This window comes from Urocampus carinirostris, chromosome 7 (genome assembly GCF_059441175.1).
Source record: "Urocampus carinirostris isolate Australia breed hairy pipefish chromosome 7, RoL_Ucar_1.0, whole genome shotgun sequence".
NCBI classification, from domain to species: Eukaryota; Metazoa; Chordata; class Actinopteri; order Syngnathiformes; family Syngnathidae; genus Urocampus; species Urocampus carinirostris.
Genome location: NC_142355.1, coordinates 43,812,536 through 43,873,483, shown reverse-complemented (window position 1 = coordinate 43,873,483; position 60,948 = coordinate 43,812,536). Strand labels below are relative to the sequence as shown.

The window sequence follows — 60,948 nt, the reverse complement described above, 5'->3', positions numbered from 1 at the left end:
TACAACATAAGTTATTTAAAAAAGAATAATTTGCTGAAAATTGTGTATGGAAAACTGGCGACAAAAGTATGAAAAAACAACACATTATGTAGTGATTTTGGAGTTCCTCAGGGTCTTGAAAAGCACTATATAAATGCAGACCATTTATGATAGAATAGAATATACCTTTACGAACATAGTTACGGAACGGGATAACATAGTGTAACTGACAATTAAATTTGGCATGACACTCCATCTTCAAAGTGAGGTAAAGGAACGGAAAATATAAGGTTTAATACAGTATTTACAAAAAACACAAATACATACCACACAATACATAAAAATTTTATTATAAAAAGAAAGGTGCTGAGCACGGGGGTAAACAAGTTAATCGAACACATTTTTCCACAATTGGGTCAGAATTAAACCTCTAGGGTTTAATCCGGCTATTCGGTTGCAGTTAACCAAAAGGGAACAAGAAATGAGATGGCAAAGTATTACAATAATATAAATGGAATTACTAGGAAACGAAATATGGAGCTTACAAACAGGAACATAGTATATGGTGTAGCTATAATTCTAAAAAGACCAACTACAGAAATCCAGCAAGAATACTGCTACAAAACTACAACAGCATTAATACTAGCACTACTAAAGAAATCCTTCAAACATAAAGCCTCAGGTGTACTACAACCTACTTCGAAAATATTACAGAATCTTATTTTGTAAATATTATAAAATACTACTGCAGGAATGGTTGAGTTAAGTGCAGACTGGACCAGAACTCAATCGCGTAACGACCAGTTACTCTTATTTAGCAATATTGTCCAACACCCAGGGACAAAACAAAACAAAAACAGGCTTACAGGCAAACAGGAACTCAGACTAGGAATACTCACAAAACAGGCTTTTACTCAGAACGGGCAAGCCCTTAAGAAGGACACACGCAAATTAGATTGTCGCCATGGCGACCATGCTGGACATGACAGGGATACTACATACGTGCACAACTACAATAACACAGTTGTACCTCTACTTATACATTTAATTGGTTCTAGCAGTTAATATGGAATAATGAAACTGTTGTAAATCAAAACACATTATCAATTTGAAATTTGATTGAAACAGGATTGGTCCGTTCCGAATGCAACCGAACCTTGTTGAATCAACTGCAATTGCCCTGAAGGTATGCTGGTGTTCAGTAGAGGTTCATACATATACACAAAATAAATAAACATGATCGATACGACGAAACACACACACGCACACTGCTGTCGTCTTAATAAAACTGAATCATCTCCGAGTCTCTGCACCACACAACACAGTCGGCACAATCCCACTCTCAGTCCACTCTTGGCGTCCATACTCATTCTCTTGTTGTTCATCACTCTCCTCAGAGCACCCAAAACCTTGCTTCCTTGATTGAATAGAAGGACGTGTATAAATAGTGCAATTCGCATTAGAAGACAAATTTGAATTACTGAAATTCCGAGTATTATGGGATGAGTCAGACGAAAGAGAGACGTGCAACCAGTCGGAGTGCCGACTGACTACCAGAAACCAAATATGTTAACGACAGTACGGACTAAAGTGACGAATAATAGGCCAAACCTTAACGGCTGGTGGACCACTCCAGCACCTAAAGTGACGATACAGACGAGAGTGGTAACGACACACCAAAGATCAGAGAAACCTACACCCACGGCGACAACACTAAAGAGTGAGGTTACAACGCCAACGGCCAAAAATGAGTGCACTGCCAGTACGTAAAATTCAGGAAAATTGTGTAGCAAAGGAAAACCATAACCAAAACTCGGTAGTTGTGTAGGCGCATGGCTTCAATGTGCACTGACTTAATTAAACTAATTAAATTAAATTTTGTGGGCCATCTGTCTTGTCTTATGTTTTATGTTTTTTCAATGTTGTAAGTGTTTGTATTCTTTCCTGTATTCTTATCTTTCTTGTCTTATATGGTTGTCCAGCGCTGGCGTTTAATCGGCCCACGTAACTGAAAGAAATAACAGAAAACTATCGAAGGAAAAAGAAAAAGGAAGAAATACAGCGCTCATCGAAACGAGAAGAACGTTTTTTTAAAGAGTATGACGGTTTGAAATGTATTGTTTTGGATGGAAACGATAGCACATCTCGTTAGGAATCTAAAACGTTCGTTTTTTGGGAAATCGTTTTGACGCTAAGGGTGTGCAACGTAACGTCCGAGAGCCTATGGAGTTCCCGGAAAATAAATGTTTTTCAGTTGGAAAACGATAATAATAATAATAATAATATAATAATTTCCTTGTATTGTCATTCTGTGTAACAATGTACACAGAACGAAATGTCGATTGCACCTGACCCGTTGTAGCGAGCCGATGCAGCCGCAGCCAACAGAGGGCGCCGCCGACCACTTTTTAAGTCTTAGGAATGACTCGGCCGGGGCGCGAACCACCGACCGAGTCATTCCTAAGACTTAAAAAGTGGTCGGCGGCGCCCTCTGAATTTAGGGGTGAAAAGTTTAGAAAAATTATGTTGAGTTATTTTAGATGCATTAAGTTAATGCCAGAACCACACCATGAAAAGATGGAATAGTGACAGAAAATGAATAAAAATGTTTCGTTTTACAGTTAAGAATTGGAGAATTAAGGAATGTAAAGACGAGGAAAAAATCCAATTGAGTGAATTGGGATAGATTAATGTGAGATGAAGGCATGGTTATAAGATCAATGCACGTAAATTTCACATTAAGTAGGCGAAGCTAAAATAGTAGATTTAGTTGGTTTGGTAAAGAAATAAAATGAGAATAAGGTAAAATTAATTGGGATGGTTATATGTCAATTTCCCATTTGGACTGATGGGCTAAAAAGCAAGTGTTAATATTCAATATTCAATATTTATCTGGATAACTCCGGATAAGACCGCAGAATGGATTAATTACATTTATTAATTTATTACAACCAACGACGTTTTATTTATTACACTAACAAGGCCTTTAGTACAATAGGAGAACGTCATGATTTTTATCTGGCGGCATCAACGGTCGGGAAAACCTACACTATATGATGGAGCATCTGAGGGAATGGACACATACGATGATCTGGACTAAATGAAATATCTAATCGTACTTTCGGTTGACACACAACACACAATAGCGCTAGGAATAAAAGCTACAAATATGTTGTTTTCTAATTGTGATTCTCTTGTTGGTATGTCACACTGCCGGGGAGTATGCTGCTGTCTAGGATGGTCAGGATGCATCGTCGCTTCCGGGTTTTGGGCTGCATGGAAACTGCGCGTGATGCCTGCTGGGATGAACACTCACTCCAACATCTGACTTCACGACACCCGTTGACGAATACGACAATGCATGGTCTTCAAATTGTTCACGGGGGTCAGGCCAAAGGCCAATGTGTATACTGTATCACTATCCAGTCATGCACTCATCTTGAAATGTATCAACGACTGTTACCAAAATTTGTTATCACTTATCAGTTCAATTATTCATTTACCTTTATCACGTACCGATCAACCGTCGACGGTCTACGTGTATAATCCAGTATGTACGGATAAAGATAAATGAAGGGGGGGTTAGTGCATGGGTCAGATGTTTGGAGTGTTGGGGGTTTTTGTTATCGAAACATGAATAACAAGAGTTGGGATAATCGCAGCAGGCTGACCGCCAGGATTTTATTTTTACTTTTTGATTCCGATAATTCTGTCCGTGTAGCTATGATTTAAGATATTTTACCACTACCCTGTATTGATTTTTCAATTTTAATTTCCATTCAAAGTGGGAGTATAAACTCCAAAAGGGGGGATATGTTGTGGAAAATAGACTTGCATTTGTAGAATAGAGTTGCATACATTTAGAAATGTAGAAAGACTTGCTTACATTGCTTACAGTAGTGAGGGAATGTTGACATCATTCGAGAAGATCCTTGGCAGACAGTTGAGTTTCCTTAAAAGGGCATGAGACCTGCAAGGCCCTTCTTCAAGGACTCTCTGAGCAAACTGAGGCGAACAACATGTCCTAATAAGGGTACGACAGCATCTTCCTTGTTGATTACTGAGGACTAGGGCCGCCTTTTGGGTTGTACTCAAACTGAAGCTATAAAAGCATTGTTATGTCTGGAGTTCTCTGAGTTCTTTTGGGATGACGAATTAAAAGGCTCCCCCTCATGGCTGGTTCCCGATGTACTTAATTCAATCACGAAAGAAGACTTAAAAAATTATCGAACCTACATTTTCTCCTACATTAAATTCACCGCACGATAGGGCGTGGGTGCCCTCTGCTGCAGCCTTACAAGTGTGCGTATTTAAAAATACAGCGGGAGCAAAACTGAGTTTGGTTATGGTGACCTTAGTATTGATTACAAAGTAAAACACGGAGATAAAACAAATTGGGCACTGTAGCGATGCGCACAACGGGATCTGAAAAGTCTTCTTTTACTGATGTGCTTCGCTCGAGTCTTTCCTTAAACATAGGCCCACCTCGCCTTTTTTTCCGAAGAAACTCAGTCGCGTTTTCTTAGTTTAGTTTTTCGGCTTCTTCCAACTTGCTCACCTTCCGATTCATGGATCTTCAATTCTCTCGCTGCTGCTCAGTTTTTATGTTCTAAGATAGAAATCAACACACCATAGCGGATGAAAACACGGAAATCATTCAAAGGGGGGAATATGAGATTTTGGATTGAATTCATATTTTGGGGGTCAACTCTGTTCAGCCTCCGGTAGCACAAAATCTTTCAAATTGCTGGATACGCTACGACGTTAACCTCCATGAGTTTTTCTGTGAACAATGCATTCCGTGTGACATCACATGTCCTCTTGTTGAACACTTGTGGCGTTTCTGACAGAAGCCGCTCAAAATCACAGGACATCACATACAAGTCGCATTTAGTTTGAAATGTCAACAATCTCTTAAAAACATCGGATATCATCCAAAAATCCCAATTGAGCATTAAGCTCTGCAGTGTGAAAATTAGCATTATATACATGCCCATACTTCAGTCTTTAGCAATGACGCCCACACATAACCCTTCAGCAGCCTCCTGGTAACCTCAGCTACATCCACTGCTTTACATCTCACACAGGGCGCACTCGCCGAATAATTAGAAGAAAATCCGAGACTTTTATGTGCGCCTTTATAGTTGAGAAAAAAAATGGTGAATCTGTATCTTGCTGATATTTTGCCTACTAAAAGTCTCGGAGAGTTTTAGATGGGCAAGGTGTACTGTGTGGCATTGTGATGATCTCTGGTCAACTCTCTCAATTGATTTTCAATGATGCATCTTTGACTTTTAATGTTTTTTCAGTCTAATAAATTCCAGGGTGTGATTATGAAAACTGATGAATTTGCAGATTTCCTGTTCAGATATGTAATTGAGACAGGAAGTCTGATGTTGAGAAGCAAGTTTGATATCAAATTGCGGTATAGGTCACAAAATCCAGATATAGCATTACAAAGAGGATAGTCAAAGTGAATGTTTCTCACTGATGCAGAATTCTTACATTTAGCGCTCATATGCTTAATTCACAGAAAATATCATTAAGTGTCAAGTTGACAGCTACGGCAATATATAACCACTTTGTTACCACAACTTTATTTGTCACTTACATTTAAAGGGACAGCGAGTATCAATGGTTCACTCTGGGTGTCTGTAGTTTGGATTCTTCCTTCTTCCTCTGTGATACTACACAACACAGCTACATCAATGTCCCTTTAATGCAGGGCCATACTGTTAGATTAGATAGAAAAAGAGAGTGGAGGAAAGAAAAAGTAAGAAGAAGAGAGAAAAGAATGAGTGGGGGAGAAAAAATAGAAAAAAGGGTGAAACAGAGAGAGAAAGTGGCAGAGAAAATAGAAGAGAGGGAATAAGTACAAAAGAAATATAACGAAAGTTGAAAAAGAAAATGGACAAGCAGAAATATAAAGAGAGGAATAAATACAGAAAGAACGACCCAGAGAGAAAGCAAGAGAGGAAAGGCGAGAAAAAATGAGAGGGAAAGAGTGTGAAAGAAATATAATTAGAGGTGAGCAAGAGAAAAGAGAGAAAAGAGAGAAAAGAGAGAAAAGAGAAAAAAGGGAGAAAAGGGAGAAAAGGGAGAAAAGAGAGAAAAAAGGGAGAAAAGGGAGAAAAGGGAGAAAAGAGAGAAAAGAGAGAGAGAAAGAGAGAGAGAGAGAGAGAGAGAGAGAGAGAGAGAGAGAGAGAGAGAGAGAGAGAGAGAGAGAGAGAGAGAGAGAGAGAGAGAGAGAGAGAGAGAGAGAGAGAGAGAGAGAGAGAGAGAGAGAGTCAAGTCAAGTCAAGTCAAGTCAAGTCATTTTTATTTGTATTTCCGGCTCAACACCCGGATACTGTGTGCCCTGGACCATTCCCGGAAACGGCCGACTCATTCTGGAGAATCACGGAGCGGTTTCCTAGCAACCCGCGTGTTTCGCTTTGTCCCCAATGCTGGAAAAAATACCTCAACTTTGTCCCGTTCAACATTTTGTTCACGTCTGCGTGTGAAAATGATGATGAACGATTTGGAAGTTTTACCGGAAGCTTTTTCAAATGTCAAAGTGCAAAAACGCCGCCAATTTGAGGTTCTGAGACGAGTGAGGGTGTTTGATGAGAAGCTACGGACCATCGGAGTAAGATCTTTCCTTTTTTTAGCATATCTTCTTTGTCGTTTTAGTTTCATTTAAAACAATATTTAGGTTGACAAAGAATTTCTCGACAAGCAAGTGGCAGAGAGGATATCGAGGAAAAGGGCAGAAAAAGAAGAACAAGATGATTATGGTGAGTAAATTTAAATACAATTCCGTAACAGAAAATGTTGCATATTAAAGGGTCAGTTAATTTGTAGCCTCTATTGGTAAAAAAACCCCGTCATTAATTAAAAAACAGCAATCTTTAAAGGTTGTGTATGTAACTTTAAAATGTTCTTCTTCCTGATTCCATCTTCTGGCACGTATGTAAAATTCTTAGATGCGCTCAGAAAAACATCTTTTTGGGGTTTTGGTTTCAGGATATAGACTGTATCAGTCCTTTTCTTACTATCACCATTTTCATCCTAGAATAAAATAAATCACTCTCCTCCCCCTGCCTCCTTTCCCCCAGCCTAATGCGCTCCGTGGCCGGAACAGCTCTAATAAGAGTAAGATACAATTAGACAGGGGGGATAGAAAAAAAAGAAAGGCTCTTTGAACACAGTTGGGCATTGTTAACACCTACTTAAGTGAAAATTTGTAATTTATTGTTTTAAGGACACCTCAACCTACGTACCCAACCTATAAATAATAAGCAAAATAAATTCACTTATACATACAGTAAATAAATATATGTAAATGGGCATTTCTTTAGAGCCCCAATATATAATACTTGACCACAAGATGGCACTGTATTGTCTAATGCCAACAATATTGGGCAATAACATACTCCCCAACAGGGAATTGTTGGCATGGACGATCTGTGTCTCGCCGAGTATTTTGACAAAGAAAAAATAAGCTGAAGAGAGCAATTCAGTGGAGGACTTTTATGACTTATTATTAAATAAAACAGAGTATACTACGAGCCGGTTGATCAGGAGAGCGTTCTCCCACAAAAGGCATCGAAAAATGTTTCACCAGTGTCTTATAGAAAAGGGGTGTGGATTAGCTAGATGGAAAATTAAAATAAGCTTGGCGTAATTTTCCAGGCAAAGTGAGGAAGTAACATCTTAAGAAAAATACCTTTTTAAAACTGGACTCAGTTGGATTCTAAAGGTTGTATGATAAGATATGGGCTGACTAATTGGAAGACCGTTTCTGAGAATGTACTGATATGAAAAAATACAGTCAAACATCATATGAATATAGCAAGTAAATACTTGATTCAAAGATGTGGATGAAGATAATAAGTATATTTAAAACAACTAAATGAATAATGTGATCATCAAATTAATATTGTTATGATTAAATAATAAAACTAATAAAAATGAAAAACTCATGCAAATATTTAGTAACACATTTTGACAAACTAACAGAATCAAACCCAAGTTTTCCACATGACAGGCAGAGATAGTGTCTACTATACTAACATGGAGAAGACGTGAATGTGTTGAATATAAATCTGAAGCTTTTATATCAAGTATTTATAAAAGTACAGTGGAACCTCGGTTCTCGACCATAATCCGTTCCAGAATCCTGTTCGAAAACCGATTTGGTCGATCACCGAAAATCGTTTTTCCCATTAAAAGTAATGTAAAATCGTTTTAATCCATTCCAACACCCTGAATGTTTACCATGAACGTAAACATGAAGCTAACCCAGGCTAATCGTACGTTCGCGTTAGCGTAATCTTTTGTACAGAAGATTACGCTAACATGATTGTGTAAAAAAAAAAAAAAAAACAGGTCGTTTACACGTCATTTAGCACCCGGGTCTCCACAACTAGTGGCTAGCTGTGGTATTGTGTAATACACTCCCCTTCCTGCGGTGTCGCTGTATACTAATGTGCAGCCTTGAACTCGTGCTTGATCTACCGATGAAGGAGAGTGGAGTAAACAGTCTATGAGTCGTATGGTCCGTGTCTGTCTTACAAGCTATTACAATCCTACTACATACACAACATATTGGTGACGAGGATGACTTGTATCGGAATCTCACAATCCCCTGCTTTGCTTGAAATCCCGGGTGAGCCTACGATGTTGTACACCACGTGGATCCAAATGTTTGAAAATTACCTGCTAGCATTGACTGCAAACGACATGCCGGACAAACAAAAACGCGCACTACTGCTGCACTGTTTAGGCACAGAAGGGCAGAGAATTTTTCTTTCCCTTCCCGACACTGGCACTTCTTACAAATCCGCCTTGATGTGCTTAAAACTTTCTTTGTACCGAAGGTGAATGTCGTGGCAAGTTCCGTCAGCGTGCTCAGAGACCTGGCGAGACCACTGTTCAGTTCATTGCTGCATTGAGGGAATTAGTTACTAACTGTGACTTTGGCACGTTTGCTAATGATATGATTAGGGATCAATTCATTGAGAAGACGTCCTCTTCGAGGATCAGAGAACGCTTGCTGTTGGAAATGGACTTAAAACTAGACAAAGCGATCACTATTGCTACACAAATCGAATCCGCTATGGCAGAAGCGAAGGCTATTGCTCCTGTGCACGTGCCCGACGCCCCTGTGAAGGTCGTGCAACCGAGAGCTGACGGTGCGAATAAAAGGCACCGGAGCAACACACATACACAGCGCTCTTCTCAACACAAAACCTGCTACCGTTGTGGCTCCAACTCTCATCTAGCAAATGACCCCAAATGCCCTGCTAAAAATGCAAAATGCAACCAATGTGGAAAAATGGGACATTTTGGTAAAGTGTGCCGCAGCGCAGTCCCTACGCGATCAGTGAGAGAAGTTACTGTGTGTGTGCTACTCCACCTGTCAACAATATTCCTGTGGTATGGAATTCGGGCCGCGTCTGCCGTCATGCAAGGCACAAGACCCGGGACCGGCAGTCTAATCCTGTGGTGGTTACCACTAAGGTTGCCATTAAGGTTCAAAATTCGCGAAAGGTTTCAGCTCAGTCCACAGTGCTGAAGCTTGGCCTTCCCAATATTAGATCACTAGCCTCCAAAGCTTTACTTGTCAATGATCTTATTAATGAACACAATCTTAACCTTATTGGCCTTTGTGAGACCTGGTTAAAACCAAATGAGTTTGTAGTGTTAAATGAGGCTTCTCCCCCTAACTTTGTGAGTTCGCACTTGGCACGACCATGCAAAAAAGGTGGAGGTATTGCTCTTATATCGGAAGATAGGTTGAAATTTACTTCTAATACCCTTACTAGTTTTAAAACGTTTGAAGCACTTGTTATGAGGTCCTTAATGTCAACACCAATTTATTTAGTTGTTGTGTATCGTCCACCTGTACTCAAATTTTTTGGAAGAATTTTCGGAACTGTTAACAGACTTAGTAACTTATGCGGACAATGTTGTAATTATTGGTGATTTTAATGTTCACGTAAACTCCCCATCAAATTCACTTGCAATTGCATTTAAGTCACTGATTGATACATTTGGTTTCAATCAAATAGTTGATGTGCCCACTCATAAAGATGGGAACACTCTAGATCTCGTCCTGACCCGTGGCGTAGTAGCCTCAAATGTTAGTGTTACCGTATCCTAATGCCATCTCTGATCACTATTTTGTTAAATGTGAGGTGCTGTTTAATGTTTACTGTGATAAGGAAAATTTAGGCTTTAGCAGTCGCAATATCAGCCCTAAAACGGTGTTAGCCTTAAAAGAATTATTACCTACGGTAACTGCAGCCTTCCCTTCGTACACTGGGTCTGTTGACTCACTTACAAACAACTTCAATACTGCTTTGGTTAATGTTCTTGATTCTGTGGCGCCCCTAAAGTATAAATTCCGACCCAAGAAGAATACACCTTGGTTTACTGAAGAAACTAGGTTACTCAAACAAAGTTGCAGAAAAATTGAACGAAAATGGCGCACTACTAAGCTGGAGGTTTTTCGACTGGCCTGGTGTGACAGTTTGCTGAAATATAAAGTAGCACTTGCCTCAGCTAAAGCGTCGTATTTCTCTAAGATTATTGTTGAACATAAGAATAATCCGGAATTTTTGTTTGACACAGTGGCGAAACTTACCAGACAACAACTTAACCCAAATGGTTGCACTTATTCTGCTGAAGACATTATGGAATTTTTTAATAAAAAGATTCAACCAATCAGGAATGAAATTTTAAAAGAACGCTCTGTTTCCTCCTCCTATATCAAAGATATGGAGGTGTTAGGGATGGACTGTGTCAGCGGTTGTTCAGAAACATTCTCCAGTTTCAATGATTTGTCCCTTGATAATCCAACACAGATGGTCAGTAGGGCCAAACAAACTACGTGCCTGCTTGATCCGTTTCCAGCTTCACTGGTGAAGGATCTGTTTGGGATCTTAGGACCATCAGTTTTAAATATTATTAATATATCGCTATCCTCGGGTATTGTTCCTGTAGCCTTCAAGTCTGCCGTCATTAAACCCACGCTTAAGCGACCTAACCTTGACCCAGAAAGCCTAGGTAATTATAGGCCAGTGTCAAATCTGCCATTTTTTGCGAAATTACTTGAAAAGGTCGTTGCACAGCAGCTAAATGACTTCATGTCAGAAAATAACCTTTTTGAAACTGTCCAGTCAGCATTTAGGGTAAATCATTCTACTGAGACAGCCCTTGCTAAAGTAACCAATGATCTCCTTTTAACAATAGATTCTGGTGCCTCATCAATGTTACTGCTGCTGGATCTCAGCGCTGCTTTTGATACGGTCGACCACAACATATTATTGGTTCGTCTAGAACGCATTGGTATCTCAGGAACTGTACTCTCGTGGTTTAGGTCCTACCTGTCAGACAGGATGCAATGTGTTAAGTATGGCAATCTGACCTCTAAACAATCTAATGTCCCTTGTGGTGTTCCTCAAGGCTCTGTACTTGGCCCCCTTCTTTTTAGTATTTATATGATCCCGCTTGGTGACATTATCCGCAAGTATAATATTAGCTTCCATTGCTATGCAGATGACACTCAACTGTATGTGCCACTGGAAAAAACTGGACATTTAAGTTTTAGAAATCTGGAGGCTTGCCTTACTGAGATTCAAAGATGGATGTCAAATATTTTTTTACGCCTTAACCCAGAAAAAACTGAAATGTTGATTATTGGTCTAGCTCACTGTCGTCAGTTGTTTTCAAACACTACCCTGAACCTAGACAAATGTAATATCACCCTTAGTGACTCGGTCAAAAATCTAGGTGTTATATTTGACGTATCTGTCGTTTCAGTTACACGTGAAAAATATTACTAGAATAGCTTTCTACCACCTCCGTAATATTGCGGAGATTCGTTCGATGCTGTCCCAATCAGATGCAGAGATTTTAATTCATGCGTTTATTACTTCTCGGCTTGATTACTGTAATGTATTGCTTTCTGGTCTCCCGATGTCTAGCATTAAAAGTTTGCAGCTGGTTCAGAATGCGGCAGCTAGACTTTTGACTAGGACCAAAATGTTTGAGCATATTACTCCTATATTGGCCAACTTGCACTGGCTCCCAGTCCACTTAAGATGTGACTTTAAGGTTCTCTTATTAACATATAAATGTTTGCATGGGCTTGCACCCTCCTATCTCTCCGATTTGATTTCCCCCTATGTTCCTGCACGGAGTCTGCGCTCGGAAAATGCCGGTCTACTCGTGACTCCGAGAGCCAAGAAGTCTGCGGGCTCGAGAGCGTTTTCCATCCGGGCCCCGGTGTTATGGAACGCCCTGCCTCTGGAGATAAGATCTGCAACCTCAACGGAAGTTTTTAAATCGAGGCTTAAGACACACTACTATTCCAAAGCATATGATTGATGCCCACCTCATATTCTGTTTTGTCCTGTCTTTTTCCGAAGCCTGCCTGGCTGATACGAAGGAGAAGGATGATTTGGGATGGGTCAGCGGACCGGCGTCTGACCTGCAGCATGTCAACCCCTACATTTACCAGCTGGCAGAGACGGGAGGCAGCGTCATGGCCGTCATAGACTTTCTGGACTGGTTTGCAGGCTGGGGGCGTCGTTGATGTCATGCACTTTCCGGACATTTTCAACATCTTACCTAATGTTTACTATTATGTGTACAGTAATGCTAATTGTAATTCACCCTGGTCAATCCTGGAAGGGGGATTACCACATGTGAGGTCCTTTCTCAAGGTTTCTCTTTTCTCCTCACACTGAGGTTTTTGAGTTTTTCCTTGCCCGCATGCTGGTTTAAGATCAGGTAATTGTGTAATTTTGTAACTGTAATCCTGTGCAGTCCTTTGAGACATTTTTGTGATTAAGGGCTATATAAATAAATTTGACTTGACTTGACTTGACATGTAGCCCCTACAGCTGCAGTCTCAAAGCACCTTACGTGTACAGTTGCTCTCCATGTGAATGATGAACAGTCACTTACTACTGACCTGCTTGTGGACACTGGTTCAGCAGTCTCAATTCTGCGAGAGAGCATTTACAGACATTCATTCATGCACGTGCCTCTCTCAAAGCCTACTGTACGCCTGGTGACCTACATGAAGAAGCCAGTTCCGGTGTTGGGCTGTCTTCAACTTACTGCTACATACCGCAATCAGAGTGCACATACTGACTTCTACATAGTTCCTGACGGTACACCACTACTAGGAATGGACCTGTTCACTGCAAATAGCCTTCACATACAAGATGGGCAGATTGCAACACCTGCTGCATCGGGGATGAGTCACACCGTCAACGCTACAAATGCTTTAGGCGTTGCTACAGGTTTTATACACAAAGTTAAAGTGCGTGCAGACGTGCCTCCAGTCGAGCAAGAGCTACGCAGACTCCCATATGCCGTGCGTGACAAGGTGTCGGAGGAGCTGAGGAAACTGGAAACTGATGGCATCATTGAGAGAGTGGACGCGTCTGCCTGGGTGTCGCCTCTAGCGGTCGTGAGCAGGAAAACAGGTGATATTCGTGTGTGTGTGGACTTACGTGAACCAAACAAGGCTGTGGTGATCGACAGTCACCCGCTTCCACACATTGAGGAGGTGTTCACTGAGCTCCGTGGCGCTACAATGTTTTCCACGATTGACCTACAAAATGCATACCACCAAGTGCAGCTACATCCAAGCAGCAGAGATCTTACAGCGTTTATAACGCAAGATGGACTGTTTCGTTTCACACGAGTGCCTTGCGGCCTGGCCTCAGCACCCAGTGCCTTCCAACGCATGATGTCTCAGATCCTGGCTGGTCAAAAGGGTGTGCAGTGCTATTTGGACGACATCATTGTCAGTGGGGAAACGCCTGAAATACATGACGCCAGATTGAACGCCGTTCTCCATCGTTTACAGGAGAGTGGGCTGAAGCTCAATGCTGCAAAATGCCACTTCAGAAAAACAGAGTTGTCCTTCCTTGGGCATCTCATCTCTGCCTCTGGTCTACATCCAGATCCTGGCCATGTACTGTCTGTGGTTGAAGCTCCCCCTCCACACGACGCTCAATCTCTGCGATTTTTCCTAGGCCTGACTGCGTGGTACTCAAAGTTCATACCCAACTACGCCATGCTTGTGGAACCTCTCCGTGCTCTACTCAGACAGTCTGCTACATTCCACTGGTCTGAGGAGGCGCAAGCAAACTTTTCCAAAGTGAAGGAGATCATCACTACTAGCTCTGGACTTGCCTTGTTCGACCCTTCCCTACCAACAGTCGTGACAACAGATGCGTCAGACTATGGCATCGGTGCTGTGTTGACACAAATGAAAGGTGACACAGAACAGACCATTGCATTTGCTTCCAGGACGCTGACTGCATGCAAGCGAAATTACCCAACAGTTGAAAAAGAGGCTTTGGCATGCGTCTGGGCGACTGAAAAGTGGCGTACTTATCTCTGGGGCCGTCACTTCACTTTACGGACTGATCATAGCCCTTTGACCACTCTAATCACAACCAAAGGCCTTGGACTTGCAGGCATGAGAATAGCTCGCTGGTCTGCTCGCCTGCTGTGTTTTAAGTACACAATCGAATACAAACCAGGACATGAGAATGTTACTGCAGATTGCTTGTCACAGACGACCATGAGGAGATGGAGTTGGAGATGGTGGCTGCTGTGTCTCCTGATTTTGCTGCAGTCACTGCTGATGAGCTCTCCAGTGCGTGTGAGGAATGTCCGGTGCTACAGAACGTGCGACACTACATGCAGAACGGATGGCCTCGTACTGCAAAAGGCCTTGACTTCCGTGTGCAAAATGAGCTTGCCGTGCAGAACAGTGTCATTGTGCGTGGCACTCATCGTGTTGTGATACCACAACAGCTACAGGAAAAAATGATCCAACTTGCTCACGCTACACACCAAGGGATTGTTCGCAAAAAAACATAGACTGAGAGACTTGTACTGGTGGCCTGGAATGGATTCTCAGGTTGAGCCCGCCATCAAATCATGCACCACCTGCTTGCAGCATGACAAAACCGCAACCACACGTACTGCCCCGTTACAGCATGTGCCTACCCCAACTGCTGCCTGGGAAAAGGTTGCTGTGGACATTGTTGGTCCCATTCACTCTGCGCCTGCTGATCGCCGCTTCGCCATCACCCTCATTGACTATTACAGCCGATAGCCTGAGATTGCCTTCTGCTCAAATGTTACTTCTGCCTCTGTTATGACTTTTCTTTCCACTGTGTTTAGCAGAGAAGGTAATCCACAGGAAATTGTTACTGACAATGGCCCTCAGTTCGTGTCGACTGAGTTTGAAGCATTCCTTAGTGACAGGAACATCACACAGCGTCGCAGCTCTGTGTACTACCCACAGGCCAACGGTGAAATTGAGCCTTTCAACAGAGTCTTCAAGGACTGTCTACAAACAGCCAACATCGAAGGTAAACCACTGTAAGCCTTCTTCATTGAGTTTTTACACACTTACCGAGCCACACCACATGCCGTGACTTCAGTGTCCCCCGCTGAGCTGTTGCATGGTAGACCACTGAATACCAAGCTTCACATCACGGGTCTTCACTCCATGCGCCCCACTGCTGAAAAAGGCAACATGCTACAAAACATACAAAACAAACAACAGAAGTCAAAACAATACACTGACAAACGTCGGGGTGCAAAATCACCCAGCTTCCAGATTGGCTCTGCCGTTCGCATCCGCAAACCTGGAATCATTGCCAAAGGACACTCAAAGTTCACCAAGCCACTGACAGTGGTAGCCCAAAAGGGTCCGGCCACTTATCTGCTGTCTGATGGAAAGGTGTGGAATGCTTTCCACCTTGCCCCTTCTTCCACCTGTGCTGCTGCTCCAGCGTCACAGCCTGCTGATGCTGATGCTGATGCTTGTCTCCTGCCAAGCAACCAAGGTGCTGAGCCACCTGAACCTGGAACTGTGCCCTCACCACATCCATCTCCGAGTGCAACGAGAATACGACATGCTCCTGCATGGCTTCAAGATTACGTGACTTAAAAAAAAAAAGATACAGAAAAGATGTGGTGATGTTCAAAAAAAAAGAGAGAGAGGACATGAAGAATGTTCATTGTTTTAAAAATGGTCATGTTTGTTTATGATTGTGATCCTCATACAGTCTGCTTATGTTTACAAGGATTACACACTTTTTGCTTACCGATATCGACACTATGGTTCCTTACAGTATGGCTTATCTTTGATAAATACTTCCTGCAATTTGGCAATGAGTATTAGTTCACAATGTTTACAAGTTTTAATTTACTATTTGCTTCACTGATATTGATAGTGTAATTCCTTACAATATTGCTTACCTTTGATAAATATTTACCTCTAATCTAGTAATGAATATTGAAATGTATGTTTTCTATAAGCTCATACTTACCAAAGAGTTATTGCTTATTTCAGATTAATGCTACTCTATTTGTTATTTCTAGTTGCCAATAATGGATTAGAATTCTTGTGCTACTGTTTGTGTCCTATTCTAACAAAAGGGGAATATGTGGTATTGTGTAATACACTCCCCTTCCTGCGGTGTCGCTGTATAGTAATGTGCAGCCTTGAACTTGTGCTTGATCTACCGATGAAGGAGAGTGGAGTAAACAGTCTATGAGTCGTATGGTCCGTGTCTGTCTTACAAGCTATTACAATCCTACCACATACACAACACTAGCGCTTCATTGGAAAGGGAGCTCCGTTCCAACACCCTGAATGTTTTACGTAAACAAAGCTAACCCAGGCTAATCGTACGTTCGCGTTATCATAATCTTCCGTACGAAAGATTACGCTAACATGAACGTGTAAAAATAAAAAAAGGATTATGAATAGGATTTCATACCTTTGTGGTGGACGGTGGGGAGAGAAAAATCACCAAAAGTTTTTCAACCTCTTCCAAAACTTGCGGCAGTTGCTTGCTTATAGTGCTAATTTCCTTAGCCGCATCACTCGATTTCACAGCCTCCTTATTCTTTACTATCGTACTGATAGTAGATTTAGCCATGCTGTATTCACTATCAAGATCGGAAATTCGTACACCTCTTTCATATTTAGCTATTATGTCTTTCTTAAAGACAATAGTTGGACGAACAACTTGTTTTTTTTTTCACCTGTCCTGCTTGCACCGACCTTCTTCGGAGGCATAATTAGGGGGTTAAAAACCCGTACGCCGCTCAGCATCGCACCCCAGCGTACTGGCGTTCGAACTCCGATTTTTTTTACCGAACAGCGAAGCAAGAATTTCTCAAAATTTTTGGTCGAACACCGATTTGTCCGAACTGAGAGGCGTTCGAAAACCGAGGTTCCACTGTACCTGATTTACATTCAAGTTCATTTCAGTGATGTCTTTATCAAGAATTGTTACAATGTGCAACACGAACTGTTGAACTACATAGAGTATATAGTATACCAACCTTTTCCCATTAAAGATTGGCAAATGTTATTACACAATATTTTTTACGCGTGAAAAACAATCTGTCTAAGGGATACAGAAAAAACAACTAAACCTGTGCTTGTTTAAAAGTGGCAAATGTTTACAAAAACGGAAATATAACGTGATCGTGTGACTGGGTACATTTGAAAGGGCATGGAACTAATCACCCAGCAAAAGAAGTACCACGGGGCTGTTAGGGGAATAAAAAGAGCGTCAGAGAGAATTTTGCAAAAGTAGACAATAAAATAGCTCATCTATTGACTTACTACAGATAAGCCCAACAGTGGTCCATCGGGAAGAAGCTCCATGTACATAAGAGTCAGGAACCTGTAGCTCTTTTCACGAGTATATAAAGTCCTGAGAAAAATGTACACTCATGCAAATCTCATGTATAGTGTTCCAAATCTAAAAAATGCACAGTCGAGTCCAATACGCGCATAGCCACTGTAACACTAGTACAAGGACTGGTTTGGTCCAGTATAAAAAGAGCATACTTCCCACCACAGTTTACAGTTTTGACAGTAAATTGCTCAGGAATCCTTTATATGGAAGGTCATTAAAAAAATAAGGTTCAGTGTTGAGACACTTTATGATGAAAACCCACAGATCAAACTGTAAAGTACCAGAAATGCCAGCAAAGAACACAGAGTAATTTGATTTAATGAGGTAGGCGGGTAGGCGGACATGCCGTCTGCACTAAAGGCAAATACGTCAGTTCTTGCAGTATTTTGTTAAATTTTTAAGAAAGAACTCTGCTTGCACCTTATTTTGAAACCATTATTTATGAAAAAATGAAAGTCAAAATGAGCCTCAACGATCTTAAGTACAGCAACTGCGAGATGGAGATAAGTTTAAATTGGTATACGTATTTGTTGGTATGGGACACAGGCTCTGGCATTAATCTTATTTAATAAATTGTATCAAATTATCTAACGCACAGGTGACAAAAATCAGGCCTGCCAAGGGTTTTAATCAGTCCCGCGAGAGGAACACTTTCTACCTCTCTCTTTTGACTCTCTTTTTCTCTTTCTCTCTTTCGCCATATTTGTTTGTTCTTTCACTCTTTTTGTCCCTGTTTTTTCTCTTTTTATCTCTATATTTTTTTATCCTCTCTTTTTCTAGGCCTCTTTTCTCTTTCTCTCTTTCTATTTTTCACTTGCCCTTTTCTCTCTTTTTCTTTCTGCCTCTATATTTCTCCCTCTCTCTCATTTCTCTCTTTCTCTTTTTTACTATTCTGTTTTCTCTCTTTCTCTCTCCATCTGTTGTCTCTTTTACTCTGTTGTCTATCTCTTTCTTTCTTCCTTGTTTCCTTTTTCTAGTTATATATATATATATATATATATATATATATATATATATATATATATATATATATATATATATACATAACATATACTTTTATATATTTTTTTTTCTCACGCTCTTTTTTTTACTAGTCTGGCCCCCCATGAGTTTTAAATGTTGCCCCCAAGCTAAAAGGAGTTTGACACCCCATCTACCGTCACACAGTGAAATAAAATGCGCTGGAAATTTTGATTTTGTCTGGAGAGCGTGTTGGCGGTTTTGCTGAATTTAGGCTGAGTCCCATTCTTCGCACTTTCACTCGCTATGTGCCCTAGTCACTCGGTTTGCGCGTTCACGTGAAAACGGGGTGTGTCCCGATACTCTCAAGACCGAGGCAGAAGTGCCCTCAAACCATGTCGTAGCCACTTCAAGACCGAGGGGGCTCTCGACCTCACTTGGCAGCGAAGTGACTACCCAGAAGGCTTTGCGAATTCTCAATATCAACAAACATGCCCGAAAAGGAACCGCACAAATGTAAGTAGTTTTCCACAACCACGCATGTATTTGCAACAAAATGTATTGAGATATCTTAGTTAGACGTAAATGCAATAGAAAATCGTATTTTCGCATTAAAACACGAACATTGCAAAATCGCTACTTTACGAAGTGCACTAATCTACCAAGGGAGCTGGCAAAAAAAATCTTCACGCTACAAACTGTAAAGTAGGATAACTGCAGAAAATCACGGTTCAGCCCATCCCTGTTTTTATCTTAAACGAGTCGTGCTTTTACATCTACATGGAGCATAGTCAGAATACCGTTCTGGACATAAGCCCTTGTTTATTGCACACAATTTCAGGTGTCGTGTTTTATTTACAATATGATTCTTTCATGTGAGATCAGAATGCATGTTTTCATCATGCATTATGAGTAATGTCTCCGAATTTCACGTGGAAATACAGTTGAAACAAATTACTATCACATAGGCCACTGCCTTCTCTGTAAACACATATTAAGTAAACTAATTACCTTCTCAAAATGTTGTCCAAATGTGGAGACAATTCTAAAGCATATGTGATGCTGGCCAATAGAAGGCTCTTACAGCCATAAGAATAACATGTCATTTTTTTGTATCTATTCACTATCAAATAATTATCCAGAACACATCCTATAATTTCCTGTCTCATATCAACTTGTTGAGCATCCTATACACAGTTGTTTTGTACAATACATCAGCATTAAGTAATTCTTGTTTTTTCCACCCAACCTAAAGGCTGAAGAACGTCCCGTGGAAGAGCTGGTCACCATCACAGCTACCACGCCATCCACACCACCGGGCACGTCGTTGGCACCTTCTAATCCGGCGCCAAACCCCAAATCACCCAGAAAAAAAAGGAAGCACGATACACTCCTTGACTTTTTGAAAGCGGAGTCTGCCGGAGCGAGGAAAAGGCTCGAAGAAACTGTGGCCAAAACTGAGCAGTTCCCGTCCTTTTTGGGAAGCTCGTGGACAAATTTCCAGAACAGTGACATCTCTGCAATGTTTCCCTTTGTTTTATAAAAGGAATTTTTTTTTTTTTAATTAAGAACTCAATGAAGTTCCAGTTTGTGTTTCCAGCTTTATGGAAGTATTGGTATATTTTTGTTAAAATTTGTGACACATTATTTATTTACTATTATGTATTTTGGCCCAATGTGAGTTTGTTTTTCTGAAAGTAAACTATTATTTAAGCTGGAGTGATTTGTAGTTGTTTTCTGTCCAACAGTCACATAGTTCACACACAGTATCTCACATCATTATGAAATAAACCACCAAGGTGTTAGAATAGAATAGAATAGAATATACCTTTATTGTCATTGTTACAAAATGGGTTAACATATTGTGACAACGAAATTGGGCATGACACTCCAGTTTTACTCAAAATGAAGATGTTTATTGAATAGTAATGCATAAAAGCACATAATGCAAATGTGGGTCTGACTTCCAGAGTCTAAAATATGGCTTTTGGGCAATTTATTCCATATTAACTGTGGACAATTCTTTGTACGGTGGACCTGGGAACCCTGAAGACCCGTGACACCACACGGTAGGACAGAGCGTGGACCAGCCAGTACACGTAGATCAGGACCTCCAGCCATGGCCCTGTTCCCTCTTTAGCAGCTCCTGCAGGGCCCACATAACCTTCTTGCTCAACCTTAAGTCCTGAATGAGTTCTGACTCCACATCCAACCATAAGCACAGGATGGGAACATTCCTGTCCAACCTGTCCACGCTTATGGGACAGCCACTCTGGAACACAATAGATAACAAACAATTTAGACATAAATGTGGGCATAGAAAAGAAAAAGACCGCTTTAACTGTGATGTAAGCATCATGAAAAAATGTTGAAATGACTTTTTTATATTCAATGACAACTCTTTTGAATTAAATTCCTTATGAACTAAGGTTTTTGGGTCGTACAGGGAAGTTTGGTGACGATATTATGTCAGCTAAAGGGTCAGGTGGACTGTTCTTGTGTTTGTTTACGTTTCGTCATGTCACAGATTCAAGACCCCTACTATATGTCATAAAATGGCATTAAGATACTAATAAGTAGATTGCCATTTATGTCTACACAAACATAGGGTATTATGTGAACGTGCATTGTATGTTAACTCTTACTGTATTTGACTGAACGGGTCATTTTTTTAATGAGTGTACGTACCTTGTAAAGATGAATCAGCACTACATAGCGCCGAAGCTGTCTTCAGTATAGCACATTTCTCCTCCGTTGATTGGAGACACGGAAAAGATGATGAGCTTTCAGGCAATCGGTAATAACACAGCAGTAGCGGGCATTTTTAACGTTGCACGAACTCTCCAACTGACACACTACAGGTTGAGACTCGAGTTGTTTACATGTGACGTAGACCAATACGTCACTGAGGTCTACAGCCAATTAATATTACCGCCATCTCCTGGACAGGGGTGGAACCTTGCAAGTCTTGTCCAAACCATCTCCACTTTGCACTCAACTCGCGGAGGGCACTCCTCTATCGAGGGACCTCACTGGAGGGTTCTCAGGGCCGAGTGAGAGAAATGGGATTGGGCCTTAGTCTTAAAATATATGGGAAGGCTCTCTCCACAAAAAAACAACAACAAAATATTTTGCTATTTTGGTCAAAAAGGTTACTGACCCCTGACCTACACATTATCTGCTAGTGTTAGTAGTTGGTGTGTATGCAGTTGGTGTGTTTTGGACTTATAGCTAATCTTCGTATTATCTTTTTCAATTAGTTGCTCTCCCCACAGAGGCCATTTTGCTGAAAAATAGAGAACATGCTTCCCTACTCCAGACTCCAACACTGAATCTCAGACATGACACAAAGAAGCCTACGGTGGATCGCCAGCAGTACCGTGAGCTGAGACCAGGATTGCCTATGATGATGTTGCCCGGAATGCCAGGCGAAGATCCAGACCGCAAGGGACGAGCGCAGAGGCAAAAGGAGCAACTGAGAAGGTGGCTCCAGCAGCAAACAGACGAGAAAGCGGCAGAAAAAAGCAGACAAGAGATGGAGAGTGCCCATTCACCTAAACTCACTAACATCTGGGTTTTCAGAACTGCAGAACGACCAAAGGAGAGTAGACATGGATCATGAAGCTCTGCAGCTCCAGAACGAAGAGATGGAAAGGAAAAAAGCGGCAGTGGCCGCTATTCAAAAGTGGAATCTAGACAAAGTGAGTCCTGCGTGCCTTTTGGTGCTCATGACGGGTTTACCTTAGCAAGTAAAGCTTCACATAATTTCGATTGTACACGACAATGTTCCCTCGAAGCTGCAGGTGTGCACAATCGCACACTGCCCAGACCTTTTCAGCGCACAAAAAATACATCCAGTGCCAGAAAATCAGGGTTAGAAATTGCAAAACGAATTTTTCTAGCAGATCCGATCAGAATTACAGTTCTTGTAGGTAAAAACAACACGTGTTTTAAACAGGTGTTTTGCAGTCAATATCAACATGAGATTGAGTAAACAAAAGTAAGCGCGCATGTGAGGTGGAGCTGGGGAGAGGAGGGCGCCAACACTGGAAAGGCCAGGGTAACAGAGGAGATCGCCCCCTACTGTTAAAGTGGTGGATTCACCTTGTAATCAGTAAGATTCTGCCTTTGTGCTGTATGTTACATGTTTTTGCTTGACCATGGTTATCAAACAACTTGACATTTTTTGCTTCTTTTGTGTCGTCAAGCGTCACAAATCTGTAATTTACTACACCAGTCTGTACCAAATTACGAAATACACACAAAAAAATAAAGCAATGTCAACTTATCTTAAGGGCTCTTGGTTTGAATACAAAGACTAGATAAATACATTTCCAGTGCAACTTTAGACAAAAAGTGCCATCTAGAGCAAGGGTCGGTAACCTTTTTGAACCAAAGAGCCACAAAAGCAAAAATATTTAGATTTTGTTTTTTTGAGAGAGAGCCACACCATGTTTTAAGAAAAAAATCAACAAAACCGCCAAACCTGCTCTCCCGACAAAAGCTAATTTTTCAGCATGTTTTATTTCACTGTGTGACTTTAGAATTACAAATATGAAATAATGCCATTGCCTTTATCCCATATCAACAAATATACAACTCTAAACTTGTCTCTCTCCCCAGTGACCAAACATCATTGAGGCTCATTTTGACCTTTATTTTTGTCGTAAATAATAGTTTCAAAACAAAGTGCAAGCAGAGTTATTTAGTCATTATGTCACAAAAAATGCAGCGCAGTGGAAGCTGCGAGAAGGGAGCATGCTGTGTTGCATAACTACTGTTGGGAATTAATTATCAAAATGTACCCTTTACCAAATTGTTTGAATTAGTTATCTGACTCCATCAACCTAACACAACCTACATTCCTCCAACAATTTATGCGTGCTCGTTTCTTGAGAGAAAAATGACCAGGAAAGCCAACATTTGCACACAGGGGCGGATTTATTTTCCCTAACAGAAAAACTAAGTGTATTTCATCGGAGACACCTGAAGAAGTGACCTTGGAGTCTGTGTTTAGCCTTCTTCTGAAGTCCTTGAGCTTTTTCTTATTGGCCCCCCAACGTCTCCCCACAAGATGGTGTGCCAAGGAAGCCCCCTGGGCTTCACAATCTCATCTACGAGCGCCTTGATGTCTGGCTTCCCAAAACAACGTCACCTCCGCGTGTCCTGTTATCAAAAATCCCTAGACAAAATATCATGCATTTCGAACAGCCTGCCCTGACCCTGTACATTAAACAAAAGCCCAGTGAAAATCTTCATTGCATTGAGTCAGTTGTAATAAAATATTTTATAGTCAAAATTTATAAAATCTTTTACTACGCCCACCCCTACCGCTCACAAAATGAATTTGTTTTGAGTGGTTGGCTAGCGTTTGTGGGTAATTACAGTTTCTTTTGTGGGGTTTTATCATAGTGTCTCAACAATGAACATACATTATTTAATAAGCTTCCATATTGACCCTTCGCACACACGTGACCTAACCATGTGACCACACCAAGATAAAAACCAGTAAAACTTAGAAAACAACAAAAACAGCTAAAATATTCAACACCATTGGCAATGACTCGTCAAACCAATATTGTGCAGCTGTTGGATGAGTTGGCTCATCTTTACGGAAACCACAAAGAGCGATATTCGAGAAACTGATGATTAGCATTGCTAGCTACTAAGCCATACAGTCTTTCTCCTGACATATTCACACATCTAAACAAATCATCCAGTCTGCCTGACTTTAGTCCACAAGATCTGTACCACTATATTGTAAATTGGGTATCCCCATACATCTGCGTTGATCTAAAAGCTTATAAAGGTCTGGGTGCTTACCAGTTCTTAGTTGCTGCACTTTGTTAAAATGCACCCTCAATGTGAAATGTCCCCCTCGCGTAAACGGTACTAAAACGACCTTGTACCTACATTTTTCCAAGTATTGAAAATAAATCACTTTTGAGCATGTTGAAAATGTTTACTTTGGCGAAATGACGTTTTATCTTCTGAACATTCGTTTCCCATTTTATCCATTGATAATTTGGCAGTTCATTTTGGCGTTATAAGCTTTATGGTAGAGTACATACGTTTTTAATAGATGTGATATTTGGAAGATTAGGGCAGCACGGCAGCGCAGTGGTTAGCGTGTGTGCGGCACAGTTCTAAGGTCTTGAGAACCTCCTGTGTGGGTTCGAATCCAGCTACCGGACTTCCTGTGCGAAGTTTTTATGTTCTCCCCGTGCTTGCGTGCGTTTCCTCCGGGCACTCCGGTTTCCTCCCACATTCCAAAGACATGCATTTCAGGTTAATCAGATGGCCCAAATTGTCCCCAGGTGTGAATGGGCGAGCGAGTTGTCTGTCCCTGTGTGCCCTGCGATCTGCTCGCAACCAGTTCAGGGTGTCCCCTGCCCACTGCCCGATGATTGTTGGGATGGGCTCCAGCACCCCCACGACCCTACTGAGGATAAGCGGTGCAGCTAATGAGATGAGATGAGATGAGATGAGATTTGGAAGATTACGGTTTTGAATCCCTGGTTAGTCAGGATAAAAGCAGCCTGTTTACATAGTAAGAAAAGGCAACGGAAAGAAACTAATGTCAGATAGTCAGCACTAGCTAACTTATAATAATATTGGGTGTTTTTGACCTGACTCGTACCTACATACAATTGCTCGGATATACATTGAACGTACCTTGTAAAAATGTTGGCTGCAAATCCTGGAATACTTGAGGGCTAATAGTGCTGTGACTCAGCACAATACTAGTCCATTCTGTTTGACTATAGATCAACATTGTCGTCTTCTGTCTTCATCAAAAGGGATAACATTCCAAATCGGGCTTAGAACCTTGCCAGCGGCAAAGGAATCAATCACCATGTCAAAAAGTGGTGGTTATAGTGTTCTGTCATGGTTATTGGTATTTGTTCCAACTCAACTGCCTATTCAACTGCAGTGCGCTCAAGTGCTTCTTGACGTTTGCCGTCAAGGCTCTCATTCTGCCAGAGAAGGCAACGTGACGTCATGGGCAAAAGGTCAATAAAGGATTCCTTAGCAACGTACAGCCAAAACGGGGTCTGTTTGTGTGACACTTGACTGTAAATTGTAGGTAAAACGATGCCCTCTATATACTGGACAAACAATATACATGACGAGAGTAGCTTCGGCTATGCACACATCATAATCAACATTGGGCTTAACAGAATTGGAACGCTACGGAGGAATTTACACATGTAGCTAATTTCTGAGCCATATGTGCTCATAAAAAGAGCTATATATGGCTCGGAAGCCATAGGTTCCCGACACCTGCTCTACTCCCATGATGCCAGACTTTGGAAAACCAGTATCAAACTTTCTAGATTTTATTGCAGTTTTACAATGACCTGACATTTTCAAAATGTTGAAATTTGAATTGTTTCCCAAATTAGATGGCAAACACTAAGAAGGAGCGCCGTCAGGAACGTAATCAGGAAGACATTCAGTCCCACGGACTTGAAGCAAGCATGATGGGAGCTCCCGGCCTTTATCCCTGCAGTGACAGGAAGCCTCCTTTTGAGACCTTGACTCACATCATTGAATTCCAAAAACGTCACATTGAAGAGAAAATGGTTAGCATAACAACATCAATGTTTTGCTGTGCAACATACCTAAGTGGGAATGGCCGCTTGTTTTAGAAGAAAAAATTTGACGAGAACAGTGAAGAGCGGCGACAAGACTGCGATCGTTTGGACTCGGCTCGTACCGCAGTACTTTTGGCAAGGCAGGAGGCTCGACACGGAAAACAGCGACGACGAAAAATGGACAATACTAACAAGCAACTGGCTGACTCCAAGGAACACAGGTACGACACGCCACATATATATAGAGAAGACTAGATATGTCATCACGCCGTAGCGGGTTGCTAACTAGCTTGCCTACCTACGTGGAGGCCATACTGATCAGGTCAAAGTCCCCGTTAAAGGTGGGGTGCGTAGTTTAAGATTTGCTTCAGAAGTTGAAAGGTAAATACTTTCTCTGTTAAGGATGTGTTGACAATGCCCGACTGAGTTCAAAGAGCTTTATTTTCCATTGCGCCTATCTGCTTTTATTTTAACAAACCCCAAAAAGGTGACAAAAGAAGAGTTTATTCCAAGCGTGTCTAAGAAATAAATAATAAATACATACATAACATGTGTTACTCTGCTGCCATCCCCAGGCTTAATATACTTTTTGCAGCCTTAAGTTTTTAAATGACACACCCTACCTTTAAGGCAATGTATGTACGTTAAAAATGAATCATAACTTGCTTATTTTACAACAGATTTTAATGCATGTATATTTTGAATGAATTGAAAACGGAAAAAGGCTTTTTTTTTTCTTCAATCAAAAACAAACATTTTTTGAAACAATTTATGAGAAATTATACAAGTTAGACACTGCATTGAAATTTTAACACTATTAAATTTTAAACTATCTACAAAATCAAAATCAGTGTTAAAAGGTTATTTCAAGACTTAGAAAAAACAACATGTATAACTTATTTTATTAACAAAGTTTTATTTTATTTTGCATATATATATATATATATATATATATATATATACATATATAGATAGATAGATAGATAGATAGATAGATAGATACTTTGTTCATCCCCGAAGGGAAATTCACATTTCCAGCAGCATCCCTGAGCTGAGAACAATCGAGAACAATCGAAAATAACACGGGAGGCGCAGTGGTTAGCAAATGTGCGGCACTGTTCATGTCTTGGGAACCTCCTGCGTGGGTTCAAATCCAGCTCCAGACTTCCTGTGCGGAGTTTGTATGTTCTCCCCGTGCTTGCGTGGGTTTCCTCCCACATTCCAAAAACATGCATTTCAGGTGAATTGGCCGGTCCAAATTGTCCCTAGGTGTGAATGAGCAAGTGAGTTGTCTGTCTCCGTGTGCCCTGCGATTGGCTGTCAACCAGTTCAGGGTGTCCCCTGCTGACTGCCCAATGATTGCTGGGATGGGCTCCAGCACCCCTGCGACCCTACTGAGGATAAGCAGTGTGGCTAATGAGATGAGATGAGATATATATATATATATACACACATACATATATACAGTATGTGTATATATATACACATACACATACATACATACATATATATATATATATGTTCGAAAACCGATTTGTTCGATCACCAAAATCATTTTTCCCATTAAAAATAATGTAAATTGTTTTAATCCGTTCCAACACCCTGAATGTTTACCTTGAATGTTTAACGTAAACATAAAGCTAACCCAGGCTAATCGTACGTTCGCGTTATCGTAATCTTCTGTGCGAAAGATTACGCTAACATGAACGTGTAAAAATAAAAAAATCAGGTCGTTTACAAGTCATTTAGCACCCGGGTCTCCACAACACGTGGTGAGCAGTTCATTGGAAAGGGGGCTGCGTCCCAACACCCTGAATGTTGGGCTCCGTTATAACACCCTGAATGTTTACCTTGAATGTTTAACGTAAACATGAAGCTAATCCAGGCTAATCGTATGTTCGTGTTATCGTAATCTTCCGTACGAAAGATTACACTAACATGAACGTGTAAAAATAAAAAAAAAGGATAAAGAAAAGAATTATGCATAGGATTTCTTACCTTTGTGGTGGTCAGCAGAAAGCGCAGGTGGACGGTGGGGAGAGGATCAGACACTCTCATACCTCCTTCATATTTTGCTATTATTTCTTTCTGAAATGCAATAGTTGTACGCACTACTTTTCTTTTTTCACCTGTACCAACTTTGCTGCTTGCACTGACTTTCTTCGGAGGCATAATTAGGGGATAAAACACTTCGTTCAACTATATTAAAAGCGAAAGCAAAACAAAGCACGTCCGCACGCGATAACAGTTGGTCACGAAAAGAGCGATCTACACCCGTACGCCGCTCAGCATCGCATCCTAGCGTACGCACTCACGCATTACCGGCGTTCGAACTCCGATTTTTTGACCGAACAGCGTAGCAAGAATTTCTTGAAATTTTGGGTCGGACTCCGATTTGTTTGAACTGAGAGGCATTCAAAAACCGAGGTTCCACTCTATATACATAAATATAAATATATATAAATAAATATATATATATATATATAAAAAAGCGGTGCAGCTAATGAAATGAGATGAGATATATATATATATATATACTGGACTGTCTCAGAAAATTAGAATATTGTGATAAAGTTCTTTATTTTCTGTAATGCAATTAAAAAAACAAAAATGTCATACATTCTGGATTCATTACACATCAACTGAACTATTTCAAGCCTTTTATTATTTGAATATTGCTGATTTTGGCTTACAGCTGAAAAAAACTCAAAAATCCTATCTCAAAATATTAGAATACTACATCAGACCAAGTAAAAAAAAAAATTTATAACAGCAAAACTAAATTAAACATTTGAAAATGTCCATTGATGCACTCAGTACTTGGTTGGGAATCCTTTTGCACGGATTACTGCATCAATCCGGCGTGGCATGAAGGCAATCAGCCTGTGACATTGCTGAGGTGTTATTGATGCCCAGGATGCTTCGATAGCGGCCTTCAGCTCATTTGCATTTGTAGGTCTGGTGTCTTTCATCTTCTTCTTAACTATACCCCACAAATTCTCGATGGGGTTCAGGTCAGGGGAATTAGCAGGCCAATCAAGGACAGTGATGCCATGGTCAGTGCACCAGTTACTGGTGGTTTTGGCACTGGGCAGGTGCCAGATCATGCTGGAAAATGAAATCCTCATCTCCATAGAGCTTTTCAGCAGATGGAAGCATGTAGTGCTCTAAAATCTCTTGGTACACAGTTGCATTTACTCTGGACTTGATGAAACACAGTGGACCAACACCAGCAGCTGACATGGCTCCCCAAACCATTGCTGACTGTGGGAACTTCACACTGGATTTCAAGCAACTTGGATTTTGCTCTTCTCCAGCCTTTCTCCAGACTCTGGCGCCTTGACTTCCAAATGAAATGCAAAACTTGCTTTCGTCTGAAAAGAGGACTTTGGACCACTCTGCAACTGTCCAGTGCTTCTTCTCCATAGCCCAAGTCAGACACTTCTTCCGTTGTCTTGAGTTCAGAAGTGGCTTGACCATGGGAATACGGCTATTGTAGCCCATTTCCCGGACACGTCTGTGAACTGTGGCTTTTGATACCTGGACTCCAGCTTCAGCCCACTGTCTTTGAAGCTCCCTCAAATTCTGGAAGCGGCTCTTCTTCACAATTTTGTTAAGGCTGCGGTCATCTCTCTTGGTTGTGCAGCGTTTCCGGCCACATTTTTCCCTTCCGACAGACTTTTTGTGGATATGCTTTGAAACTGCACTCTGTGAACAGCCTGCTCTTTGAGAAATTTCTTTTTGTGTCTTACCCTCCTGATGGAGGGTATCAATGATGGTCCTCTGGACAGCAGTCAGATCAGCAGTGATTTAGTTTACTGAACCAAGCTGAGTGTTTTTAAGGCTCAGGAAACCCTCGCAAGGTGTTTCGAGTTAATTAGATGATTCAGGTGATTAGTTGAATAGCCTACTTGTATACTTTTTCATGATATTCTAATATTTTGAGATAGGATTTTTGAGTTTTCTTAAGCTGTAAGCCAAATTCAGCAATATTCAAATAATAAAAGGCTTGAAATAGTTCAGTTGATGTGTAATGAATCCAGAATGTATGACATTTTTGTTTTTTTAATTGCATTACAGAAAATAAAGAACTTTATCACAATATTCTAATTTTCTGAGACAGTCCAGTATATATATATATATATATATATATATATGGCAGCACGGCGTCGCAGTGGTTAGTGCATGTGCGGCACAGTTCATGTCTTGGGAACCTCCTGCGTGGGTTCAAATCCAGCTCCAGACTTCCTGTGCAGAATTTGTATGTTCTCCCCGTGCTTACGTGGGTTTCCTCCGGGCACTCCGGTTTCCTCCCACATTCCAAAAACATGCATTTCAGGTGAATTGGCCGGTCCAAATTGTCCCTAGGTGTGAATGAGCGAGCGACTTGTCTGTCCCTGTGTGCCCTGCGATTGGCTGGCAACCAGTTCAGGGTGTCCCCTGCCCACTGCCCGATGATTGCTGGGATGGGCTCCAGCACCCCCGCGACCCTACTGAGGATAAGCGGTGTAGCTAATGAGATGAGATATATTATATATATATATATATATATATATATATATACATATATATATATATATATATCATCTCATTTCATTAGCTGCACCGCTTTTATATATATATATATATATATATATATATATATATATATAAAACGTTTTTACCTATGAAAGGTTATTCTAGCTTTTCAGGACTCCATGGTACAGGGATGAGTCTTTTCTATAGCCATCACAATGAGCCGGAATATTGCTGAAACAAATATATATATATGTATAAAACGTTTTTACCTATGAAAGGTTATTCTAGCTTTTCAAGACTCCATGGTACAGGGATGAGTCTTTCTATAGCCATCACAATGAGCCGGAATTTTCTTGTGGATTTTTTTTCGCTCCGCCAAACATGCCGATAATTTTGACCCGACTAGCTTAGAATTGCATTTGGCACGCCGTTTAAAGACACATATCTAGTTTTCTATAAATATCTGTGCTGCACACTCAGAATCGTGCACACAAAAAACTGATGTTTTGTCGAAAATGTGTAACTATGTTTCTAGGAAAGAAGACCTGAGGAAGGGGCACATTGATGGCTTCTTCTCCCAATTCAACATCAGCAGTCGTTGACAGGCAGCATTTTTGGATTATTGCAGTGAACCAAATAAAAGGACATACGGGCCCTTTGAAATATGTACCGTTTTCAGGGTTCCCTTTTTTTTGCACGATAGATGATATCAATGATAATAAAGATAAAATCAATTCAAAATCCGCGAAGAAGTGAACCAGCAAAAAGCGTGATGTAGTGAGGGGTCTCTGTATAGCAATATAGCAGTAGTGGTCTTATGCATATACTGTCCCACCTCAGCTGTGTGTGGCTGCAGATGAGCCAATGTGATCATGAGCCTCTTGGTTGGTCCTCTTATTACCGTATTTTCCGCACTATAAGGCGCACTGTGTTATAAGGCGCACATTCAATGAATGATATATTTCAAAACTTTTTCCATACATAAGGCGCACCGCATTATAAGGCGCTATAAGTGCATGCTGGTTTAAGATCAGGTAATTGTGCAATTTTGTAATTGTAATCCTGTGCAGTCCTTTGAGACATTTTTGTGATTAAGGGCTATATAAATAAATGTGACTTGACTTGGCTACAGTAGAGGATGCAGTTACGTTATGCAACCATTAGATGGTGCCGCGCTAAAGGGAATGTCAACAAAACAGTCAGATAGGTCAGTCAAACTTTATTAATAGAGAACAAACAAGCTTTCCACAACTTCATTCACTCCCAAAATGAATAAACAGCTGTTTTATTATTTTCTCTGAGGTAAATCATTTTCGTGACCCATCTTTAACATCTTTGAACAACAGCAAGGCATAACATTTTACGCAAAAAAACATCTGATACTGTTATGGTATATTAAAAGTTTAGTGCAATCGCAATATAGTGAGACTCGTAATGTGCGAAAACAATAACAAGTGCAAAACAATAACAATAAAGCAATAACATAATAGCTGTAAAATGTAAAACGTAAACAGCTCATCCTCATGCTTCTTCCACTTCCGCAACATCGATTCAATAATGTTAAACTCTCTTGCTGCTGCTCTATTTCCGTGTTCTACTGCGTGACTGATGGCCTTGAGTTTAATATATAGAATATAGAATATAGAATATACCTTTATTGTCATTGTTACAAATGGGCTAACATATTGTGACAACGAAATTGGGCATGACACTCCAGTTTTACACATTCATAGTGAGGTATGAGCAAGAAGATAAAGGAACAGAGAAGATAATGTTATAAGACAAGGGGGATAAGGCTATAGTTATAATTTACATGGTATTTACACAAGAAATGTCGGCATGTGGGATGTTACATACAGGGTTGTCGTGATAACGTCGGTATCGTAACGGTTGTGCAATATTGCATTTGGTGCAAAGTCATCATAGTGCAAAAATAGTCAGCATGAAACAGGAAATGGTCAGACATTGTGCAATTTGAGCATTAAACGTAGTGCAGTCGACATGTGCAAGAACAATACATGAGTAACATTATATTCGTATGAGGTAGATAGATAGATAGATAGATAGATAGATACTTTATTCATCCCCTAAGGGAAATTCACATTTCCAGCAGCATCCCTGAGCTGAGAACAATACAATAATAAAGCCAAAAGAAAACAATATACAAACACCCAGTGTGACGTGCAAATGCCCACTTTAGCATGTTATATAGATTAACTAAATAGTGCTACACAGAACACATAATGCAGTAAGATCCAATGTAGGTGGTGTGGTTTAATGTGGGCCTTTACTCTGCCGGGTGGAGTTAAAGAGCCTCATGGCATGAGGAAGAAAAGATCTCTTCAGTCTGTCCGTAGTACAAGACAGTGACAGCAGTCTGTCACTGAAACTGCTCTTCTGTCCGGAGATAATGCTGTGAAGCGGATGCGATGGATTGTCCATGATTGACCTCAGCTTTTTCAGTGCCTGTCTCTCAGCTGCTGTTGTTAGGCTGTCCAGCTCTTTGCCCACAACAGAGCTCGCTTTCCTAGCCAGTTTATTGAGACGAGAGGCATCCTTCTTCTTGACGCTGCCTCCCCAACACGCTGCCGCATAGAAGAGGGCGCTTGCCACTACTGTCTCATAGAATATTTTCAGGAGCTTTTTGCAGATGTTGAAGGAGGCCAGCCTTCTGAGGAAGTAAAGTCGGCTTTGCCCTTTCCTACATAGAGCTTCTGTGTTGGCAGTCCAGTCCAGTTTGTTGTCCAGCTGCACACCCAGGTATTTGTAGGTCTGGACAAATTCTACACATTCTCCCTTGATGGTTACAGGAACCGGGTGAGTTCTGGTTCTCCTGAAGTCCACCACCATCTCTCTGGTCTTGGTGGTGTTTAGGTGCAGGTGGTTTGCGTCGCTCCATCGGACAAAGTCCTGAATCAATTTCCTGTACTCCTCCTCCTGCCCGTTTCTGATACATCCCACGATCGCAGTGTCATCGGCAAACTTTTGCACATGGCAGGACTCAGAGTTGTACTTAAAGTCCGATGTATATAGAATGAATAGGAACGGAGAGAGAACGGTCCCCTGCGGAGATCCTGTGCTGCTAACCACGGTGTCCGATGTACAGCCCCCCTGTTTCACATACTGCGGTCTGCCTGTCAGGTAGTCAGTAATCCATTCTACAAGGTGTGAGCTAACTCCCATCTCTGTCAATTTCCTACTCAGTAGCAGAGGCTGTATGGTATTGAAGGCACTAGAGAAGTCCAAAAATGTAATCCTCACAGCCCCCTTCGCCCTATCCAGGTGAGAGAGGGATCGGTGTAACATGTATAATATAGCATCCTCCACTCCCACCTTCTCCTGGTAAGCAAATTGCAGTGGGTCGATGGCGTGACGGACCTGTAGCCTCAGGTGGTGCAGCAGCAGCCGCTCCATGGTCTTCATCACATGTGATGTCAGGGCGACTGGCCTGAAGTCGTTGAGTTCCTCTGGTCTTGATTTTTTTGGGACTGGGATGATGCAGGATGTTTTCCACAGCTGAGGGACCCTCCCCTGTTCAAGGCTCAGGTTGAAGATGCGCTGTAGAGGGTCTCCCAGCTCAGACGCACAGGCTTTCAGCAGTCGGGGGGATATTCCATCCGGACCAGCTGCCTTGCTGGTTCGTAGCCTTCTCAGCTCCCCACACACCTGGGCTGAAGTTATTTTTAGTGGGGGAATGTCTTCCATGCTAGTGTCCAGAGGGGGAGGGGGAAGGACAGCTGCACAACTCAGGGGTGAGGATGAGGCGGAGTGGTCAAACCTGTTGAAAAAGTTGTTCAACTGGTTGACTCGCCCCACATCTATATCCACAGCCACTCCCTGCTTGGTGCTGCAGCCAGTAATTGTTTGGTAGTGTTGGCACGAGTTTTCAGTTTTTTGTGCGGTGTCTGTTTGAGCAGTGAACAAACATAGTGCAGACAGCATGTACGTGAGTACCATTTTACATACGTGTGAGGTAGTTTTTTGCAACAGTTTTCAGTTTTTTGTGCGGTGTCTGTTTAGGGTGGTAATGGCTGTGGGGAAGAAACTGTCTCTGAGTCTGTTCGTTTTTGCTTTGTGTGACCTGTAGCGCTTGCCGGAAGGCAGCAGGTCGAAGAGATGGTGGCCGGGGTGAGAAAAGTCCTTGATGATGTTTTCTGCTCTGCTGAGGTAGCGAGAGCAGGCAATGTCCTCCAGACTGGGCAGAGAGCAGCCGACGATTCTCTGGGCTGTTTTGATGATCCTCTGGAGCTTTTTCCTGTCTGCTGCTGTGCACCCAGCATACCACACCGTGATGCAGTATGTTAGGATGCTCTCCACTGTGGCTTTGTAGAAGGACACCTGCAGCTGCTGTTTTAGGTTATTTTTCCGGAGCAATCTCAGGAAGTGCAGTCGCTGCTGGGCCTTCCCTACCACCGCTCTGGTGTTTGCAGACCAGGAGAGGTCGTCGGAGATGTGCACGCCCAGGAATTTGAAAGAGTGGACTCTCTCTACACAGTCTCCCTTTATGATGAGTGGTGCTGGATTCCTGCCATTCCTTCTGAAATCCAGAATCAGTTCTTTTGTTTTTGTGGTGTTCAATATGAGGTGGTTTTCCGAACACCACGTTGAAAGTGACTCAACCTCATCCCTGTACGCCGCCTCGTCCCCTTCAGAGATGAGGCCGATCAAGGTGGTATCGTCAGCGAATTTAATGATAGTGTTTGTGGGGTGGGTCGGTGAGCAGTCGGAGCTGTAGAGGGTGAAAAGCAGGGGGCTCAGTGTACAACCTTGGGGGGAGCCAGTGTTCAGTGTTAGGGTGGGAGAGACGTGGGTACCGAGTTTCACCGACTGTGGGCGGTTGGAGAGGAAGTCCATTATCCAGTGGCAGATGGAGGGAGAGAGTCCTAGGTGTGCAAGTTTCTTAGTGCTGCTTTTGACACAGTGCGCCACAATATCCTACTAGAACGGTTGGAAAAATGGATTGGTCTCTCAGGAGCTGTCCTCTCGTGGTTCAAATCCTACCTCTCAGATAGGACACACTGTGTTAAATATGGTGAAACGACATCTGAGCCCTTTAATGTTACCTGCGGTGTTCCGCAGGGTTCAGTGCTCGGCCCCCTACTTTTCAACATTTACATGCTTCCGTTAGGTGATATTATTCGCAAGTACAATATCAGCTTCCATTGCTATGCAGACGACACTCAACTATATCTTCCGTTGGAGGAATCTTCCACACTAAACTGTGGAAATTTGGAGGCCTGTCTCACTGAGATAAAAGAGTGGATGTCACTCAACTTCTTGCGTCTTAACTCTGAAAAGACTGAAATGTTAGTCATTGGTCCTTCTAAATGCCGGGACTTATTCTCAAAAACTGCTGTGAACATTGACAAATGTCACATCACACAGAGTGACTCAGTTAAAAATTTAGGTGTCATATTTGACCCTGAACTATCCTTTGAGATGCATGTAAAACAAATTACTAGAACTGCCTTCTTCCATCTTCGCAACATTGCTAAAATCCGTTCAATACTGTCTCAGTCTGATGCGGAAACATTAATTCATGCATTTGTTACCTCCCGTCTCGATTACTGCAATGCACTACTCTCCGGTCTCCCGAAGTCCAGAATCAAGTCTCTTCAGCTAGTACAAAATGCCGCAGCGAGGCTCTTAACCAGGACAAAAAAGTACGATCACATAACACCGATTTTGGCTAACCTGCATTGGCTCCCAGTTAGCCAAAGATGTGACTTCAAAGTTCTCTTAGTATTGTACAAAATCATACATGGACTTGCTCCCTCTTATCTTTCAGATCTGATCTGCCACTATGTCCCGGGCCGAAGCCTACGATCTGAGAGTGCTGGTCTTCTGATGATCCCGAGAGCAAAGAAGTCTTCTGCTGGTTCGAGAGCGTTCTCCATCCGGGCACCGGTGCTGTGGAATGCTCTTCCCCCTGAGATTCGATCTGCAACCTCAGTGGAAATGTTTAAATCTAAACTTAAAACTCACTTCTACTCCATTGCATACGAATAACCTACTCCTCTTGTCGGTTGAAAATAGTTTGTGTAATATAGTGTAACAATCTGTGAAGCCCTTTGAGACTCTTCGTGATTTAGGGCTATACAAATAAAAATGACTTGACTTGACTTGACTTGACTTGAAGGCTGAGCTGAAGTCCAGGAAGAGCATTCTGGCGTAGCTCCCCCGGTGATCCAGGTGTTTCAGCACGGTGTGAAGTGCTGTGTTTATGGCGTCGTCAGTGGAGCGGTTTGCCCTGTAGGCAAACTGGTGGGGGTCCAGTGTGAGTGGCAGGGAGTTTTTGATGTGCCGGGACACTAACCTCTCGAAGCACTTCATGACCACAGGCGTAAGAGCTATAGGCCTGTAGTCGTTGAGGCTTTCCACTGATGACTTTTTGGGGATGGGAATGATGGTGGAAGTTTTGAGGCAGGGTGGGACGGTCGCCTGTGACAGGGACCGGTTGAAGATGGTGGTGAAGACCCCAGCCAGCGGATTGGAACAGTCCCTGAGTACCCTCCCTGGTACTCCATCCGGACCAGTTGCCTTCCTGGGGTTTATGGTATTCAGCGCACGCCTAACTTCGTGCTCCTGAAATGTGAGGGAGTTGCTGCTGGTTGTTGGTGGGTGTGATGTGGCTGTTTGTGGCCTACCAGCTTCAAAGCGAGCGAAGAACTGATTAAGGTCCTCAGCTAGTGAAGCCTCAGCCTCAACAGTTGCCAGGTTGTGGCCTCTGAAGTTGGTGATGTGTTGGAGGCCCTGCCACATCCTCCTCGGGTCTTTTCCAGCGAAGAGGTGCTCGATCCTCCTTGTGTAGGCTGCTTTTGCTTCCTTGATGCCTCTCTTCAGGTCAGCCCTGGCCACCCCGTAAAGAGCCTTGTCTCCAGACCTGAAGGCGGTGTTGCGGTGTTTGAGGAGGGTGCGCACCTCGCTGGACATCCAGGGTTTTTGGTTTGGGTAGTTTTTGATTTTTTTATATACTGTGACTTCATCCGTGCAGTAACGGATGTAGGATAAAACAGTGTCAGTGAATTTCTGGAGGTCATGGTGTTCAAATACCTCCCAGCAAGTTTGATCAAAACAGTCCTGCAGCTTGGAGAGGGCTCCCTCAGGCCACGTTTGTATTGTCCTCGTTACAGGTTTGGTTTTCCTTCGGATGGGGGTGTATGAGGGGGTAAGGGATAGGCATAGGTGATCCGAATTTACTAGGTGGGGGAGGGGGGAAGCTTTGTATGCGTTTCTGAGGTTGCTGTAAACGCGGTCCAGAGTTTTTTCACCCCTTGTTGCACAGTTCACATATTGATAGAATTTTGGAAGAACAGTCCTTAAACATGCCTTATTAAAGTCGCCAGCGATAATGAAAGCTCCGTCGGGGTGTGCAAGCTGTTGAATGTTTATAGCAGCGAGTAGAAGGTTTAGCGCTGTGCTAGCGTTAGCATCCGGAGGAATGTAAACAGCTATCACAATGAGCACAGTTAGCTCTCGCGGTATATAGAATGGTCTACACGATACCGCCAGAAACTCTAGATCGGGCGAGCAGTGTGCATCAATAATTCTGCTGTTATTGCACCACGCATTATGTACGTAAATGCATAGTCCCCCACCTCTTTTTTTGCCGGAGTCTTCGTTGCGGTCGTATCGGTGTAGCGTGCGTCCTGCTAGCTGAACTGCAGCGTCGGGGATCCGCGGGTCAAGCCATGACTCCGTAATCACAAAAATGTTGCTATTCCGTACGAAGTTGTTGGTAGCTATCCGCAGCTCAAGCTCACTGATTTTGTGTACGATGGATCTGGCGTTGGTCAGGAAGATACTCGGAAGCGCTTGTCGGTGTGGTCGTCTTTTTAGCTTCTTCGCTAGGCCTCCCCGAGAGCCTCGTTAAACTCTGCGTTGTAAGCATATCTCTTAATAGGAGCCATTTCAGGGTCTTTATACAAACGCACAAATAAAAGAGAATCGTTGTTTAATATTTCCCAGTATGTACAGCGCACTTCTTCTTCTACGTGAAAAATGGAGTCGGTGGCTGCTCCTCTTAGTTGCGAGACCTTGCAATTCAATATTGATCCATATATAAGGCGCACCGGATTATAAGGCGCATAGTCAGCTTTTAAAAAAAAATAAAAATCAGATTTTATGCACGCCTTATAGTGCGGAAAATACGGTAGTTTTCTTCACGTTTGGGCCAGGTCTTGGTAGGTTCGCAGCCGTTTTATAATCTTTCCATTTTGATATCAATAATCCCACAGTGCGTACTCTGAGAGATGTGTAAATGTTACATAATCTCACATCCCATTCCTGCTTTGAAAACCTGCAGTTTTAAATATGTCCACTGAAGCTTGCCAAAGCAATTCAGGTAAGGTCAATGATCTCAAGACTAACTGTGTTTACGCATAGATGATCTTACTGGAAATCTTGAGAGTAGAGTCCCATCTTTACTTTTTATTTTGTTTTTTTGATTATCATTTCTAAATTAAGATATTTGTGAATACAGTGAGACAAGCGTGTACCCTGCTATCCTCATGTACAAGAAAAAACATTTACCTACATCAACAATCGGCAGCTTCCCCACAAAAACAAATGGTAAATGGTCTGCATTTATATAGCGCTTTTCAACTCAATGAAGACCTCCCAAAGCGCTTTACAATGTGCTTCACACTTACCCATTCACACACACACTCCCACGCCAATAGCGGCCATGCAGCCATGCAAGGCACCGACCTTCTTATTGGGGCATTAGGGGTTCAGTGTCTTGCCCAAGGACACTTCGACATATAACATGGAGGAACCGGGAATCAAAACAAATCATTTTGTTCAGACAGCCATATACCAGTGTCTGAAATAATGTCTGCCCGGACGCCCGGGGCGTGCATTTTTTTCGTCGGGCGTACAACTTACCCAAAGGCTCCGCCCGGGTGGCCGACAACTTTTTCAAGACAAAAAAAAACCCCGAAAGATTTTTTTTCAAATCAAACGTTTGCTTTATTCCAATTTTGAAATCTTCGTTCGGTTTGAAAATTTCGGAATTTGGGTTTGTTTGGCAATTTGCATACTCTGCACCCAATCAGAAGCCTGCATCGAATAACTTCATGCTTCCGGACTTTCCCGAGCGTTATAAGGTCGTGCATTTGCATATCATTTTCCAAAGTAGACGCACAGAGAACACAAGAAAAATGGATAAGTGGTTAGGAATCAAGCCAAAACCTCAGCCCCAGAAGAAATATTCAAAAGAAGCTAAATTTATGACACTACAAAACGTAAACGTACATTAAAAGCATCGTGGAAAGAAGAGTTCACGTGGCTTGTAGCAGACGACGCAACACAAAAAACTAATGAATGAAGATGAGTAATTACAGGTACATACTGATGGCAGATGGAAAACAGCGATGTCATATACATGCAATGTAAAGTAGATTTATAATAAACTTTATTTTAAAGTATTGTTCTGTTATATATTCTGATTATCAATCCTTAATACTAGGCAACAATGTTTTTTTTGTGATTAGTCGTCTTATTGTGTTTCAAGTTGTGAAAAATGGGGCAGGCAACTTTATGGCTGGTGTCCAGTAACTTTTTGTCACGAGTTTCAGACACTGCATATACTATGTAAAAATCCAGAAGGAATCCCCTAGTGCAGGGCTCGTAAACGTTTTTGAACCTGCAAGCTCCTTTTTTGTTATTGATCAGTGCAATGGGTTACCAGTTTGAGTTTTTACTTTTCGACAATAGCAGCTTATGTTATTACTATGTTGTTTCAAGTTCCGTTTTCTAGTGTTGTTACATCTGATGTCCAAAGCTGTCTGTGTATCAATTGTTAAGGCTATGGGTGGTGCATGGAGGAACCTGATTTTGAGACCTGTAGGATGACATTCCCATTCTTTAAGCACTTGTTCGAAAGGTAGTAGGAAGAAGCATATGCTTGTTAAAACCTCCCCATTTGACTTTATCAATAAATATGTCTCACAGGAATAGGAGGACAGTGGTTGTGGTAAGCTTCCTCCAAGTGCGTCCTGTGGCTTGCAGCTAAAGAAGTAAAATTCAAAAAAGAAAAATAAGAAAATTGAAATTAAAATTCTATCTATCTATCTATCTACCTTGGTCATATCCCTCAAGAAGGGTGACCGACAGCAAGACACACACATACAATAACACAGAAAATAAAAGGGAAATAAATAGCAAAGTTTTCGAACGCCTCTCAGTTCGGACAAATCGGTGTTCGACCAAAAATTTAGAGAAATTCTTGCTTTGCTGTTCGGTCAAAAAATCGGAGCTCGAACGCCGGTACACTAGGGTGCGATGCTGAGCGGCGTACGGGTGTTTTAGCCCCTAATTATGCCTCCGAAGAAGGTCGGTGCAAGCAGGACAGGTGAAAAAAAAAAACAAGTTGTTCGTACAACTATTGCCTATAAGAAAGACATAATATCTAAATATGAAAGAGGTGTACGAATTTCTGATCTTGCTAGTGAATACAGCATGGCTAAATCTACTATCAGTTCGATAGCAAAGAATAAGGAGGCTGTGAAATCGAGTGATGCGGCTAAGGAAGTTATCGCTATAAGCAAGCAACTGCCGCAAGTTTTGGAAGAGGTTGAAAAACTTTTGATGATTTTTCTCTCCCCACCGTCCACCACAAAGGTAAGAAATCCTATTCATAATCCTTTTTTTTATTTTTACACGTTCATGTTAGGGTAATCTTTCGTACGGAAGATTACGTTAACGCGAACGTACGATTAGCCTGGGTTAGCTTCATGTTTACGTTCATGGTAAACATTCTGGGTGTTGGAATGGATTAAAACGATTTTACATTACTTTTAATGGGAAAAACTATTTCGGTGATCGAACAAATCAGTTTTCGAACAGGGTTCTGGAACGGATTATGGTCGAGGACCAAGGTTCCACTGTACTCTCTTATCAACACGCTTGCTCAATTCCACGACTACTCCAGTTCTGTCTCTCACAATTTCATTTCTCAGTCTATCCAATCATCTTGTCACTCCTAACATAGTCCTCAAACACTTCATCTCAAAAACATTCAACTTCCTTCTTAAATCTGTGTTCAGGCTCCAAGTCTCTGCACCAAACAACACAGTTGGCACAATCACACTCTCATACAGTCCCCTCTTAACATCCATACTCATACTCTTGTTGTTCATCACTCTCCTCAGAGCACCCAAAACCTTGCTTCCTTGATTCACTCTGTGCAATACCTCACACTCCATTCCACCAACTGCAGCCACATCACAACCCATGTACCTAAAGCTTTTAACTTCTTCCAGCACCTGTCCATGCAACCTGATTTCTAATGTCATGCCCACTCCATCACGTGAACACTTCATCACCTTACTCTTCCCAACATTGACACATAACTTACGCCTATCACATACTCTTCCAAACTCTGTTAACAACCTTCTCGATGTTTCCTCAGAATCAACCACAAGCACTGTGTCATCTGCAAACAACAACTGACTTACCTGCCACACTGTTCCACTGTTGTCCCTTATATCTACACCTCTGCCAAATACTCTTGCATTCACCTCTCTCACCACACCATCCATGTACACATTAAACAGCCATGGTGACATCACACACCCGTCTCACACCAGTCAACACAGGGAACCACTCACTTGTCTCACTCCCTACTCTTACACATGCTCTGCTGTTCATATAAAAACTCAATGCTTCCAACAACTTTCCACCCACTCCATACATCACCATCACCTGCCACAACACCTCTCTATCAACTCTGTCATACGCCTTTTCCAAGTCAATGAAAGCCAAATAAACATCCTTGCCTTTTGCAAAGTATTTCTCACACACCTGTCGTACTACAAACACCTGATCTACACATCTTCTTCCTTTCCTGAAATCACTCTGCTCCTCCATCACCACCTCATTCGTTCTTTCTCTCACTCTCTTAATCAAGACTCTTCCATAGAGCTTAGACAACAAACTGATACATCTCGAATTGCTACAATCATACTTATCACCTTTACCCTTATACAATGGCACCACACATGCACTACACCAATCAACAGGAACCACACCACTTAAAAAGCATACATTCAACAAGCGTACTAACCAGTCAATCACAACTGTGCCACCTTTTTTCAGGCATTCAGCAGTACAACCATCCAACCAAGGTGCCTTCCCCCCTTTCATTTCTTTCACTGCCTCTTGCACCTCCCATGTTTCCAAAGGCTTCACATTTAAATCACCCAACACGGGCATTCTTTCCATACCATTGATTGCCTCGACTCTCACTTCTCTCCCATCCTCTACATTTAGCAACTCCTCAAAATACTCTGCCCATCTCGTCCTGACTGCACTACCGCTAACCAGCAATCTACCATCCTTATCTTTCACTTTCTCTTCCTTTCCAGACTCACTGTTTCTTACTTTTTTCACTTGTCCTTTCCTCAAAGTTCACTCTTACCTTTCGACGCCATTCATCATTTGCTTTTCTTTTCGTTGCTTCCACTTCCGCTTTTACCAACCTTTTCTTCACTTTATATTTTTCATACGCATCACCACTCTTATCTTGCAGCCACTCCTCAAAGACACGCAAAAAAAGTACTGTTATGAACCTTTTCCCTCTTTTGGACTGGGGATTACCTGGAAGTCAAAGGAAGTCATGATGGAAATATGGCACAGTCGATACATCCAGTCAAAGAAGTCAGCACATCCCCGAACAAGATGTTGATCATACTGCAATGCAGAAAACCCACCACGGTGCTCTGAAAACATGATCTTTTGGGTGTGGGCCCTCCAGACATTGTCCTCCCAGACGAGACCCCAAATATAAGAAAAAATTCACTTTGGTTTGGGTTTTGAGGGCTGTGCAGGCCGGCTGAGAGTCCAATAGAACCACATCGAGCTCTTTTTGGCCAACTGCACAGCTGTGGAGGTTCTGGCTGTAAGTCATCTACAGTCTGTAGTGAAGGTGGGTTGACCTGAAAAGCAAAACTTTGTGCAACAAGGTTCACTTGGCGCCAGAAGGAAGTGGTCTCTCATAAGAAGGGCCAACCATGCTGAGTTACCCACAGGCCTGCCTCACAGTGGCCACCAACACTCAGCAATGCAAAAAAATGTTAACTAACCAACTATAGTAAGTACATGTTCACTTGCGGTATTAGCTTTCTTGTGAAGATCAAAACACCACATGTGACAATAAATCTTTCCTTGATAAGTCTAATGGGGACTTGCACAAATGTCCACCTCCCTCGGGCCCCAGATTTTATCATCGTATTTGTTCTCCTCGGTGGACTCGACAACCACCGAATCTAAATCAAATAAATGCAGTCTAAACAATTTCCTCTTCAGAATTGTCGGTCTATTTGGTCTCAAATTTGGCTGATTGCACTGTTTCAGTCACTGAATTTCTTAACTATCATCATCATTAGTATTAACCCACTGGTTAAATCATCAACTAGCCTAATAAAACGCTTTTGATTTACTATTGTTATAATTCACTCTTCGTTTTTTTCTTTCTTTTTTTAAAAATCATTAACGATGCATTATCATTTTAGGCCAGTCTTTAAGCATTATTTTTGGAAACATTTTATTCCTCGCATGTTTATCTTGATACTCTTTATCTCTCATTCCTTTTTGAATCTTAATATCACGTTTACTCTAAAGTTTTGTGTCTAATCTTGTTGCATGCAATGTTTTCATTAAAAATTTCAATCTGGACGTTTACTTGCATCCGAGCATTGCCTACATTTCATCATATCAGTATTTTAATTTTTTTGTTGCTATGTTCTGATTGCACAATTTTACAAAATGTAAATTCTTAGTGCTTAAATTAACCTAAAAAAATCAAAGTTATTTTCCTATTACCTATTTTTCTTCGTAATCACCTTGACACTTCTGAATCTGGCAAGAAATGTAAAACCCTCTAATATGATGTGTTCATTATATTAAGTAAGACGAACAAGTTAGATGGAGAGGAATTTTTCCAGCAAAAATGAACAGAATTGCTTCATTTAGTAGGAGCTTAATGCTCATAAACATTTCTCCTTTTTTTTTTGCCTCGTAAAATAAAATTGAAATAAATCCCAACAGTCCATACTGACTTTATACCAACTTTCTTTATGTAGTTATAAATCATCAATCGTGGACAACCTAGGCAAGTGGGTGAGTTTGCTATCAAAACTTATCAATCTTCCTCATATATGTAAACATTTTGTCATTAACAAGACTCTAATGTGACTTCAAGCAGACGTATAGTCTTGAATGTTCTTTGTGTTCCTGTTTTGATGACAGCCTTGACGTGTGCCCCACAGTTCATGTGAGGATCACTCGTAATCCATTACAGGGAACGAGTCAGTCGGCTGAGCTGAGAACAGGGGGCCAATATTTTTGCAACACTTACTTTTCAGAGTTTTTATTGTACGTATACTATATAATGTTGAAATAATTTGGCTCCACTACACGATTGTGTCTCACAAGTTATTAATTCTTATGACATATTTATATGTGGCAGAATGATAATACTTTCACAAAGCACTGTATACATATACCAGTGGTCCCCAAACTACGGCCCGCCTCCCCATTTGTTCCGGCCCCCTGAACAATACCAGAAAGCATTTTGATTTTTTTTTTTATATATGTGTATTTGTATTTGATAATAAAGTTGAACTTTTGCAATAAAATGTTCCTTAGTTATGAAATATTTTCATTATTAACTATTAGTTAGTAACTATTTTATACGGTGTAACAAGGGTTGCTGACTAGTTAAAATGTTATATTTTGGGATTTTGGTGTTGTTTTGTAAAGCAGAAAAAGTAAAGCACCAGCATACCACCACTAGATGATATAGTCTCACAGGTCAGTGAAGGGTGTTTGGGGCAAGTCTCACGGGACTTCACGTGATTTAATAAATCACTCTTAATGTCAACAAGTAAATGGTGTCGTGTAAGACTGTCATTTACCATCTATTTTGCAGGTGAGATGTTTATACTGGTAACACACTTACTGTGGGGAGGATGATATGTGAAAATATGTTCGTAAAGGTCGTTTGTGATGTCTGTAGTTGACAAAAAGTGAAATAGTACGAGTGAGTCGTCTGTTAGCATAAGCAACAGAGTGAGCTATGCTACGTTATGCGGGACTGGGTTAAGAGTGTACTGTGATGTTAATATGTATATTTGGTTACCATATAACACAAAGTTAGTTGTTTTGGAAGGTACAGCTATGGTGTTTTTGTTAAATGATTCCTGACAAGTACCAATTGATGGCAATGTTATTTTGTATTTATATGTTAGGGGACCTCACGTGATTTAAATAATGTGCATTTGAATTGAAACTAGAGCTGCTTTTGGGACAAGTGAAAAAGCACAGCTTCATCCTTCTCCTTGCTACACAAAACCTCTCTGCAGAGAACCCAGCAGTTCCGTTTCCAGCTGAAAAGTGTGTGGAAGCGTTGGAAATGCTGAATGCGGAGTTCGGTGTGCGAATCTGTGAACTACATGTTTATGCAAAAGAAATCGGTCTTTTCCAGAACCCATTTGTTGCCGACATTGATGAAGCCCAGCCTTCTTATCAGTTTGAGTTGGCCGAGTTACATAACTGTGATGTTCTGAAAGACAGATTCAAGCCCAACTGTCTCATTGACTTCTATGCCGCCCTCCCAAACGACAGGTTCCCTAACATCAGAAAAACATGCAACACTTTTTGGCAGCACGTACATCTGCGAGCAAACCTTTTCACGCACGAAACTGCTGAAAACTCCAATGAGATCAAGATTGCCAGATGAACATCTGCATCAGTGTTTGAGACTGGCAGTGACTAGAATGGAACCTGACATTCAACTTCTCACCAGCCAGATGCAGTCCCACAGTTCACACTGATGAACATACATAGGTAAGCGTAGGTAATACTTTTCTGACTTGAATGAGTCATTCTGAGTATAAACACATATAATCATAATAAAATCTACTGGGATAAAATCCATCTCCACAACCATACTGGTAGTGGTACTGGTTGTGCTGTGTAGGTCCTGTATCACTTTGTTCAGTTTCTCAGCCTGCTTGCTTGGTGGTTTTCACAGGGAAGTTGATGAGAAAGAGAGAGAGCTGCAAACAACGATGTCTACAGGCCTACTGGAACCTACAAAAGGATTATAAGAAAGGAACACAAGAACTTTGAGAGACTGCTCATACGAGTCATTTAAGTAAGAGATTCTGCTCTGACAAGTAAGCTGAACTTGGACCTGTTAAGACTGTGCACGGCACAACAGAAAGTTAATGTTCCATGGACTCTTTCTCTGTGAAGAACCCAGAGAGGGTTATTTGGTTATTATTTATTTCATAAATAGTGTTATTTATTTTCTGACTTTTGTTATGTGAACAATCCAGAAAGGGTTATTTGATTGTGGCTTTCAGGAAAACAATAAATGTTTACATTTAGGCACTCCTGCAATCATCACACTTTTTCTGTTACAAACAGAGAAGGAAAAAGTTATGTGGCCCTCACAGGAAAGAGTTTGGGGACTCCTGACATATACTCACAGTTGCTACGTATGGGTTTTATATTGTGTTCCTTCTTGTGCATTCTTTGCATATTGATAATTGTACTACTTTTAAATTTTGTTTTGTTAATAATATGTAATGTAAAATTCTAAGTGTAGCTTATATGAGCATCTTTGAATATCAAGATACTCTGTGTAATGTCAATAAAGTCATTCGATTCATCTATTCTCTAAAAAAAATATCTAGCTAGGAAAAAAGCACAGTTCAGATTCAAGAAAAATAATTTAAAAGTGCTGTTAAAAAAGCGTGAGCAAACCCCAAAACGGCTGTTTCTTTATAGCACTGCAACAGATTTCAAAAGTCTCCCGAGAAGAAGTGGGTTGGGGTAGGCACACCGAATATTCCCATTGGGGCACTGTGGTTCGGGGTCCACATTTTCAGAGACAAATTGCTCCCATTTGTCCTGCCACAAACTCAAAGCTTTACCCTTCATTTCCAGGCTTAGTGAACTGTAGCTGGAAGAAAGGAAAGGCGGCATGTCAGTTGGAAAACAGGCGTAGTATTTACTTAGCAGGACAGAACTCACCGAATGGAATTGATGGCCAGTTGCTTGAGTGTGCCCACGTGGGAGCGGTTTCCCCCGAAGCCCACAAATGCCTCGTAAAAATCGTAGGAAAGGCCGGAAGACCCGAACATGGCCGGATCGTCGGAACTGATGACCATCGGGTGGTTTTGGGACATGAGTGTCGCTGCAGGGTGGTTTCGCAGGTCATCTACCAACTTCAACACCTGATGGTTGACAAAAGGGACGTTAACGATTTCTCGAAGGGAAGCGCTTTTTAGCATTTTTTTCTGAGATACAGAAAAACAGTCATGAAAATTTCTCGCTCTGTAGTTTACACTTTTCTCTCTCTCTTTATCACTTCACTCTTACTCTTTTTCTCTTCTTTTTTCTCCCTCCTTCTCTCACTCTCTCTCTTACTCTCTTTCTGTATCTTTCTCTTTGCCCTTTTTTTTCTCTCAGTCTATGTCCCTTCTTCCAATAATTTACCTGGTAATAAATCAGTAAGAACATAGCACGCACTACAAGTTGTAATTTTAGAAATGCAAATCAAACTAGGTGACCGTTGCGTTAATAAGTGGTAAAAAGTATTTCTCAGCTCTAAATAAGTTGGAAAACCCTGGTGTTTAGTAACTGTAACTAATTACTGATTTTCAGTAGTGCGCCCAACACTGGTCATTGCTCAAGGGGGGGGGGAGATTTTTTTAAGGGTTATTGTTCTATCTTCTTTATTCATTATCCATTATCCGTTATCAGTCAGTTCATAGTACGCTACAAAGCCTAGGAGCCGGGACTCTTACTCTCAGCCAAAAGGCCAAGAGCCCTAAAACCCAATCACTAGATGACTCATGATATAGATAAAATACAAAAACACAATTTGATTTTACCTCATTATCAAACTATTTTTACTCACGGTGCCGAAAACAAATGTGGAAGAATGGAGAAGACAGAAATTCATCCTGAAAGATTTAAACAGTGTTGGGCACGTTACTTTAAAAAGGTAATTATTTGTAGTTACTCACTACCTCTTCCGAAAATTAATTGAGTTAGTCAAGTCATGTTTATTTGTATAGCCCTTAATCACAAAGAGTCTCAAAGGGCTGCACAGACCGCAGATTATTGCAAACCACAAACTATTATTACACTGACTTACTCTATAGTAAAAGTAACTGGGAAAGTAACTATTTCTGTTACTTTAAAAAGAAGGTGTTGTATATCAACCAATTTAAAAATTTCTGAGCTGTATTCGAGTCAGTTGAATAGAGGAGAACAGACAGGTAGATGTGTTTTAGAACCATGTAATATTTATTGCACTCAACCAGCAACAGAGTTATCTTACACTTGAAGTGCAACAAAAAGAAACAGCAAACAATATAATAAAACAACAAATCAGCAATAAATAATATAAAGTGAATTTAACAAATTAAATCTAGCTCACTATCTGAGACAACTGGTCAAGTAGACATTGGCAATAGAACTTAAAAATATTTTATTTGCAACAAAAGTCGAAAGTAAAACATGATGAATCAAGTTTGCTCTGTATCATAAACCACAGTCTCAAGTAAGACCACTGGTCAAGTAGACATATGCTACTGTACATTAAATATGTTTTTCACAACAGAAGTAAACAGTTTAACAATAAATTACATTACAAAGTGTGTAAATCTAACAACCAGAGACAAATTATATATTCAGTACTTCTTCCATCATGTATCCATTCAATCAGACTATTCTACCCCTTCTCAAACCAGTGATCGTATCTGAGGAGTAAAAGGTTGTCAAACCTTGTTTCAGATAGCTCGTTCCAGCACAAAAGACACTCCGCGCAGCTTAGCGTAGGATCAAAAAACCTTTTGCCCTTCTGGGTCAGCTACCTGCCTGACAATACAAGCATTGCTACCTCTATGCACTGCCAAATCAACATGTGCCACCCCATAGACAAAATAAGAATAACAATGAATGGAACACATACATTTAGGCTCCTAGTTGTCGGGTAATAATTGAGTTCAACACTGAAGACAAAAATAAGTGCTGTGATTTTGATTGCTCCGAAGCAGAGTGCATTCAATCTTTCAATATAAGAGACTGCTGATCCTTTGTTTTACTTACATGAATCAATATTTTTTTTTACATATTTTTAGAGAATCTTTGTCTAAATTAGTTAAAATAGAATTGTAAATAAAATTTTGCATTTGATTATGTATTTATAGCACTGAGGAGTTAATTTTTTTCATTTTTATTTTATTGTTTTGCATTTTGGAAGTTGTTCAACTTTAAATCTGTGAGTGCAGAAAACCTAAAATTGTTTTCAATTTTACATTTTTTGGGGGGGATCTTTGAATATTTTAATTTATATTTTATATGTTTTGCAGGGATCCTGTGCGAAACAAATTAATTTGACTAATTAGTAAATAATTTGGTGCATAATGTTTTATTATTTTTGATATTATAATCTTTTAAAAACAAAAGATCTGATGAGCCGTTTGGGAGCAAAAAGCCAGCTCTTCTCAGTAAGTCGAGCAAAAAGAGCCGGTTTTGTAAATAGAGCTGTCCTCTTGGGTGCGACCAGTGACTCACAGTGGCGCTCCACATGACAAAGTCATATTGACTGAGAGCAGGTATGCCGGCATCATTTTTATCCACTTTTAGAGAAAAATGATTTTACTTGTTGCTTGGATTATAGAGTCAGAATGCCAAGAAACATGGCAATGGCAACAAATTCAAGCATTTTCAAGGATTTCAAGTGTCCATACGAACCCTGTACATACAAAAAGATATCAATTAAAATAAGTAACACCAAAAGCAAAGTACCTGATTAGATATGGGGCACACTTCCACAGCCACGCCTCTCTTCCAGGACAGTTCCCGAGCCAAAGGGTGGCGGATCAGAGCAAAGCCATGACCGATGCGTGAAGTATTAAACAAAATGGCATCCAACAAGTTCTGGTCCACGTCAGTGCCCTCAAGATCTGTGATCATGGAAAGCAGACAAATATATAAAATGTATGCCTTTTAATTTTTCACACCCTCCCCCGATTGTGTTGATTGGAAACAAGCCACATTCTTACTGGTCTCCCCAGCGTGGAAAAAGTAGGGAAGGTCCACACCCATTTCTGCTGGTAGCGACAAGGCATCTCGGAAATACCATAGCGGCTTTCCATCATCTTCACGACCGACCTGCATGAAGGATATTTAAAGTGGTACCTCTACTTACAAATGTCTTTAAATACAAAATTTTCGGGTTACAAAGTAACTTAACGGAAAAATATTGCCTCGAGTTACAAAGGCTTTTCATGGTACAAACTCAAAAATACACTACACGTTGCCATGCGACGCTCCCAGAGTTCTACTTGAAAACCGGGGCGTATGCATGAATCCCGGCATGCTCTTCGTGTTCCCTTTTCTGGCATGCTCTTCATGTCCCCTTCCCGCTCTGTAAACACCTGGCAACCCGATGCGTATGCTTGAATCCCGACATGCTGTGTGTCCCCTTCCTGCTCAGTCAACAGTCTATTTTATGATACCGGTACATATGGACTCCACGAATGACATGCTGAAAAGTGGACAATAAATAATACACTCATCACTTCCACTTTACTGTACTTTTTATGCTCTCATTTACAGACACACTTGATTAAATTCTTAGACGAATTTGCTGAACTTTTGTCTGAACTAGTAACCTATGCAGACAAAATTATAATAAGTGGGGACTTTAACATTTATATGAACTCCCCACTCAGTTCACTTACTGTTGCGTTTCGGTCTCTAATTGATGCATTTGGTTTTAATCGACTGGTTGATTTGCCAACCCATAAAAATGGAAACACGCTAGACTTGGTTCTGACTCGAGGAGTTTTAACCTCAAACATTATGGTGTTACCGTGTACTACCGTTATCTCGGATCATTATTTAGTTACATTTGAGGTGCTAGCTGTATAGCGGCGCTGCCACGAGCGGCTGCCTTTTCCAGCAGCTGCCCTATTGTTTATTGTCTGCTCCTATCTTCTGTGTTTTTTCTTCCCGTTTTGACAACTACACTATGGATTACTTCTATCCTATGAGACATGGGTTTTAGCACACAAAAAAATGCGTGTATTCAAGGAATTTCAACTCCTTGCCCTGAAGAATTCTCGTGCCGGTGTGATGAAGGGGCCTATCGTGGAAGAAGAGCCGGAGCTAGCGAAGCGGCGTTATAAGTCTTCGGTACCATCCGTAATCATGGTAAATGCGAACTCACGACCAAATAAGATCATCGAGTGCTGGTGGAAAACATCGAAGCGCACAGGGAGCGCAGTTGCTGTGTTTTGCGGAAACGTGGCTTACGTTTAGCATTCCGGACGCTAACGTGTAGCCACCCGGAGCTATCCAGCTTCAACGCCGCTAAACAGAGACACGAAAGCCGGGGGTAATCGGAGAGGAGGCAGACTTGCTAATACGAGGTGGTGCATCCCTGGATTTTCACAAAGAAAAGTTTTCCATCTGCCGCAGGGATGTCAAACGTTTGGACTGGCGTGACATCATCCACTCCGCTACAAGCACCCCTAGGGCGTCATGTTAATCTGTTAATAAACAACGGGGTAGACTGCCTGAAGTGTAAATTTCCCTACGGGGATGAATAAAGTATCTATCTATCTATCTAGCTCAATGTAGTGCTAAAAAAACTGAAGGATTTAGCGGACGCAATATAAGCACTGGCACAGTTTCTGAGCTCTTTGAACTCCTTCCTGGAGCAGTTGCGTCCTTTCCTTCATACAATGGCTCGATTGACTCACTCATGAATGAGTTTAATACTACCCTGGCTAGTGTCCTGAATTCAATAGCGCCCATAAGGCTTAAATCACGTCCTAAAAGACGCACGCCTTGGTTTACTGATGAAACTAGAACCCTTAAACAAGAATGCAGGAAATTGGAAAGAAAATGGCACGCTACCAAGCTTGAGGTTTTCCATCAAACCTGGTGTGACAGCTTGGTAAAGTATAAAGCGGCCCTTGCCTCTGCAAAATCGGCCTACCTTTTGAAGGGGATTGCGTCACAAAAGAACAATCCCAAAGTCCTTTTTGACACTGTAGCATCGCTTACAAGGCAACAGACTATATCGCAGATAGTTCGACCCACTCTGCTCATGACTTAATGGTCTTCTTTATTAAGAAGATTCAATGCATACAAGAAGAAATTGCTAAAGACATTATTAATACCACACATATTAAAGGGCTGAAATCTACAGATGCACGAAAGGTTGGCTGTCCAGGGAATTTGTCCAGTTTTAGTGAACTGTCACTTGATCATCTCAAACAGGTGGTGAATGCGGCCAAACCGACAACTTGCCAGTTCGACCCGCTCCCAGGTTCACTTATTAAAAGTCTTTTTGGCGTCCTTGGACCTTCAGTTCTAAATATTATAAACATATCACTCTCCTCAGGTTTAGTTCCAGCAGCTTTTAACAGACATGGGACCAAGTCACACATGTGCAAGTCTCAAGTAAGTCTCAAGTCTTCACCTTCAAGTCCCAAGTAAGTCCCAAGTATTTTTTTCTTGGGCAAGTCAAGTCACAAGTCAAGTCCCGAGTCTTAGATTGCCAAGTCCAAGTCAAGTCACAAGTCATAAAAACAGCGACTCGAGTCGACTCGAGTCCAAGTCACTAAGTCTCAAGTCCCCATGTCTGGCTTTTAAGTCCGTCGTTATTACACCTACACTGAAACGACCCAACCTTGATCCAGAAATCTTATGTAATTATAGACCTGTGTCAAACCTACCTTTCCTTTCTAAAGTACTTGAAAAAGTAGTGGCACAGCAGCTGAGTGATTTCATATCCGAGAATAACCTTTTTGAATCCATGCAATAAGGATTCTGGGCTAACCACATACTGAGACAGCTCTGATCAAGGTAACAAATGATCTCCTACTGGCAATGTATTCTGGGGCTTCATCACTTTTGCTGCTGCTGGATCTTAGTCCTGCTTTTGACACAGTGCACCACAATTTCCTACTAGAACGGTTGGAAAAATGGATTGGTCTCTCACAAACCGTCCTCTCATGGTTCAGATCCTACCTCTCAGATAGGACGCATTGTGTTAAATATGGCGAAATGACATCTGAGCCCTTTAATATTACCTGTGGTGTTCCGCAGGGTTCAGTGCTTGGCCCCCTTCTTTTCAGCATTTACATGCTTCCATTAGGTGATATTATTCGCAAGTACGATATCAGTTTCCACTGCTACGCAGACGACACTCAACTATATCTTCTGTTGGAGGAATCTGCCACACTAAACTGTGGAAATTTGGAGGCCTGCCTCATTAAGATAAAAGAATGGATGGCACTCAATTTCTGGCGTCTTAACTCTGAAAAGACCGAAATGTTAGTCATTGGTCCATCTAAATGCCGTGACTTATTCTGACAAACTGCTGTGAACATTGACAAATGTCACATCACACAGAGTGACTCAGTTAAAAATTTAGGTGTCATATTTGACCCTGATCTATCCTTTGAAACGCATGTAAAGAAAATTACTAGAACCGCTTTCTTCCAGCTTCGTAACATTGCTAAAATTTGTTCTATACTGTCTCAGTCGGATGCGGAAACTATAATTCATGCATTTGTTACCTCCCGTCTTGATTACTGTAATGCACTACTTTCTGGTCTCCCGAAGTCTAGAATCAAGTCTCTTCAGCTGGTGCAAAATGCCGCAGCGAGGCTTTTAACTAGGACAAAAAAGTCTGATCACATCACACCGATTTTGGCTAACCTGCATTGGCTCCCAGTTAGCCTTAGATGTGATTTCAAGGTTCTCTTAGTATTATACAAAATAATTCATGGACTTGCTCCCTCTTATCTTTCAGATTTGATTTCCCCCTATGTCCCGGTCCGAAGCCTACGATCTGAGAGTGCCGGTCTTCTGGTGATCCCAAGAGCAAAAAAGTGTTCTGCTGGTTCGAGAGCGTTCTCCATCCGGGCACCGGTGCTGTGGAATGCTCTTCCCCCTGAGATCCGATCTGCAACCTCAGTGGAAATGTTTAAATCTAAGCTTAAAACTCACTTCTACTCTATAGCATATGAATAACCTACTCTTCTCGTCGGCTCCAGAGCAGGAGAATGTATAATAATATTCTGAAAAATAGTCTGTGTAAATATAGTGTAATAATCTGTGAAGCCCTTTGAGACTCTACGTGATTTAGGGCTATACAAATAAAAATGACTTGACTTGACAAACAAATGTCATGATAAGAGCTAATTTATCAGTCTCCACATGACTGTACCTCCCTAAAACAAGTTAAATACACTTTTTATTGTATGTCTTAGTCACAAACTAGTCTTGCTATCACATACACAGGCATGTCGGGTCAAGTTATCTGAGCTGTAGCTCCTTCCTGCTTTAGAGGCTCCGCCCAAAGTCGCTTATTCAATCAGAAGGTGCGGGGTGGGTAGCAGGAGGGAGGAGTAGAGAAGTAGGAGGTTATAGAGTGTCTTGGATGCATGAGACATAATAATTGGCTCGTCGAATGAAAAAAATATATAATTAAAAGTGCCGATACAAATATCCGTCAAATTACCAAATAAAGGTCCAGAAAAAGAAGAAATTAGCCAAATTTGGCCTCATTTTAAGTATATTGATTACTCCGGAGCAGTGCATTTAATCTTTTGATCGACTGCTTATCATTTGCGCCTTTAGTTTTACTCATTTTTATTCTTATTTCTTGGGTGTTTTTCAGAGGATCTGTGTCTAAATTGGTTAAAATAGAATTGTAAAGGATCTATGTCCAAATTGGTTAAAATAGAATTGTAAATAGTTAACTGTTTTGGTTGTTATCATTTATCTATAGTACTGAAGAGTTTATATATTTACATTTTACTGTTTTGCATTTTCAGGAGATTTGTGTTTTTTGTGACTTAAATTGTGTTCAGTGTGTAAAAAGATAAAATTGTTTTGTATTTTACCATTTTTTGTGGGTCTGTCAAGTCAGTTCAAGTCATATTTATCTGTATAGCCCTTAATCACAAGGAGTCTGTGAATATTTAAATCTATTTTTCAAGTGTTTTCAGGGCCCCCCTGAAAAACAGAGGAAATTACTCGTTACTAAATAGTTTGATGCACAATGTTTTATTATTTTGGACAATTTCTCATGAAAAAAAACATAAAAATCCAAAGAGCTGTTTGAAAGCCGAAAGAGCCAGTGATCTACAGTAAGACCTCGGTTATCGCGGTTAATGGGGACCAAAACCACCCGCGATAAGTGAAAATCCGGCACACCTTCAAAAAAAAAAAAAATTTTTTTTTAAAATTATTATTTTTTAAATTATTATTTTTTAGACCTGTTTAATGGGGAGCAAAACCACCCGCAAAAAGTGAAAATCTGCGAAGTAGCGACGCCCCTTCAAAAAAAAAAAAAAACTCACCTCATCTCAATATCTGCACCGCTTATCCTTATTATTCGCGAGTGAGCCCCTAACCCGCGGCGCGGGTACTTTCGGGCGCGATACGCACAACACCGCGCGGGCCGGCCTGTCGGAAGAATGCGCCTTCACGCGAGGGGGGAGGATTTTATACGGGAGTCAGACTTGGGCACAACACCGGCGCGCGGTTTTAGTGCGGCTTCCGCTTCACCGACCCCTAACCCCACAGGTCCCCCCTAACCCCACAGGTCCCCCCTAACCCCACAGGTCCCCCATACCCCTTTCCCCCGCGGCCCTGTCCGTCGGCCGGAGCCATCGAGGGCCGTGTAGCGCCATGTAGAGCCATCGCGGCCCGAGCGGGAGACGTGACATTGGTAACTTTTTCATCTGCGTGAACAAATGCATTTTGTAGAATACGATCGCGCTTTATTGTTTAAATAAACGCGTTATATAGACTATGATCGCCCAATTATTTTAATTAGCTCGCTTTATGGTTTCAATAAGCGTATTACTGTATATAGAATATGATCGCTTTTGTCGGAAGCGCAGCAGAATGCGCGTTCATGCGAGGGGGGGAGGATTCTGTACGGGAGTCGGATTTGGGCACAACCCCGGGAAACGAGAACGGCGCGCCGTGCTAGGGTCGTCGGCCGAGGGGGATTCCCGCAAAAAGTGAAAATCAGCAAAATAGCGACGCCCCTTAAAAAAATATATATATATTTTATTATTTTTTTATAAAATTATTATCATTTACATAGACCGCGAAGCTCTGAATCCGCAAACGTCGAACCGCGAAGTAGCGAGGTCCCACTGTATATGGAGCTGTCTTCTTAGTTGTGACTACTAGGGGGCGGTGACGCGTCACATGTTACCGTCATAATGACAAGCCACCAGAGCAGGCATCTCGGCAGCATTTTCACGCACATTTCCTTCTATTCTTCTGCATTTGTTGCGTGGCCTTGGAGTCAGACTGACAAGAAACATGGCAATGGCAACCATTTCAAGCTTCACCCAAAGTTCAATCATTTTCCTGACCTTGAAAAAAACAATTAAAATTCAAGCATTCACAAGGATTTCAAGCACCCATACGAACCCAGTATTTTTCTACACTTGTATTCTCTCAGTCGGTAACAACGTCATCTCGAAGTAAGTTTACATGTCACTCTGTTTATGGTGTCCCCTAAAACAAAACTAACACAGAGAATGCCCTTTTCTTTTCAAGTAAAAAAATCGCATCGAAATTGCAATGAAAAATCGCGATTAGTTTTTTTTCTCCCAAATTGCGCAGCCCATATGCAGTACCAATCTAATCTACTGTATTCTGCGGTGTATAAAGGCGCAATAGGTTCTAAGGGTCACTTTCAAATTTCTGGCCAAATTGGGGTTTTCAAGTGAGCGTTATAGTCCAGAAAATAGGGTACATTGATGCGAGTTTCTCACCAAGTCAAAGCCAGCCATCACATCTGGAAAGTCTTTCTGCAGCTTCATTGCCTTCTCCACAATTCCCTTCAAAGCAATTGCGTCAATATTCCTGAAACACCGGGATGTCGTCAATTCTCACTTGCGGTCAGAGGTGGGTAGTAACGAGTTACATTTACTTCATCACATTTACTTGAGCACATCTTAGGACATTTTGTACTTCTGGGAGTTTCTGTAAATCAATGTACTTTTTTACTTTTACTTGAGTAGATTTGTGAAGAAGAAACGGTAATGCCCCATTGAAGCCTTTACTTAAATCGCCCCCATGCAAGTACGCGCATTTATCCGAGGCCTTTGTTCGTTTTAAAGAGGCAGCTTCACATAACAAGCAGGTGGCTGTATTAAGGCAAACCGGCGGGTGGGAGGACATCTGTGGAGCCCAAGAGCAAAAAGAGAAAAATAACTACAGAAAGCAAATTTAAACTATGACAATGTGATTTTATGTACTTTACCTTTTCAAAAGGTTGCTATGTTTATTGAGCTCTATTTGGTGGCCAGATAAGGAGCACATTATGCACCTTTGTTCCTCAAAATAAAAATGAGATTAAAAATTTGATTACTTAATTGTATTAATTTTATTTTATCAAAACAAATAAGTATTCTGTCATTCATTAATAAACTTGAGGCGGTATCAGACAACAGAGTACAGTAGTCACGTCATTCTCACAGGATGTGCTGCATCCGACCTAGTAATTTTGACAATAAGCTAATATAGATACATATAGCATGTGCTGCGTTCATTTTAATACTTAAATAGGGCTTTTAATTGTTAATGGCTCCTGACAAATTTGCTTATTAGAGTACTTGAATATACCTCAATTATTTTAATCTATTATTAAATAAAATTAAATACTGGTATAATATATTGTTGATTGGATGGATGTTAAAGATTTGATAATCACATTGAATAGTTGGTTAAATTGTTTTTGATACAAAATAAGATGTTACTCCAGTTGCACAGTATTTGAGTAGTTTTTTCACCCAGCACTTTTTTACTTTTACTCAAGCAATTATTTGGATAATTACTTTTTACTTCAACTTGAGTATGCAAAGGTTTGGGCACCCCTGATCATTTTCAAGATCTCATCTCATTAGCTGCACCGCTTATCCTCAGTAGGGTCGCGGGGGTGCTGGAGCCCATCCCAGCAATTATCGGGCAGTGGGCAGGGGACAAAGATTTTCCTTTATAAATCATTGGTTGTTTGGATGAGCAATTTAAGTTATCATATTTCAGACAAACGCAGTCAAATATGAGGAGTGAAATTAGGTTCATAGGATTTACAGAAAGTGTGCAAAACAAAAGTAGGCAGGTGCATAAATTTTGGGCACCCTTGTTGTTTTATTGATTTGAATAACTTTAGCACTAATTATTGGAACACAAAATGTGTTTGGTAAGCTCATTGACCCTTGACCTACATACACAGGTGAAGCCAATCATGAGAAAGGGTATTTAAGGGGGCCATTTGCAAGTTGTTCTCGTCTTTGCATCTTCTCTGAAGAATGGCAACATGGGAGCCTCAGAACAATTGTCAAATGACCTGAAAACCAAAATTGTTCAACATCATGGTTTAGGGGAAGGATACAAAAAGCGGGCTCAGGGATTTCAGCTGTCAGTTTCCAATATGAGGAACATAGTGAGGAAATGGAAGAACACAGGCACAGTTCTAGTTAAGGCCCGAAGTGGCACGCCAAGAAAAATCTCAGATAAGCAGAGGCGAAGGATGTTGAGACCAGTCAAATTCAACCCACAGATCAGCTCCAAAGACCTACAACATGATCTTGCTGCAGATGGTGTTACTGCGCATCGTTCAACTATTCAGCTCACTTTGCACAAGGAGATGCTGTATGGGACAGTAATTCGGAAGAAACCTTATCTGTGCACATGTCACAGAGTCACTTGAGGTATGCTATAGCACATTTGGACAAGCCAGCTTCATTTTGGAATGAAGTGCTGTGGACTGACGTAACAAAAATTGAGTTATTTGGATATAAAAAGAGACGGTATGCATGGCGGAAGAAGAACACAGCATTCCAAGACAAACACTTGCTAACCACAGTGAAATTTGGTGGTCGGTTCCATCATGCTGTGGGGTTGTGTGGCCAGTGCATGAACTGACAATCTTGTTAAAGTTGAAGGTCGCATGGATTCCAATCAGTATCAGCAGATGCTTGCGAACAATGTTCTAGAATCAGTGACAAAGCTGAAGTTGCGCCGGGGCTGGATACTTTAACAAGATGAAATGAAATGAAATGATCTGCATTTATATAGCGCTTTTCAAGTCAATGACTTCCCAAAGCGCTTTACAGTGTGCTTCACATTTCCTAATAGCGGCCTTGTATTGCAGCCATGTAAGACGCTAACCTGCTTATTGGGGGTATTAGGGGTTCAGTGTCTTACCCAAGGACACTTGGACATGTAACACGGACAAACCGGGATTCGAACTGGGATCCCTTGATCCCAAGACGAGCGCTCTACCTCCTGAGCTACTGCCGCCCAGTAACAAGGCAACGACCTCAATCACTGCTTAAATTTTACTTAGGCATTCATGCAGAGGAACAAGTACAATGTTCTGAAATGGCTATCTCAATCCCCAGATCTGAATATTATTACAAATCTGTGGTGTGATTTAAAGCGGGCTGTCCATGGTTGGAAACCATCAAACCTGACTGAATTGGAGATGTTTTGTAAAGAACAATGGTCAAAAATACCTTCAACCAGAATCCGGACCCTCATTGGAAGCTATAGGAAGCGTTTAGAGGCTACTTTTTCTGTAAAAGGAAGACCTAATAAATATTGATGGAATTTTCCTGTTAGGATGCCCAAACTTATGCACCTGGCTACTTTTGTTTAAGCAATTATTGCAAACTTTCTGTAAATCCTATGAACTTCATTTCACTTCTCAGATATCTATGTGTTGGTCTGCTATTTGATACCGTAAATTCCGGACTATAGAGCGCACCTGATTATAAGCCGCACCCACCACTTTTTGGGTGATTTGCCATTTTTGTACTTACACAAACCGCACCCATGTACAAGCCGCGTGCGCTCGCATTAATACTTGAGATACAATCTCAAGTTTAACCCAGACCAGATTGAAAGTTCCACAATTGTAACTACATATATAGTACACAATTCTAGAACCACAGTTGGCATCGTAAATGGAAAATGATACCCGTAATTAACGTATGATGCAGACTTGTAAAGTCCGGGTCCCGTTGAAAGTAATCCAAGGAAACAAAATGTATATTTCCAAAGTTAAGGGT

At 41.3% G+C, this 60,948-nt stretch overlaps 2 protein-coding genes and 1 long non-coding RNA gene across 5 annotated transcripts in view; 1 reads left to right on the top strand and 2 right to left on the bottom strand.

The window, feature by feature from the left end:
• The first annotated feature begins 6,440 nt into the window (after positions 1 to 6,440).
• On the top strand, positions 6,441 to 31,442 carry ribc2 (RIB43A domain with coiled-coils 2). Its single transcript, XM_088341065.1, has 7 exons — positions 6,441 to 6,607; positions 6,674 to 6,755; positions 21,959 to 22,225; positions 22,266 to 22,384; positions 26,090 to 26,269; positions 26,336 to 26,502; positions 31,335 to 31,442. The coding sequence occupies exons 1-7, from the start codon at positions 6,485 to 6,487 to the stop codon at positions 31,399 to 31,401; spliced, it is 1,005 nt and encodes a 334-aa protein (XP_088197191.1). The 5' UTR covers positions 6,441 to 6,484; the 3' UTR covers positions 31,402 to 31,442.
• LOC148363400 (uncharacterized) lies at positions 20,578 to 21,743 on the bottom strand. Its single transcript, XR_015850996.1, has 2 exons — positions 21,372 to 21,743; positions 20,578 to 20,955 (listed from the first exon to the last, which is right to left on the bottom strand). It is a non-coding gene; the product is annotated as an uncharacterized LOC148363400 (long non-coding RNA).
• Positions 31,443 to 45,104: 13,662 nt separating the features above from the next.
• The window catches only part of ada2a (adenosine deaminase 2a), a 25,970-nt gene continuing 10,126 nt past the window's right edge, over positions 45,105 to 60,948 (bottom strand). For 2 of the 3 annotated variants that reach the window (XM_088341054.1, XM_088341056.1), the window contains exons 6-10: positions 57,646 to 57,736; positions 50,887 to 50,995; positions 50,630 to 50,787; positions 47,843 to 48,045; positions 45,105 to 47,771 (exon numbers count right to left, since the gene is read on the bottom strand). In XM_088341054.1, coding sequence (XP_088197180.1) covers positions 47,591 to 47,771; positions 47,843 to 48,045; positions 50,630 to 50,787; positions 50,887 to 50,995; positions 57,646 to 57,736 — 742 coding nt within the window. In that variant the 3' untranslated portion in view covers positions 45,105 to 47,590. The remainder of the gene's footprint in view (positions 47,772 to 47,842; positions 48,046 to 50,629; positions 50,788 to 50,886; positions 50,996 to 57,645; positions 57,737 to 60,948) is intronic. The other variant, XM_088341055.1, reaches the window with a different exon arrangement.

What these genes read in the sequence shown, in the direction of transcription:
- ribc2 (XM_088341065.1), top strand. Translation starts at nt 6,485, where the DNA reads ATGATGATGAACGATTTGGAAGTTTTACCGGAAGCTTTTTCAAATGTC. An exon ending in GTCACATTGAAGAGAAAATG is followed by an intron (nt 26,270 to 26,335) that starts GTTAGCATAACA and finishes CGCTTGTTTTAG; the next exon opens with AAGAAAAAATTTGACGAGAA. An exon ending in GCTGACTCCAAGGAACACAG is followed by an intron (nt 26,503 to 31,334) that starts GTACGACACGCC and finishes CTATGTTTCTAG; the next exon opens with GAAAGAAGACCTGAGGAAGG.